The 72089-nt window shown below is 47.6% G+C and overlaps 1 long non-coding RNA gene across 1 annotated transcript; it reads right to left on the bottom strand.

The window, feature by feature from the left end:
* Positions 1-33585: 33585 nt before the first annotated feature.
* On the bottom strand, positions 33586-47874 carry LOC139057297 (uncharacterized). The gene is made up of 2 exons (XR_011512678.1): positions 47561-47874; positions 33586-33697 (listed from the first exon to the last, which is right to left on the bottom strand). It is a non-coding gene; the product is annotated as an uncharacterized lncRNA (long non-coding RNA).
* Positions 47875-72089: the final 24215 nt, after the last annotated feature.

The raw sequence follows: 72089 nt of genomic DNA, 5'->3' as shown, positions 1-72089 counted from the left end.
TTTGCTGCGCTCAAATTTCGCATTACGAAGTAACGTAATCGTCGGTAATTTTTTTTCTTTACAAGGACAACAGGGGATGCCCACGGCCTTTTCGACGGCTGGATGATGTCGTTGAGCAGCATTTCGTCGACTTGTTCTCTTATAGCTGCACATTCTCGCGGCGAAACTCGGTAAGGGCTCTGGCGGAGTGGTCGAGCGCACTCCTCGGTGATTATGCGATGCTTGGCGACTAGTGTTTGTCGAATCCTCGATGACGTCGAAAAGCAGCCTTTGTATTGTCGGAGCAGACTTCTGAGCTGCTGTTGCTTAATCACGGGGAGACTTGCATTAATGGTTGGTTGGTTAGTTGGTAGTCTGGTTCGGGAACCATCGTCGTCGGGGTAGATGCGGCGGAATCCGAGAGGACAAACGCATTACTGGTTTCCAGAATTTCCTCGATGTACGCGATCGTCGTGCCCTTGTTTATGTGCATGAACTCTTGGCTGAAGTTTGTCAGCAACACTTCAGTTTTCCCTCCGATGCAGTCGAGCGATCCCTCTTCCGACGCAAATTTCACGGTCTAGCAGTAGACGTTGGTCGCCTTCGTTGACGCCTTCTACGTCAGCGGGTGTTTCGGTGCCGACCGAAATAACAATGCTCGAGCGAGGCGGGATGCTCACTTGATCTTCGAGAACACTCAAGGCGTGGTGACTACCAAAGCTTTCTGGCGGTATCGCTTGATCTTCCGACAGCGTTATCGATTTTGACTTCAGGTCTATGATTGCGCCGTGTTGGTTCAGGAAGTCCATGCCGAGAATGACGTCTCGTGAACACTGTTGGAGGCAAACGAAGGTGGCAGGGTAAGTCCGGTCATGAACGGTTATTCTTGCCGTGCAGATTCCAGTCGGCGTAATGAGGTGTCCTCCAGCGGTCAATTCAATTCAATTCAATTCAATTCACTTTATTTTCAACACCACAATGTTGAGGACCGCGAACAAAAAGCCTTTTATGGCTTGACAAGGTCCGCAGCCCCTTTTAACAAGCGGTTACAGCGCATAGGGTTAGGTATTACATATTAAGCTAGAACACGAGTGTCAGGAATAATGCATATGTATAATATATACATACATACAAGTGTAACAATGAATTAAGTGAAACAGAATGTATATGCAGTACATATAGCACTCACGTACAAAAACCGAAAGAAATAATGTTAATTATTAATGCACATTATACATACAGGAAATCAACAAATGTGTCACACAAAACATACTGCAATGCACACTTCGGCAAATACACTGTTACAAAAACAATTTCTTCCATTTTTTGCGGAAACAAAGGAAAGACAAGAAAAAAGAAAGCACAATAATGAACCTTATACAGTGTTGATTTTATTGAGACAAGATTGTAATGTAAAGCGCAACATTTGGTATGCGTAATTAGTCCTTGCCCGTGGCACCTCCCAGAGTTCGCAACTGCGCGTATTTAGCTTCCCATCTCTACGTTTTAAGTTCGATATAGTATTTAGCGTGTTATTATTTCTTTTAACACCTGTCTTATATCGGTGAATTAGTGTTTGCTCATAAATATCAGGCATAGGAAGTAAATTCAGTTTTTTGAAAAGTGGACGCGTATGTGTGTCGTGGGGAACGTCCAGAATACTACGGACGGCCTTTTTTGTATTCTATGTAATGTGGTGATATTAGAAAGTGTCATAGTACCCCAAACAAGATGGCAATAATGAATTTGGCTGAGAAGCAAGGATTTGCAAATCATATTGACCGCAAAAAGACGGGGACATAGGAAGAAAACACGTAAACAGCACAGGCGGTAACTCGGTCAACTGATGGGAGGCACGTCTAGCGGCGTTCAAATCCTTTTCCGCATGCCATCCTGTAGCTTTAGTAAAGCATATGATGCGAAGCCAGTCGTTGAGCAGTCTAACTTGCCGCCACAACTCAGCACAGGCGGTAACTCGGTCAACTGATGGGAGGCACGTCTAGCGGCGTTCAAATCCTTTTCCGCATGCCATCCTGTAGCTTTAGTAAAGCATATGATGCGAAGCCAGTCGTTGAGCAGTCTAACTTGCCGCCACAACTCAGGCGTCTTTTTGCGGTCAATATGATTTGCAGTAAATACCAACTAGGCCAAACTGAAGTTCTTCTGAAGCAAGGATTTGTATAGGAGAAGCTTGATGTTCGAATTTGGGGGCCCTCCCATGCAGTGTTAACCTTCTAAAACTGGGCGGCGATGTGTCCACTCATTACGGAGTAATCGGCCCCTGTGTCGACTAAGGCAGTGACTGCGTGGCCGTCGAGAAGTACGTCGAGGTCGGTGGTTCTTTGTCTGGCGTTGCAGTTGTGTCTTGGCGTCGGATCACGGCTGCGTCGCGTTGAACTGAAGCTGGAACGTCGCGTCGTCAAGCCGTCTTTCGTCGGTGTAGTCTTCGCTTCCTGACTTCGTCGGGATGGCGGCGTGTCGTCATTAGGTCGTCTAGATGGTTTCTTCGTCGTCTTCGTCGGTGGCGGAGGATCTTCGTCAGTTCGACCAACAGCAACCGCACCTCCATCGGTTGCTGCTTTTAACGCGACAGCGTTAAGGAGCTCGTGTCGCGGAAAAGCCGGTGTCGTCGGCGTCGGCGGCGGTGGCCGTGAGCGATAAATCCCAGCAGGCACTTCATGAATAAAAAACAACTTGCAAGATGGGCTGGGTGGGAATCGAACCAGGGTCTCCGGAGTGTGAGACGGAGACGCTGCCACTCAGCCACGAGTTCGATGCTTCAAAGTGGTACAAAAGCGCCTCTAGTAAATGCGGTGTTGCCTTAGAAACGAGCTGTTTCTAAGGCTCAGGCGTGCGTCGCTTGCTCAGGCGCACATTTCGTTGCCGCGCCGAACGCGGCGTTGCTCGACGCTCCCCGCGTCCGATGCAGGGCGCGTAGTCGCTGCACCGTAGCCCATTGTCTTACACCCCTTGGCGGCTCGCGTTCCACTCTTGAAGGCGAAGCTTAAGCGTCCCCCAATTTTTAGTTTTCCGGATATGGGCTCGCTGACCGGCCCCGGGCTGGGCCAGTGTATGGTCGGCGCTCTGGCGAGACGTAGCAGCCTGGTGATGGCGAACGCGACGGTCGTCGAGGGCTCCACTGAGTAGCGGCGAGGTAGTCGGCGATGTCACATGGGCGCTCTCCAAGCTGTGGACGCGGCGCGTTGACGGCGAATCCTCTCAGTGCCAAGTCGCGGTATGGGCATCGGCGATACACATGGCCGGCTTCGCAGGGATAGCAGAGCGGGCGGTGGTCGGGGGCTCGCCAAATGTCCGTCTTCCTCGCGTAGGTGCGCTGGGCGACGGGTGGGCGTGCTGGCGGCGGCGTCGGCGGACGACGGAATTGCGGCGTTACAGGGCCCTGGCGTGGTCGCGGAGGAGGACCTTGACGGCGTGATCGCTTCTGGCTGGGATTGCGGTAATTGAGGTTGCATCTCCGGAACTCCAAGCGACCACTGAACCTCATCTTTGACGATGTCAGCGATCGAGGCCACTTGAGGCTGCGACGCCGGGAAGATCTTCTGAAGCTCCTCTCGTACGACTGCCCTGATAGCCTCGCGCAGGTCGTCGGAGGCCAGCGATTGAACTCCGGCATAGTTTTGAGAGTTGGTGCGGCGGTCGAATTGCCGGTTTCGCATCTCGAGTGTCTTCTCGATGCTAGTGGCCTCGCGAAGAAACTCTTCGACAGTCTTCGGTGGGCTTCGCAACATACCGGCGAAAAGTTCCCCCTTTACACCACGCATCAGTAGCCGGAATTTCTTTTCCTCGGACATTTCCGGGTCGGCGTGGTGGAATAGGCGGCTCATTTCTTCTGTTAAAATCGCGGTGGTCTCATTAGGCAGCTGCACTCGGCTTTCTAGTAGTGCTTGGGCTCGTTCTCGGCGTACGACGCTTGTGATTGCCTGCAGGAGGCCGCTTCAGAAAAGGTCCCAGGTCGTTAAGGTGGCTTCACTGTTCTCGAACCACGTCTTGACAGCGTCTTCCAATGCGAAGAAGACATGTCGCAGTTTGTCGTCGCTGATCTAGCTGTTAAATGCAGCGACCCTCTCATACGTCTCGAGCCAGGTTTCCGGGTCCTCGAATGTTGAACCGCGGAACGTCGGGGGCTCCCTGGGCTGCTGCAGCACGACGGGGGACGCTGGGGCTGCCATTGGGGTGGACTTGGTGGCAATCTTCCTGCTCGTCTCAGGTAGAAGTCTGTGCTCTGGGGGCAGTCCTTGCAGTCGGCGGCTAGCACGCTGGTCTTGGGCGATGTTGGTTTTGTCCTCGGGCTTCGGGCTTGGATCGCGGCTTTGCGGGGGCGTTCGGTACATGAACGCACAAGCACCTCCACCAGATGTCACGTGGTAGTGACGGTGAAGAAAGCAGCAATACGGTGGAATACAAAACTACCTTTTATTGGGCGAACCTGTGCCCACAAAAACAGGCTACACTTATAGCACAACGACGGCGGCGAACACGGTGGGCGATCGTCGGAAATCTCATCAGCGGGTCAAGCGCGTCGGCTTTTATAGATCAGCCGTCGAATGTTCCAGATTAACCGATGGGACCCGCGTGTCTTCCACAAAGTTCTACACTATTCGCGTCGCGCATACATGCAATCAGATTACACAGGTTACGGTGAAAGACAGTGGACGGAACCATCGATAATATTCCACAAACTTCTTTTACATGCAAGCGCGTCCTGCGCTGCTCGATAACATTTGTTAGGCGGCCAAACGTGGTCGCCCGATAAAGATAAGTACACGTGTCAATATCCTCAGAGCAATCGCGGACGACGCGTTTACTCTGCTCGTCTGCAAGAACTCTTCGACAGCGCAGGACATCATTGCTGAATGCCGCCTTTTCGAAGAAGCCAAAAGCCGTCGCATTGCACACCACTTTTCTCGCCTTCCTAACACGGCTGCAACACCTACCTGTCAGGACCTCTGTCTCCCATCCGTGCTGGCTGCATCTGACAGTATTGTGCGCATCATCCGCCGGGAGACTGAGCCTGCCTTACTCCCCAGGTTGTAGCCGCAGATGGTTCCTGCGCAACATTATCCCTAATCCAGACCGTTGTACGGCAAGAATTGACCAACGTCGGACTCCAGTCACTTTGCCCCGTCATTAGACCAGACTACCGGTCACCCGGCGAGCCCGATCTACCTAAGACGAAGTTCTTACACTCGTCTTCGTTACCGAAACCCAGAAGAATGGCGTACAGGACTATCTTCTTCTGCTGCGGACGCGTTGGACATATTTTCCGCCATTGTCGCAGTTCTTGGAACCCGCAGCCTTGACCGAGCTTTTGAAATACCAGGCGCCCGCCTTGTAGTCGCCGCCCGCCGACACACATCGAATAAGACAGTTCCAACATATCTGTCCGCACGACCAAACCATTCCTCTTCGCCACGCCCGCGTCCTTCCCTCTCGCCCCTGCGTCGTATTCTCCTTACTCCTGCCGCTCCTCAGAAAATTAACGGGCGCAGCTCCGATAGGTGAACCTGTTATGGGGACCCGACCCGAAATTCCTCGGCTTACACCGGCTGGCCACCACAACCACATCAATGTGGACTATATATATATATATATATATATATATATATATATATATATATATATATATATATATATATATATATATATATATATATATATATATATATATATATATATATATAAATATATATATATATATATATATATATATATATATATATAAATATATATATATATATATATATATATATATATATTTACATATATCCATGTATACCTGTAGTCGCGCTGATTGACAGAGGAACACACACATCGGTTACGAACTCGAACCTCCCTATGCGCCTAAGGAAATCATAACTCTGACCCCGCTCGCTGTCATCCGCGTCGTGGAACTGCAGCTGTCGCTGGGTTGTGTGCCGCCCGCGTCACTGTAGCCGGACACCATACCTCTATTTTGTTTTGTGTCCTGAAGCACTGCCCACACGAAATCACCTTAGGCCTTCATTGCCTGTCGGCCCATTCGGTCGTTATGGACTGCTCAACCGAGTGCTTTCCAACTCGCCCTACCGCATGCCATTGACCCTCCTGATCCTGCGCCGAGTCGACTATGTTCCACTGTATACGTTCGCCTACGTCGCCGAGCCGTGTTCTATATCGCCGTTTCACTTGTTTCAACGCCACCATCCTCTCGTCGCAGATCGTCGCATTTCCACGCACGGTCGTCTGTATAAAAGACAATGCCACCTGTCTTGCTGTGGTGAATTTCGGCCTCTGCCCTCAAGTGCTACCTCAGGGTATATCGCTTGCAACCTTGGCCTCGGCTTGCGACTAACATATTTCTGCCTTAACTGGTGATACTGCGTCGCCTACCTCCGTTTGTTCGGGCCCTACAAGCTGAATATTACAACCTTTCACGACAATCATCCCTCCTGACCTTCCGGCCCAGCATGCGGACGCACTTCGTTGCCTTCTGGCTTCGTAAGATGGAGAAAATGACAGTTGCATTGACTTTGCACTCTGTGGAGAGGTGAGTGTAGGCTGAAAGAGGCAGGAACGTGGAAAGGTTTATGTTCCCTGGCAGCCGTCTGCCAGACGCGCAGTGAAGCGGCAGCTAGTAGATCAATGCATGTAATAATACAATGAATGGTTTTGTACAAAATGTTGGTACGGCTACGTCTGGCGCTTAGTGACGGAAATGTAGGATTTGTTATTCAGATTTGAAAAGCTGCTATGTGAATTGCTTGTACCGTTCCACACTATGGAGGCGTATTCAAGTAATGAGAAACATATGAATGTGAACAATTTCAGAAAAAAGAAAATTGGGTACGGACTAGTAAGTCCGCGGACGGAACCGAGCGCGCGCAGGCTTCGCGATGCTGCGCGCTTAGCGAGGGCGGAGAAGAGCTCAGCGTGTACGATCGAAAAGCACAGCGAGCGCGCCTACTTCAACAACCCCAGTCGACAGTGTACGATCAGTGTACCAATGACAAATTCTTGATTTCACATAAATTTAAAGCGCGCCCGTTTAATTGGCAATTCGGGGAATGAGGATAGGTTCGACTGCAGAGCGCGGCAGTTCTCAATACTGTGTGTCTCCTTAAACATTTTGATGTCGTCAGCGCACAGAAGCAATGAAGCCTTCTGGTTTGCTGAGGAATCCCCATTGGCAAATTAGGAAGAGAAGCCGACCCAACACGGAACCTTGCGGCACACCATTGGATACCACATAGGCGAAAGAAGATTGATCATTGACGCTCACGAAGCAGAACCTATGGAGAAGATAGCTGCGTAGTGTGCTACAATAGCAGCTTCACACCGTAGCACCGTAGTGAGGAAGCTTCTCGAGCAGCAGAGGATGAGTGGCTACGTCAAAGGGTTTGCTGTGGTCGCATTACGCAACATCAAATTGCCCCCCTTCCGTAACCGGTGGGGAAGCCGGCATCGTAAAGCTGACAAGGTTGGAGATCGTTGAGCGGCCTGAAAGAAATCAACGACGATTTGGAGCGAGAACATTGTTACACTGAACAACAATATACTGCGAATAGCTAACTTAAATAACTTGGAAATGGAAGCGAGAAGAGAAACGGGCCGATGGTATGCGACTTCTGTTTACGCACCGGATGTACAGAGAGGAAATGCACGAGTTGTTGTCCAAGCACATGGAAAAGTGAAATTATTCATACAGTTCATAAGCATAGATGTCAGCACATGTAGGCACAAATATACTGCCGCAAGCATTGACAATGGCAGCCTGGAAGCCATCCGCGCCGCAGGACAAAGATGGCCTCAGGCGCCTGACGCTGATGAGATTCTCGTCAAGAACTGTACCAGCTTCGAGCAGAAGAACGGAGCTGGTGGGCCGTTCTCTCAAAACGGTTGATATACTGATGAGAAATTAAGCGAGAGAAGAGCAACGACTGCTTGTACTTCTCCAGCAAATGAGTCGAGCAAACGGATACGACCTACACGTTTGCTAGAGCGCATACGAAAGGGTCTCAAAAAGTCTGCCAGCGAGTTAGAGGCGCTGTTCTCCAATCACTCAGTGTGAGACTTGTGATCCCGCTTAAGCAGGTGTTTTAACAAAACTAATTGTAATAAATAGTCACATATTCAGGAAACCTAGAATGGAGTTAGATAAAAACAGTAAATGACGTGGACATATAACTCACTAGAACATACACAGATAAAACGCGAGGAGAAATTGCACTACACAGAGTATAGCGATCCCCAACATATATATTGTGACCCCGATAGATACACGAGGCTGCGATGCGGTGCGAGACAAACAGGCACTCAGATGAAGAAAAAAGTACAAACACTGTACTTGTAATTTTAGTGCATTTATTGCAAGTTAAGCCCCTGTAGACTGTGAGGTTCGTGCAGAATAATCACCGTAAAGCTTGGTTTGGCTTGTACAGCCTTAGTATTGTCTAAGTTGCGATTGGCCTGTGTAAACACCTTTGGCTTAGATCCGCGAAATCACCGCGTATTTCCTCTCTCTCTCTCTCTCTCTCTCTCTCTCATATTTCTATTCCCTTCTTCCTGTCCCTCAGCGTAGGGCATGCAGTCAACCAACGCATTCCTAACAGCCCCACATTATCCCGTTCTATCTTTGTTGCTCTACCTCAAATGTCTATGAGACTATCTTTTCAAAGGATAGATGAAAGAAAAGGAAATAATTAACGGGGAGGAGTAAAGATTTCAGTGCTTGTGAGAACGCGCCGCTGTGCTTTTAGCGCGTCTTCTCACCGGCCTCGCCCAGGAACCTGGCGGCGAACGCGCCTTGCATGCAGGCATTGCAGCGCAATTGAGAGGTTACGTTTGGATGAATTCTGAATTCTGGTGCTCTACTTGCCAAACCACGATTAGATTATGAGGAACGCCGCAGTGGGGGACTCCAGATTACACTAGATCGGCGGGGGATCGTGTCCCCAGCGCACGGGCCGCGGGCGTTCTTGCATTTCGCCCTCTTCGCAATGCGGCCGCCGCGGCGGCGGGGACTTGGTCCTCGTGCGTAGCAGCGCAACACCGCTACTCCTCCGCGGCGGGTCGGAAATACGCTGTGCACCGCAAGGAGAGTGGACACGAAATTCAGTTGATGAAAACATAATTACAAATGACTCTTATTAACCATTACAGCTTTCCTCGTTCGACGTGCAAAGAAGGCCGTTGCTTCACACCTTGCAGATGGAATCTGTTCCACACGCCAACTTTTTTCGAGTCATACGCATTGACTCGCTTTCCTGTCACATCACCTGAATTACTTGAAGTGGCCACATTATATCTGAACAAAAAATTGCAGCCAGGGAGAAAAAAATTATCTAATTAACTGTTATAATCATTCGGTTTAGGATCCATGCCTCACGATTGAAGCCGAGTAGTAATTAAACGACGTCCATTTAGCGGAGATCTTGCAATCAGCACGCCTTTCGAAACGCATGTCCTCCAAATCTTACAATTTACGTAAATTTTCCAGCTAACACCTATGAGCAATGCACAGCTTCACAGTGCTCACATAGTATTCAACTATGAAAATAAAGACGGCATGATGCGGTGGTGTTCTAATATGATTCTGTCAAGAGCTGTTTTAACGCACGCAGGGAACGGTGAATGCGTGCCGCACATCGGCGAGGACGTGACTGCCTCGAGACACTCGAGTCTTCTTCGCCGAAGCCGAGAGCCACGCGCAAGCGGCTTCCTTTCTGTCATTCAAGTAGCATGGGAGGTGCTTAGACATTTCGTAAACAGCGATGCAGCGAGCCTTATAAATGAACTTCGAGGCACGATTTCAGGAAAGGGTGGTTTTGGACAGCAAACGAATCGAAGCATCTCGCGCGACAGTTTCCGAACGCGGAGGTCTAGACACGCCATAGAGGCCAGCAGGAGAACACGTTCAAGTCTCCCAATTAAACTCGCGGCCGTCCGAAGTGAGCTGGAAATAGGCTCGGGCGTACTCTCGCGATACTGATCGGTGCTCCTTGCATGCCGATGATCGCATCCCGGCATGAGCAACGTGCCCAACGCTTGGTCGCTCCACACGTTGCGAAGCAGCCAATGGTATCCCCTGCTGGGTCCTCTTCTCTATCGATCCTCTGGCTTGGCTCGAAAGACTTCTTGAAATTCGGCACGCTTGAGTTGCACAGCGACCGAACGCGGTGCACGCCACTGTCGTGGGAACGACATAGAAAAAAGTTTTAGGGAGAACACGTAGTCGCGCTTGCACTTCCTGCGTGCTATTTGTGGGCATATTTGTGGGACTATTTGGGGGTGCGGTGTTCAAAATGTCGCGTGAAAGCAAAGCCAATGCAGTGAAATACGTTTACCCCTCAAATACTAAAATAATGATTTCGCGCCTACCGCGGCTTTGTTCGTGCTCAAGTCTCGCGGCAAGATAACATTTTATCGCTCAATAGGACACTTGGAAATGTTAGTTGCCTGGTTTGTCAACAGAAAGAAACGTACATTTGACTGCGCTGTCTTGTCCAAATCGTACAACCTTGCACTGATCTCGAAGGCAAAGCTTTTTCGTATAGTGCAAACACTGGATGGCATCAGGCAACATATTAGGCGATATCTTTAAACGTTCCTCTCTGCGAGAGGCGCAGACGAAGGTAAATTCGCATATCTTTTTGTTCTCAAACCAGGCAAGTAACAGAACCAAGTGTTCAATCGAACAATGCGGGCCATAAAACGCCATCTTGCTGCGAAATTTTGGCAAGTGCAAAGCGACGGCATCCGCGCCCCTGCGGTTTGTATATGGCAAAGCGCTGCCGAGCTCGAGGTCGTGGGTTCGCTTCCGCAGGCTGCATTCCGATGGGCGCAGAATGCAAGAACGCTCGTGTACCATGCGTTGGGTTCACATTAAAGAATCTCGCACGACCCGCCGTGGTTGCTCAGTGGCTGTGCTGTTGGGCTGCTGAGCTTGAGGTCGTGGGGGATCGAATCCCGGCCACGGCGGCCGCACTTCGATGGGGGCGAAAACGCCCGTCTACTTAGATTAACGTTAACTTAGATGCCCGTTAACGAACCCCAGGTAGTCCAAATTTCCCATGTCCGCCACTACGGCGTGCCCGATTATCAGATTGTGGTTTTGGCCCGTAAAACCCCATAATTTAATTAATTAGCTCCGTTATGCGAAAAAAATAAAAAAATAAAGTTTTAGGGAGAAGCAAAGGTCACAATATGTCAGCTAAGAGGCTGGAAGGCTGTAGCCTGGAAATGGGTTAACTGTGGGAAATTGATTACGCAAAAGTAGGAGCTACCAGACAACTTCGAAGTAGTTGGTGATATAGGTTGTGTGAACATTGTAAAAATTTGCAAACCGTATAATTTAAGAAATTCGACCTCTATTAATTAAACTTAATTTCAGTGCCTCACTCGTAATAGCATTTAGTTTGGTATGGGAAGCATATATCAGGTTTAATATTCTCGGCACTTGGTTCTGCAATCGCCTTGAAATCATCACCATCATCATCATCATAATCTTTTATGTCCACTGCAACACGAACACCTGTCCCTGCGATCTTCAATTATACCTGTCCTACGCCAACCGATTCGAACTAGCGCCCGCGAATTTCCTAATTTCCTCCCTCCACCTAGTCTTCTGCCATCCTCGATGGCGTTCCCCTTTTCTTGGTACCCATTCTGTAACCCTAATGGTCCAAGGGTTACCTAACCGACGCATTACGTGACCTGCCTAATTCAATTTTTTTCTCTTAATGTCAATTAGAATATCGGCTATACACGTTTGCTCTCTGATCCAAACCGCTCTCTTTCTGTCTCTTAACGTTGTGCCTAGCCATTCTTTGTCCCGTAATTACTTCTTACGAAAGGCAAGAGCCAATGCCTCCATTTCCTGAATTCACATAACGCTTCCTTTGATTAGACTATGTTGCACAAATTTATGAAAGACTTGTTGTTACACCGAAGATGTTTTTAGTTTTTAAGACTAGCTTATAATCATTAAAATATGCAATAGGAAGCACTATAAGAGCGCGAAATATCTAGAGTGTATGTGCATCAAACAGTGCGTTAAAATATATCGGAAAGTTTTCTTTTGTAATGTTTTTAGGCTTCGAATGTTTGCTGGCGATGTCGTACCCCACACTAGATTACAATAGCTAAGACGTGAAAAGAAGAGACTGTTACATAACATCAGTTTTACCTCAGAGGCCAGCATGTGTCGAAATCGACAGATTATTCCACATGGATGGATGGAAACAACTTTATTCTGAATCCGGCAAATTTGACGACCCGGGCTCAGGTCTCCCATGAGGGGACTTCGAGGCCTTGCCTCGTCGCCGCCTCTCGGGCTTGCTGGACAGCCCACTCTTGTGTCTTGAGGTTGGAGCTGCGCAGAGCGGCGGCCCACTTCGACGCAAGAGCCTCCGGAGCTACTGCCATTGTAGCTGATGTAACCCGACACTCCCACAACATGTGTGACAGCGTCGCTCTAGTTGCCTGACATAATTTGCAAAGAGCAGTCGGGTATTGCGCGGGGAAAATGTGCTGCAATCGCACCGGATTGGGGAAGGTTTGTGTTTGCAATTGTCGCCAGATGACTGCCTGGCGACGTTTCAGCATGGGGTGAGGTGGGGGCAGCAACCGCCTGCCTAGCTGGTAGTGCTTGGTGATGTCATTGTACCTGACCAGGCGTTCTCGCGTGTTTTGAGCCAGCAGTTCTGAACTCGAAGAGGCGGTCTCCGATTCTGTACGGCGGGTCAGTTCTCGCGCAGAGCGGTGTGCTACCTCGTTCAAGTTAATGAGGCCCTCATCGGTGGGGGTGGCGACGTGCGCTGGAAACCATATGATGGCGGTGTTATCGAAGTGCTGTCGACCAGCTTTCCTCAGAATCTGGAGAGCTTCGGAGGAAATGCGCCCCCGCGCGTAGTTGCGAACTGCGGATTGTGAGTCGCTAAAAATTACCTCGCAGAGGGGGTCGGTAAGCGCAAGCGCAATTGCTACCTCTTCTGCTGTTTCGGGGTATTCTGTTGCGACACTACGCGCGTGCGTAAGCCGGGAGCTAACGTCTACGACTACCGCCGTGAACCGGTGTTCTCGTGTGTATTCTGCGGCGTCTACAAAGCGCGTAGTCCTCTTTCCACCCAAGGAGCGCAGCAGTGCCTTGGCATCGGCCTGGCGTTGGCCCCGATTAAATTCGGGGTTCATGTTTCGAGGTATAGGGGCGACAATCAGCGTGTCGCTGAGGTCAGGTCTCACCAAAGAGGGCATAATACGCTCAACGTGCGCATCACAACATAAATGTTTGTTTTAAATTACTCCTAACGTTTTTACATTATCAACTAATTCTATCCTTTCTGTTCCAAAATAAAGAGCAGTATTGCACTTTACCTATTTTGGTGCTGGCGTGAACAACACAGCCTTAGTTTTTTCGCATCAATTGCTAATGAGTTTAGATTACTCCACTTTTGTAACAGGTTTAAAGTCTTGTTTGCCATATTTGTAAGATACGCAATGTCAAGTGATCTGAAAAAGAAGGCTCGTATCATTCGTAGAGACTATGAACTGTGCATCTTCACCAATATCGGTTACGTCAATAATATAAATATTAAATAAAGTAAGCTCAAGTACACTTCCTTGTGGAACGCCTTGCGTTCATTCCCTTGCCAATGCAAGTTTCGATCCAATAGCGACACACTGTTTTCTGTACTCCAGGTATGATTTCAAAAGTCTAAGGGGAACCCCGCGAAAACCATAATGGTTTAATTTTGCAAATAGGGTTGTATAGTTAATCGAATCCAAAGACTTGTAGAAGTCATTGAATACACCTAGATTTGTCGTTTTGTTCTCAAAATTATATAAAATTAATTCTTTTCGCGTTAGCAGGACAAGCTCTGTAGACATTACATACCGGGAACTAAACTGCACATCTGATAGGATGCTATGTTTATCACAAAATGGCGTAATTCTCTTGCTAATGATATTTTTGAGACCCTTCGAAACTACAGGAAGTATAGATATTGGCCTATAATTTGTTAATTCTTGTTTCCGGACTTAAATATAACAATCACTTTCGCATGCTGCGTTTTCTCAGGCAAGACGCCGTTTAATAAGCAAATGTTAAAAATGTGAGTAATCACATGTAACAAAAGATCAAGCACAAATTTAATGGGCTTAATATAAAATCCATTTATATCGCGCGATGCGCTGTTTCTTTAAGGACATAAAGGTCGAGTATACTTCTCGTGTTGCAGGTTCAAAAAGGCTGCGTAATTATTGGGATTTCCGAGGAAGGAAGTTCCATTTATATCATGCGTGCTTAAGATTAGAGAAGTTAAGTGTTAGATTTATCAGCTAATTCTTCAGCAGTAATTGCTTTATTCTCAATTGTAAGCTCTAAGTCCTGCTTATTAGGAGATTCCGGCACTGGAAACTTATTTAATTCACGATGAACGACATCGTTACTTGTTCCTGCTCTATTAAAAACGTTTTCGAAATGTGTCCTTTTGGCATTTCTCAGGAATTTGTTTAAACAGTATCTGTGTATATTAAACTAATGGGGAAAGTGCTCATCGATGGAAACCATTTCTATGTATGAATTTCGCCCTTGCATACGCTTTGTTCACAAATGAAGTACAGGTTCCACAGGGATGTTCGCGCTTCAGAGCCAATGACATCATTTTGTCATGAAAGCCTAGGATTCGTTTCACTGCATAAGGAGATGTCAGCGGCATGACGAAACTACGAGAATAGCGCATATGCTCCACGTTGATAGCGCACGTTTCTACGTGACGCTCGCGTTATTCAGGTGAATATTTCACGAGGCTTGCGTTCGGTCATCATGGTACTAAGATGATTAAATAATGAAGCTGCACAAGCCGGACACACAGCAGTCCTGTCATGTTGGGTACATGAGAGTTGGATACACGCAAGTACACGCGTACGCACTTCGAGCAGCGCAAACGCATCCGAGTTGTTGAATCGGCAGCTACATAGTGTTGCACACACGCAAGCACATCGGCGTTGGCGTGTACCGGCGAAACCTTCATTGTAGCCCTTTCTCGCCGGGCAAGTGTCTTTAGAAAGCCAAATAAAGAATCTGATCAATGCAATCGAAATAACTCGCGAAGGGGGTTGATCTGTGCAAGGCGGGATAGTGTTTTTGCCTACGAGTACAACGCATGGCCGTGGACGGCATAACGCTCAAAACAAAGCTGCGCCATGTATATACACATCGCGTACATTACGTATACATTATTCGCGAAACAAAGAATTCAGATTTTTGGAATAGTACTCGACACTAAAAAGAATTTGTGTACCAAACTAGCCTCCATAGCTTTCTTCTAACTGGAAGCAGGCAGCGAACCCGAAGCCACAAAACAAGTGCGCAGTTACGGGTTGGAAAAGCACACACACACACACTAAACAAAAAGAAAAAAAGAAAAAAAACATATTCTTCTGCCACTTTCGTAGCGCTCGTTCCATCAACGCGCCTAGCGCAGCAACAAAATAACCAAACCTTAAATACGATAAAAATTTATGCGGAAACACCCAACAGCAATATTTAATGTCTCACCTCGTGTAACTCCAAGGGCGGCTTCCGAGCGAACTACCAAACCTCGAGGACGAGCTACGACAGAAAGAGCGAGCTGCGAAAGGCCATGAGAAGGAGAGGCCGGGTAAGGAGGAATGTCGTTACCATTTCGTTTTATTCAGGGACCTTACCGCTCCTACCATAGAGAAAGGATTTCAACAAGAGGGGAGACTCGACGAAAACTTGCAACAGGAAATACGTAACGCTAATACTAGTGTCGACCCTTTGCTGCCGCGATCATCGAAAAAAGAAGAATGTAACATGAAGTAACAAACACAGTTTTACTTTTTTTTATTGTTTCCCAGCAAAACTAAAACTATCCGTGTATAAATTAAGGTATACTTTGCGGCTTGCTTGCGTTACCTAGCGACAGGCCAATGACGCGCCAGATGCATGCGTCATTCGTCAGACACGCCGCCGTAGCGAATGGGACCGGCCGCACCTCTGAGCGCTGCCTGTTCAGCGACCCGTCTGCCTGTTTTCCTGTTTTGGGATTTAGCCTGGTTTGTTGGACTCCTGACGAATTCTAGCATTCCTTCTGCGCTTCGACATGGCACCACTGCACTATTGGACTACGGCAAGGTGAGAAATTCGTTTGACAGTCTACGACGCATTTGAAGCAATTAGGCTTACGGCACTGAACCAAGGTTTGTGATGCGGTGAGCGAAAAACAGCTCGGCCGTCCTGGCGTATGTAATTTGAGTTAATGACCCACACTGGGAGATGTTTGTAACGCATTCTATGAACCCCAACATTATTTTAACTTATATGGGCAGTTTTTGGGCACGCTGGGCCCACAGGGCGCTGTGGCGCAGTTTCGCGTGTACTGAATCTTACTGGGACAAGTTCTGGCGCTTCCTCTGAACCGCAAAGTTATTGTAACTAATTTCGTTAGTTTCTGGAATACTTTTTAAGCGCAGTGGTCGCGCCTGGCATTGTGAAGAGGCTAGCGAACAGCAGCTCGGCCATGGTGCGCAGTTAAGTTTCGCACTTTAATGCATTTTGCAAGACAAGTTTGTGGCGCGTTTTCTGACGCCCGAGATCGTTGAAGATAATTTCGGTATTTTTTGGTACTGTTGAGGCACGCTCGCTGCGCCTGGCGTTGTGGCACAGTTAGCGAAAAAATAGTTCGGCTTTGGGGCGCAGTTTTTTCGCGTGTGCTGAATATTACTAGGACAAGTCCATAACGCCTTTTCTGACCCCAACAGTATTGTAATTAATTTCGTTACACCTTGTTGAGGCACGCACGCCACGCTTGTCGTGACGCAGCGAAAAGCAGCTCGGCCGTGATGGACAGTTAGCTAGGCATGCACTGAATCAAGTTTGTTACGAATTTTGTGGCCCCGCAACCAACACATACCTTCTTTCGGTACTCACGCTTGTCAAAAATGCGACGAGCGATTGGCAAGAGTGATAAAACGGGAGTGTGTTGCTTGCACCGGCAGAATGCGCAAAAGATAACGTCAAGGAGCTCAAACACCAAGAGCTTGTAACTCGAAAATTATTTCTGAACCACTGAAAACAAGGATTTGCACCCAAGCAATCGTCTTGAGTGCGAGTAGAAAGAATTCTGCTAGCGTCCAACATGGTCTGTTGTGGCTCCCTGTGTGTTTACGTGGGCTGATTAACGAACTAGGAGCAAAAATGAAGGAATCTCTGTTGAAAGCAGCAGAAAAATGGCGAATACCAGACAGTTGGCGACAAGGTACAACGAATTTTTTTGCAAAGGTAAGTGGGAGAAGGACAGAATTCTCTCATGTAGACCGTTGCTCATTACATCTGGAATATAAAGGTTAACACTGCAGGTGATTCAATTAAAACTGCGAGCGTGGACACTCTGAGAATTGATGGCATATTGGGAGAACTTCAGGATTGATTCAGAATAGGTAGGCGCCTGGATGATAAATTATTTGTTCTTTCTCAGTGTATTGAAATATCCAGAGTAGAAAGGAGACCGTTATATGTGGCTGATTTATACATTATAGGAACGTATGTCAACGTAGACCGCAACATTTTGGGGGATCTTCTGGAAGGGGAAGGCTTAGACGACGATTCTACAAAACGTTTGAGAGAATTTACGTAGCAAACGCCATCCATTTGCTTTGAAAGGGAAGGAATGAGGAGCAAGTAGAAAGTTGATATCAACAGGGAACTGAGGCAGCGGTGCCATTTATCGCCTCTGCTGCTTATGGTGTACATGGCGAGGATAGAGAGGGCGCTGGAGGTAAGCAATATCCGGTTTTATCCCTCATGCAAAGAGGCGGGCACCATAGTGGAGCAGTAAATTCCAGGTTTGTTTTATGCACACGACAATGTGTTGCTATCACAAACAAAGTGATATGCAACGGCCGGCTGACATCTGTGGACAAGGGGAGAATTTAGGATTACATTTTAGCGTTAGGAAATCAGGTTTATGGTATTCAAAGAAAACAGCGAAAATACAGTGTTAATACAAGTACACGAAATACCTCGGGTGTGGATAAACGATGACGATATATATCTGGAGACACAGGAAAAAAAAATTCAGGTCAAACCATTCATATGGGGCCAGATTAGCCAGCGAAGCTGTTGATCGCAGACCGAGCAACTATGGCGCAGCGACCTACCTTGACGCGTACGAGCAGCCGCCATTGCGCGATCTTCGTCGGTAACTTTCGCTCGACGTAGGCGATTACGCTCCCGCATCTGCTGTCGCTGACGTTCCTCGGAGGCACAGTAACTGGTCGCATGCTTCGCTTTCCCTCGGGCACGTTCTCGTTGGTTATAGTCGCGTCTCTGCTGTGGACGCCTCTCCTCGTACTCGGCTTGTTCATCGGCCCTGCTCACAGTGCGTGGTCTTTCCACTTCCCCAATTTTAAAGCGAAAGGTTTACTGGCCGCGAACTTGCGATTTCGCTACGGCGGTGCTCCGAGGAAGCATATGACGTCACAACGCGCACCTGGCCGCGGATATTTCTCTCTCGCGCTCCCTAGTCACTACTGCGCATGCGCCACTAGTAGCGCCGAGACACAGGAGCGCCGCCGCTGCGTAGCGCCGCGCCTTTCCTCCGCCGCCGTTTGGTATGACGTCACAACGCGTTCCTCGTCGTTGCGCTCGCCTCCGCTCGCTTCGCCAGCTATGTCGCATGTCTGATAACATGTCGGAGAATTGAAAAGGAGAGCCCGCGTGCGCCGGAACCACAGTTGAGGCTGCAGTATGAACGGCGACAATTCTGATAAGCAGGAGGAGGCCTGGAACCGACATCGGAACGAGATGAAGAGGAAACGAATCGCCCAGAAAACAGACGAACAGCGCGCCGAACGACTGTCTAAACGCAGCAACATAGCTAGACAACCAGACCAACCTAGCTGGACATGCAATCAAGAGTAATCAAGGCTAACCATGCTATGCTTTAGCTTTCGCTAAGTATGTCCTGGCATAGCCGAGCTAAGCCACTGCCAGTTTTTTGTTGGAGTCGCAACTGTTGCAGTGTTCTACTTCTGCAATGCACAATCCGGTTCTTGCACACCGCGGTGCACATACCCGTGTTTTCCCGCCACAACTTCCGCGCCATTGTATTGAGGGCAGACGACAGGAGACGGTCGGCAGCAACGGTGACCAGCGCGTGTGCACTGCCCCAACTGCGCAGGTGCGGCGCGCTGGGAAATCACATGTTCGTTTCCTCCGCTCCGCCGTATTATCGTTCGTTTTCGTTTATTTTTGTTCACTGTACGAACGAATTAGCTAGACCTGATACCTCTCCCTCGCCCCTTACGAGACCACGCATACGGCGCATTCATACAGGTCCGTCAGGTAAACAGCTTCGCTGTAATAATAGCGAAAGCGAAGAGAAATGTGGCCATAATGAAACACAGAGAGCTATGGGGATACAATAGGTACGGGGTGTTCCAGCGTATGTGGAAAGGTGTCGTGATTCCAGTACTTACATTTGGAAATGCGCTTGTTTGCTTGAAGTCAGCGGTACAATGGGGGCACGATGGCAATCAAAGGTCAGTGGGACGCCTCGCATTGGCCGCACACGCGAATGCTACAAATGAAGCTGGGCAGGATGATATGGTCTGGACAAGTTTTAAAGTGAGCGAAGGCCAGGTTAAATTGATTTTGAACAAGGACTTAGGAATATGGAAGATATTAAGTAGGTTGCTATAGTGTCCATATATTTGTGCAGGAAAAACGTTGATTCAGAGCGGAGGAAAAGGACTAGGATGCTTACTAGCTAATATGCAACCGGTACAGGAGGTAACATGGCAACAAAGAACGTCAAATGCAAAGTCAGCGAGGCTGAGACAATCTCGTGGATGGTGGCAATTGAAAAGAAACCTGCTTTGAGTAACAACCTAGGAGGAAAAAATGAAATCGGGGAAACAACAATATGGTAACTCAAACGGAAACTCATTACTTTCCAAAGCGAGATCAGGATGCCTTAGAACGCGTACTCATAAAGCAAGGTACAGCAAGGAAGAAGATCCATGCGCATGCTGTGGTAAAGTTACAGAAACGCTGGAACATGTTTTACTAGAATGTGAAAATATCTACCCAGCGCTCGGTTTAGGCTCCTCTTGTCTCCTTGAAGCCCTTGGGTTCAGCGAAGCCCTTGGGTTCAGCATGGGAAAAGTAAACATGTCCACTATAGGGATTAGTAATATGCGATTGAAAGATTGGTGGAAGAAAGGAGATCACAAGCAATGGACCCCGCAGGGGCGTCTGCGTCAGCAGGCGTTTGGTTTGTTGCGACACCATGTACCCGAGCACACGAGGGTTCGACCATCTCGCGTGTAGCCGTGTGCGTCTTAGCCGTGTCTGGGGAAAGGGGGATCCTGGGGCTTGAGCCGATGCCGGCTGTTTGTACCTTTAAGGCCCCACAGCGGAGGCAACACAACCCTTTGGCCTCTGCGTCCCATAGACGGCAGCTCCAGAATGACGCACCTGGGGGAAATCGGCAGTCGCCTTTTCCTGTCTCTCTCTCCTCAAATCTTCGTTTTTCTCTCTCATTTTTTGACCTTTCCTGTCTTCTTCGCTCCTCCATTTACTTCCTTTCTCCATGGCGGCAAGGGTTAACCTTGTGTGGCTATCCTACCTTGAGTACACCATATTTGATTATAGTGATGGCGTACGGCTGGCGTCGTGCAGGCTTGTACACAAGCTATGCCGCGTCCCCTGGTTGAAATCTGTGGTTAGCGGTTGGCGCTGCTGCCGAAGATACACATTTTTTATGGCAGTGCAAATCTCTGTCGTCTATGATTGGCTTCTGAAAAGATGCCGCACCGAAGCACCATACCAATTCTCCTTTCGGAGCAACGCTCCATCTTTCCCCAAGTGCTATGTAATCCACAGCGAAAGGAACATGCCAGTAAGAAAGCCCTCTCCATTCCTTGTAGCCAAGTGCCTGAATGAAAAAATCGGACAGACATACAAAGCCTCCAATATGTCTATCGGGGACCTCCTCCTAGAACTAAATGATAAAGATTAGGCAGATAAGCTCTCTGACCTTACCAGTATTGGTGACGCGACAGTGACAATTTCAGTCCACAGAACACTTACTACAAGCAGGGGAATACAAGCATCTAAAGAATACTTTATTGGCTTGAGCGATGAGGAACTACTGGAAGGTTTCCAGGAACAAAATGTTACTAAAGCACAGAGAATAGTCATCCGTAGAAACGACCAAGAAATCCCGATCAAACATCTAATACTCACCTTTGGAACAAGCGTAATGCCTACCACGTTGGATGCAAGTTATGTAAAAGTAAATGTCAGACCATATATCGCGAACCCCAGACGATCTTTCAAATGCCAGAGGTTTGGACATGCTTCACATGCATGCCGAGGACAAACAACTTGTGCTAAATGCAGCTCTAACAATCACCAAACTGAGAATTGCACCTCTTCCCCGCATTATGTTAACTGCAAAGGAGATCATCCCGCTTACTCGCGGTCTTGCCCTTGCTGGAAAAAAGAAAAAATAAGTATAATGGCACAGACCATGAAAGAAAAAATCTCGTTCTTTGAAGCCAGAAGGCGACTGTTATACCTTTCGCGACGTAGTTATGCCGATGTGACGAAGGTGGGTGCATCGTCACAGAGGCCTCAGGAGTCCTGCGAGCCCACGCACAGTGGTCCCGTAGTGACGCCTCCCGCCCCCGTGGTGGAAGCAGCTAGCGCTGCTCCATCTTCGAAGACCCTGCAGACACCAGTCCCGCAGGGCGCTAAGATCAAGCGAACCGCAAGGCCCGAGACACGTGTTTCGGCGCCCAACTTTCGGTCCTCCAGCGCTTCAGAGAGAGCGATGGAGGTCGACCCAAGAGCCCTGGTGTCATCGACGCCGAAGGACAAGCGCTCTCTCGAGCGCGGAAAGAGGGACGAACTCCCAGTAACAACCTTAAATAAGAAAGCGATAACCTAAAGGTTATCGCTCATTTGTATCAGCCTTCTTTAGATGTATGTCACCTAACACTTTTCTTATCTGGCGTTTGCATCTGGCGTTCCCCAGGGCTCGGTCTTGGGGCCCTTACTATTTTTAATTTACATCAATGATATGGTCAATAAGATAGCATGCAGCATAAAGCTTTTTGCAGATGATTGCATTATATTCAAAGAAATAAGAAGTTATGAAGATCAACTTACTTTGAACAGATGCCTTAACGAGATAAATGCCTGGTGTGAACAATGGTAAATGTCTATTAACATCAAGAAATCAGTGACAATGGTAGTAACAACAAAGAATATTAGGTCAGGATTCACCTACCTTCTCAATGGTACAACCCTAACTAAAGTTCAGCAACACATGTATCTAAGACTGACTCTAGCATCTGACTTGAAGTGCAACAAGCACATTGCGAACATCACTTCAGCTGCCACCCGTAAGCTTTTCTTCCTTAAAAGGTCCCTGAAATCTGCTCCCAGTCATATCAAACTGCTGTGCTATAAAACGTTTGTGCGGCCAGTACTAGAATACGCCAACACGCTTTGGTTTCCTCACGCAAAGACAAACATAGCCGAAGTGGAAAAAGTTCAAAGGAAAGCAATACGGTTTATTCACAACAAATACAAAACCACTGACTCGCCCACAGAACTCCTGGTTCCATCCGGAATGGACACACTGGTAAACAGAGCAAAGCAAGCTTGGCTAAAATTCGTGCACAACCTGTTGCACAACTGCTTTAACATAAATTCTTCAAAATACATTACTTTCTCTACGTCCCGTATTTCACGCCATAAGCATAATAAAATGTTAGTTGAATACCCTTGTAAAACGGACACATTTAGATACTCTTTTTTTCCCTACTGCTGTTAGGGAGTTGAACCACCTCGACTCAGCATAGCTGATATAGACTCGCCTTCAATTTTTAGTAACATGATAGAAAAAAAGTAAGGAGTAAATGCTAGAAATATTTTAGTCGTATGTAAATTTGTTTTTTACATTGTTTAGATCTATCTCTTATGTTATGTTATGTTAGATTGTATTAAGTTATACATTGTTAGGTTGTAAATGGTTGTGTTGCATGTATATTTCGCGAGATTGTACTGAATGATAATTTATTGTATTTGTAACATCAATTTTATCGTTATAGTTGACTTCACTAATTATATGCATGAAACGATGTCTTTGGTTTTTTTTGCATTTTGTATTTTTCCAGACTGCACTGTGTAGCTACATGTAGCGTATCTTGTTTATTCTATTTTGTACACACATGTTCTATGAAAAATGTATCAACGCTTACACTGTAACAATATGCCCACCTGCTATGGTCTCGATAAAGAGACTGGCAGTATTGAACAATAAATAAATCTGCTAATGACTCGTTAATGGCATTTTTTACCTTTCAGTTTCATAATGGCTTTTATTATCCAGTGGAATTGTAAAGGTTTCTTACACAACTTGGGTGACATCAAAGACATGGTAATGAACTTCTCTCCTGTGGCCTTGTGCTTACAGGAAACAAACCTAGGTGAAAAACACAAATATGTTAAAAGGTTTCACTGTTATTCGGCGCGACCGTACTAAGGCGAACCGGCTGTCAGGTGCTGCAGCCATTGTTCTGCAAGGTGGTATTGCAGCTCGAGATGTTCCCATTAACACTCACATAAAAGCCGTTGCTGTCACCATTTTAGCTCACAAAACCATCACCATTTGTTCAAGATACATTCCGCTGCATTCACATTTTACTGTAAGAGATCTAGAATTAATTTTAAACCAGCTACCTGAACCTTTTTTTAAAGGGGGTGATTTTAACGCACATAACACGTTATGGGGCAGTAAAACAACTGACAACAGGGGTCAAACACTTGAAGATTTTATCCTAAGAAACGACATATGCATTTTAAACACCGGTGCTGCAACTTACTGCTCCCCAAGCACAGGAGCTATGAGTTGCCTCGATCTGGCAATGTGTTCTCCCTCTCTCTTTGGTGATTTTCAATGGAGTATTATTGACAACCCCTATGGTAGTGACCATATGCCTGCTGTCATTAAAGAAATAGCGTCTCCGTTTCCTACCATACTATTAAGACCACCCCGTTGGAAACTCCATCTAGCAGTCTGGCATCTCTTTAGTGAAAATGCCACTCTGGACAACATATCGGATGATTTAACCATAGATGAAATGTCTGATAAGATTACCGCCTGCATACTTGCTGCAGCAGAACAGACAATCCCACAATCCTCTGGCTTCCTAAGAAAAAACCTGAAACCCTGGTGGACGAAGGAGTGTACACAAACAAACAAAAAATCTACAATACAAAGCGTGGGGTATCTTTCGGCGGTACCTAACACAAGAAAATCTACTCTTTCAAGAAGTAAAAGCGAAAGCCAGGTACACACGCAGACAAGTCGAAAGACAGTCCTGGAAAAATTGTCTCGTCCATAAATAGCTCATAACATCCAAACGAATGTGCGATCAACTTCGTAAGTTCAGAAGCGGCTACGGTTCTTACACTATCCTATACTCTCACCCCCAGGTACACAAACAAATCTAGAAAAACATGCAAACATATAAGGGTAACATTTCCATGATATATCAAGCTCAGAAAACTATTCTGCTACATTTCTAAAACATAAGTAATCAGCAGAAGAACTGAAGCTTCCGACCACAGGAAGTTCAGAGAGACCGTATCATGCCGCTTTAACACTTCCAGAAATCAAGAGTACTCACTACAGGCAAAAAAAAAAAAAAACAGCACCCGGTCTGGACAGGGTACATTACGCAATTATAGCTCGCCTATCCCCTAAAGCAGCTGAGACTTTGCTTCATTTCTTCAACACAATCCGGGAACCGGGAAAAGTGCCCAAAGAGTGGAAGAAACCCATCATAATCCCTTTCTTGAAAGCTGGAAAACCTCCCACAACAGCAACCAGCTATACACCTATAGCACTCACAAGTTGTCTTGCAAAATCCTATGAAGTCATCATAAACATAAGATTGACATGCGTCCTTGAAACCGGGAACCTGCTAAATAACCATAAGTGTGGGTACAAGAAAGGTTGCTCTACAACGGATCACCTAGTCCGGCTAGAACACGATACGTGCGGCCTTCTGCAAAATAAATACTGTCTCACTGTTTTCTTTGACCTAGAAAAAGCGCATGACGCAACATGGAGGTTTGGTATTCTAAGGGGCTGAGTGGATTTAGAGATCGGCGGTAGAAGGCTCAAATGTCTTGCTGATTTCATGTCCGACGGAATATTTCAAGTTCGCTTAGCAACGTGCCGTCACGCTTATTCATCCAGGAAAATGGCGTGTCACAGGGATGTGTACTAAGCACAACACTATTTGTGGTGAAAATGAACTCAGTCAGTAATGTAATTCCATCCTCTGTAATGAACTCATTATATGTTGATGATCTACAAATCGCGTGTCCTGCATCGAACTTGGCAACCTGCGAACGGCAACTTCAAATTACGCTAAAAAAACTCACGCAGTGGGAATCTGAAACAACTGAAACAAACTATTAGTGTTGTCTTTTCACAAAAAAGAGGCCCACAACCAGATCCCATTCTTAAGCTACAGGAAGCCACACTACTGGTAAAACAAGAACACACGTTTCTGGGTGCTCTATATGGTAAAAAGTTGAACTTTCTGGCACATATAAATAGCGTTAAAATCAAAGCGAACAATGCACTTAACATCCTCAAAGGCCTGTCTCGGAGGCGCGGGGGCTCTGACCGTAAATGCCTGCTACGCATCTATCGCACTTTGGTTCGGAGCATATTAGACAACGGTATCATCATATGTGGTTCAGCCAGACAATCTTACGTCCGACGACTTTATTCAGCCTAGGACTACGACTGGCACGCGGTGCTTACAGAACATCATCTATCCAGACCTTACACGTTGAATGTAATGAGCCTCCTTTACAGCATACATCGCAGAGTGCTACTAACTTTTTCCTACATACTCAGAATTCAGTCCTCACCACAACATATAAGCTACAACATCGTCACACAATGCAACTCACGATTACACTACACAAATAAAGCGAACATGATTAGACCTCTTCTTCTACGATATGAGGAATAATGTCGTGATTACGACATTCCTGATCAGCTCCTTGAGGTTGCTAAACAGCAACGACGACTACCTCCGTGGGGCGAATTCATACAGTTATGTGATTGGGCATTGGTACCTCTAAAGAAAAATGACACCTCGCACGAACACATCATACAATAATTTCGTGCTCTCCAAGACAAATATAAAAATTACATGGAATATTACACTGATGGCTCTAAAACAAAAAGAATACATGCGCGTGGGGGGCGTGCCAAATACTGAGAAAGAAGTATTCGTCTACCACAGCACGCCTATGTCTACACAGCTGAAGTCTTTGCAATATGGACTGTGGTTAAAAAGATAATCGCTGAAAAACACGAAAACGCAATAATATACACTGATTCATAAAGCACGCTGAAGGCACGTTGAATCCGAATGTGAACCCCTGATAGGGGATATTTTAAACATGGTAACATTAAAGAAATACGGCAGGTCAATAAGGTTTCGTTGGCTACCCAGCCATGTTGGTATACCGGTTAATTAGGCAGCGGATAGGTGTGTATTGATGGCAGCCCACAAATACATAACAAACACAATGCTTCCATATAAGGATAGTATCACTGCGATTAGGAAAGCCTTGATGTCAAAATGACAACAAGAATGGGACCATTGTATAAGCAACAAGCTATATCTTACTAAACCCGTAATAGGTGAGCGGAAGTCGTGCACTCATCAGCAACGGTTCTATGAGGTGATCCTGTGTCGACTTCGGGTTGGACAGACACATCTAACAAACAATTTTCTCCTCCGAAAAGAAAACTAGCCGACTCGTGAAAAATGCAATGAACCCCTTACAGTAATACATGTCCTTATAACATGTCCACACCTTGAAACACAGGGACGGAAGCTTTCACACAACCTGTTTAACTTACATTTACCTTTACACCCTGCCCTATTACTGGCAGATGATCCGCTTGTGCCACTTACTAACCTGTTCCACTTTTTAGAGACAACTGGTTATCTACACGAACTATAATGCAATGCAGCTTTACTGCTCTAACGTTGTGTTTCCTTTTGTCTTGTGACTGGCGCAGCATGACCTTAGTTGCCTGTGTGCCATTATACCTAAATTAACTAACTAACAAGCAACGGAGGCGTACAAAAACCGTTTACAATACTGGTTAAGAAACTTTGATGCGGAGAATTCAGATTTTTTTAGGCTTTCTTTCTTGAATATAGGTAGCACATTAGGCACAATAGTAAGAGCCTGGGCGCGCAACCCAGCGCCCCATTTTCAAGGGGATCCATCCATCTATATCAGCCGGCGCCACGCGGCAGCATTTCGCAGGTTGTGCGTATGGCACGTGCTTTGCTTGCTTTTCAATGCGACAAAAATGCAGATGCTGGGTGGTGAAGGTCGCTTGCTGGGCTGTGATAGTGTATGCATAACAATTGTCCATAGCCTGAAGAGAGCGCGTGGAGCTGGCGTTTCAACAGCGTGCTGGCCACGTATGCACAAGCAGCACGTGAACACGCGCCATAAAAATGACTCCAAAGCGTGCACTCAGCGTCGAGGACACCCAGGCCCGTAAGAAGCGTCGCGCGTAACAGGAGCGTTGGCGCTACGCAGCGAATCGTGCTCCAGACCGCTGCTGTCACGATGCGATGTGTCATGTGAGGCAATGGTAATGATCAATCCTCTCAGAGTTCTGTGGACTACGCAAACAAACAGCAAGTGGTGCACGCAAGGTAACGTTTAACATCAACTCGCCTATCTCTTACTGTACTAAATGCTGAAGAAATTGCACATTCGCCGCCAACATCGCCAGTAATTACCGTCAGTTAAAGGGAACAGCATACAAAGCTTCGCTTACATCAATTCCCCACATTGCGTTTTCTTCTAGAACAGACGCGAAATGTGGAAGGAAGAAAAGGAACCGGTTCACTGTATAAACCGTAACTCGTAAAGTAATATGTATGCACTGGTATAGCGGTTTCATGTTTTCAGGGGTAGGTGAACGAGTCTTTGAAACTAGAAGCGGTTGTGGACAAAGGAGTGCTTGTTTCTGCAGTTGACGAGGCCGGCGTCACCTAAAAAGGCGGAAGCCATGAGTAAGCGACGCGAACGCTCCGAGAAGACAACGCTATAAGAGACAGCGATGGAGCAGGGAAGTGTAAGAAACCGGTTGAAATAATAATGGTTCAAGGATAAGCTAAGATAAATTGTTCGGGTGGAAGAAAAAGGAAAAGAAACAGTTTTTCTATGGCGAGAGCATGACGGCGTTTCTCTCACCAGCGTTGCAGGCACATTTCAGGCGGTGTCGTGAATTTCCGTTCTACACTAACGTGTATTCTGCATCGCTTACCACTCCGTTCGCGCAGCGCGCTGCTTTTAAGAAAAGGAGGACCAAATGTGTGGGTGCTTTCCGTGAGCTCAGTAATGCCAAGATATCATGGCAGTTGGTGATGCTAAAAATAACCCTGCAAGGAACGTTGTCAGAACAATACAAATAAGATTTCTTCCACTTTTCCGAGTGTGCTTTTGCCAACATAAGGGTGTCGAAAGCTGTCTCCGTGCACGCGTTTTATGGTGCTTTGTTACCCCGGACAAGTCACTGAAGCGAGCTGCTTTGAGTTCATGTTTTTCGGGAAACTGTATCTCTTCCCTTTTCCTTGTCGATGCTTCTGTGTCGTCTGACAATGTACTGTATTTAGACCCCATTTGTTCACCCAGACTTCGAACTCTTCACTCTGTCCTTCTTTTATTCATTTTTTCGTTATTGTGCGAGAGGCTCACGGTATTACCGTATTTGCACGATTATAATGCGCACTTCTTTTAAGATACGTTCAAATTTGCATGGGCGTTACAAACGCGACTAATTCTACTCAAGATCAAAAATTAAATAAATATAAAAAAATAAGCTCAATGCAAGGTAGCTCGCCACACTGCCATAGAACGGGCCGTCTGAAGGAAGCGACGCAAGCTTGGAGACATCGGAAGGTGGGTGCATGGAGCATGAAATGCCTTCCCGCACACGATGGTTGCACGAGCTTACAGAAGCGCGGCATTTGTAATGCATTGAATGGTACTGAAAATGAACTTCTGTGGTCAGTAGACAGCGAAAAGGAAGTGTCGTCGGAATCCGATAGCCACTAGCCGCTAATATTCATCTGTTTGCGTATCTGTGTGCCTTCGTATCTTCCACAATGCCGTTTCAACACGGTACGCGCGTCAGCTGAGCTTTCGTTACTTGATGTGCACGGTAAAATCGGCAAGAAGTTATTATTTTTGGATATTTGGGCGATAATATAACTGCGCGTTACAATTGGTGGCACGGTAGAATCTTGCAAATGTGGTAGGGGCTTTGGCAATCGTCGCGCAAGACCAGTGAATGATGCTCGCTCCTAGTACTACTGCGGGCTTTGATGTAGGCCTATTCAATTTGAGGGAGCGCATTTTCGGCGGAAGAAAGTACCCTTGAATGAACTTATTTCGCGTCCTCTTATGCATCTTGACTTTTGTGCGGTTAAGTGACTGGACTTCCTGTTGCTGTGTTCTTATGCCTTTTTTTCTAGTTCATGTGATGTTACTTCACACAGTGGTTGTCTCATTTATTTGACTTTAAGCTTGAGTGCGATTTTATTTGTTTTTTATGTCAGTGGTCTACATTATTTGCATTTCTATGTGAAAGGGACTAGCCGGCGCCTATCAAAGGTGCCAACATTTCCAATCGTGTATCTAAAAAAAAGTTGATGGGAACGAACGCTTTCATGCTACTGAATGCAAGGTGTTTTATACGATGAGATAAATGCGGAAAAAGAAGACAAAGGCATCGGTCATAGTGGCACAGCAGCGAGCCCTCCGTAACAAGGAACGGCAGCGGACGAGCGCTGTCCTTGTGGTTCCCATAGGTAGTCCTGTTTAATCTTTCTCTGATGCTTCCGTCGTTTGCGCAGCTGTGTGAATATTCACAACTATACAGGCCGCTTTTCCAGCTTTCTTGTCCACTGAAGCTCGAAGGCTTTTTTGCTGTCTACATTTTTCACTGCATGACTAAGCTAACCCCATTTCGATAGCCCTGGCTGAAGGGTTCTGTCGAATTCCATGGCGATGGTCAGAGCAGGCGCGGGCATGACAGGTCATTTTCGTATGACGCCCACATTGAACCTACAGGAAATCGGTGTACCAATCAACTGCAACGTACGAACATTTTTATTACGCGTATGCGGCAATGTCCAGCCGTAAATGTTCAGGAATTTCAACGAAGGTCGTAGAAAATACACATGCAACATATACGGAAAAGAAGTCGCATCTACTTTTGTTCGTAGTATGGAAACACATCACCCCAAATTTCTAGGTTATGAGCTTGGCAGCGAAATAAAGCCGTCAAAGGTGACACATATATATTCACACAAACTGAAAGGTGGAATTGACCCTGTAGAACAATGAACCGAGCTAGATGATGAGGTGTCGTACACGTAATCAATTTTTTTTTCTGGCCCACGTTCTCTATTGCTACGAAGAGTTGTGACGATATGGTTTTATTCATGGGAGATGAACGATTGTGGTAGCCCACTGCAACCTCCAAAGCTTTCGTTCTCTTCGTCCACTCTTGTCTCTTGCCTTTCGTATTTCCGTTACATTTCCGCGCAAGCAGATGAAACCTGTAGGGTGAGTCAGAATGGACAAGCAAGGTAGAAACGTTTCAGGCGAGCAATACGAGTCAGTTGCGTTCTGCTTGATCGCCGACCATTGCACAAGAGGTGAGCTGAGTGAACACGTGTGTTCAATCAGGTGGTCTACTGCTGCAAATGGGCCTGAATATTGTGACAAGAGTTTTTGCCACAATCCACGCTTGCGCTTGGGGTTCAAAGAAAAACCAAGTGACCTTTATCGAATAATACCTGTTCCTGACGGTCGTCGTATCGCTCTTTCGAACGACTTTGCGAGGCCAGAATACAAAGACAAACTATTCGACGGGCTTCTTCAGCGAGCCACAAGGTCTTCGATAGAGAACCGTTATTGGGCAGAATAAAGCGTAAAAAAAGTGTCCAGAGGGCTTCGCGGTAACCTTGCATACAAAAGATAGAACGGGCTTGGTTCGGGGTTTGGTGTTCCGCCGTGTTTTATGCGTAAGTGATGAAGGGGAGCACGTCGTCCCAGCTGTGATTGAAGGAGGCGTACAATGTAAGCATGTTGGTCAGCGTCCTCTCTGTTCTTTCAACGAGGCCATAAGCCTGTTGACATGGCATGGAATGACGGAACTGTGAAGTGCACAAACGATGTGACTCTCCAACAGCATCAGCAGCCAACTGGCGACTACGGCCGATGATGATAATGCTTGGTGGGCCATGAAGAAGGACCACGGAGCGCAGCAGGAAGACTGCCACGCAAGCAGCGGTGGAGCAGGGTACGGCCGCAGTTTCTGCATACCATGTAAGATGGTCCATGCAGAGGGTTATACAACGGTTCCTATTGTTAGATAACGGGAACGGACCCAATGCCTACTTGATCGAAAGAGGTACCGGGTGGTGTCAATCGCCGAAGGGAACCTGGGGCAGTGGTGGTCGGTCGCTTGGCACATTGCCACGTTTCTTAACTAACGACTTAACGCTTACTGTTTCGTACATCTTAGGTCAGTAACGTACGAACGCTACATGGCACGCAGGACTAGCACAAACTAGCAGAAAACGCACTCCATGCCTAGAGTAATTATTTCTGTAGAGCAACTCATCACGAACAGTAAAGCGACCGCTGCCTTGAGAAGTACGGGTGGCGACAAAAAGCGGATCGAGGGTAAGACCATTGCTTTGTTCTCGATGAAAGTCCGCCGCGTCAGGGAACGTACAAGTTCCAGCAGGGAGACAGTCATCAAAAGTCTGCGCATCGCAGTGGGTAGTCGCAAGAGGAACCAGAGAGACGCAGTCTGCGTCAAGGTGATGACGACCACTCTTCTACATGACCACAGTCTTATTCCTGAAAGCGCAGCACCCAACTGGCGAAGCGACGAGCGGGATCACGGATACCAACCAGCCAGCATAAAGAATGATTGGTCGGTGATAATCTTGAATGGTCTACCGTAAAGATAACGGGAACTTCTGTACATCGGAAACAGCTGCCAGGCATTTCTGTTCTGCAAGCGTATAGTTGAGCTCAGATTTGCTCAAACAACGGCTGGCGTATGCGACATGTTCTGCGCCACTGTGACATTGTAGAAGCACCGCTGCTATCCCGACACCACTAGTATCAGTGTGAACTTTAGTCGTGCAAGATGGATCAACATGACGCTAGAGCGGCGCTGATCTTAGCATAAACGTCAATTGAGAGAATGATGCGTCACACTCTGGCGTCCAATCGAAGGCCGCATTTTGTGGCAGAATACTTGTCAATGGGTAAACGATGTCGGCAAGCCGTGGAACAAAACAGCGAAAATATTAACATAGGCCAATGAATGAGCGAAATTCTCGTGCTGACTGTGGTGGCTTGGAGCTGATCGCTTAAATTTTGGGAGGATCGGGTCTGGCGCGTTCCCTCACACGGTAAAAGCCTTCAATACTTTAATAATACTGGTCAGCTGCCATTATGGTCTTCCCTGTCTTCGTTATTCTCTTGTGATCCATCTTTGTCTTCTTTGTTATCGGTTCATTCCGGATCACTTTTACATGTGAGAACGTTCTTTTCTAAGCAGCTAGTTTTATGCGAAGCATATTACTAGAGCTCAACCCAGCTCCTCAAGCGCGGCGGTGTCGCCTTCAATACCACGTGACACCGTGACGTCACGACAGAGGAGAAACGGGGCTCCAACTCGCGCCGTCGCTCGCGGCGTCGCCTTCAAGGCTGACCACGTGACACCGTGACGTCACGACAGAGGAGAAACGGGGCTCCAACTCGCGCCGTCGCTCGCGGCGTCGCGGCGGTATATAAGCAGCTGCGCTTGCCTCTGCTAGACACTCACGAGGTGAGATGCCTCCTGGAGACAGAGCTGCTCGTTGGAATGAGAAGCGAAGGTTGCGGCGTGCTACAGAGACTGTTTCTAGGTGGCTTTGCTACGGCGCAGCGACTATACGCGCCCCGCATCGGACGCGGTGAGGGTCGAGCAACGCAGCGTTCGGCGCGACAACGAAATGTGCGCCTGAGCAAGCGCCGCACGCCTGAGTCGACGCCGACGACACCGGCTTTTCTGCGACACGAGCTCCTTAACGCTCTCGCGTTAAAATAAAGGCTAGTATGCTTCGCATCCTGGGCTTAACCTTAGCTAAGCCACAGCCATTTTTTACATTAAATCTGTATATGGCTAGCAGATTCGTGCATCCGTCCGTCCGTCCGTCTGTCGCCTGTACGCCGAGAACTCCTCCGGCGCAACCTCATGCGCATGCGCGAAAGAAAAAGAGATAGAGAGGCGCGCGATTGGCTGCGCCAGTAGTGACATCGTTGCTCTCCGTCGCAGCCGATGGCACGCGCAGCAGTTTCACTTTATTTTATCACTTTATCACCTTATTACCTTAAAGGCCCCACTGTGGGGGTATTACATAAGGGGGTGGGTGTACAAAAAGGAAAGCGTGTTGACCATTCAGGATAAGAAGTGAGCTCTTACAGCGTCAATGAATTCGTGTGGGTTGGTGATGGCCACGATGACGGCGGGAAGGCCCTTCCAATCTACAGTGGTGCGTGGAAAAAAAGAGGGCAAAAGGGTTAGAGTATCGGTTCGGGGGCGAGCAATACTTAGAGAATGTCCTGTACAAAGTGATATGAGAGCTGATGGTAAGATGTAAGGTATATAATTGCGAGAGCTATGATATATTTTGTGAATTAGGGATCTCCTGCTCCGAAATGGGTACGTACTCCTGCTCCGAAATACGTACTCCTCAGGAGCAGGCAGCTTTCGATCACAACGCTACGAGCAGAACCGGGAACGAGCTCATCTAGGCTGTGCCGATGCTGCAGCCCGGGCACAAGAACAGGCTCGTGCAGCCGAGCGCTAGCAGCAACTGCTAGCGCTCGGCTTTCGTAGGACCCGGCAGCCTACGTTTAATGAACCGTCGGGATTAACCCTGTGATAAACACCGGGGCCGCAGGTTTCAGCTTCGCTGGTTAACCATCTGTAAGGAGAGCTTGGGCGGAGATATTTGAAATGTACTGAGTGGTTAGGTTGTTTAACCATTTAGTGCATCTTACACGAATGCACTTGTTAGATTTTAGAATCAATGCTAATATTCTTTCAATATACTTCCACGCGACAGAAGTCGTCCTGAAGCTGCGTGGAACACGTTTGATCTGACACTTTAGCACACACAACAGTCATTAGCAAGCATTCTGATGTGGCACTTATTAAATCACCAGTATAATATTTAAAGGCAAGAAAGAATAGCAGCCCCAATACCACAACCTAGGGCACCACAGAAAAAAACACAAACTAAAGAGGAACAGGATTAATTTAGCAAGACCTTCTGTTCTCTAGATGGCAAAATGTTTCTAGTCTATTTGCAAACCGCTTCGTGGATGTTGAAAAATTTCAACTTCCAAATAAATTGGGATGTGTCATTGTGCCTAACGCTTTTTTGAAATCTGGGAAAAGTAGCCAATTCGCACCGTGTTATCTAAACCGAACGTTAAGTCGTCGTAAGAGAAGAACTTATGTGCATAGTGCATAAAAATCCTCGTCGAAATCCGCGTTGTTTAGCGGTAAAAAAACCCAACTGAACTAAGGTGATGTATTAAGGCAGAGTACATAACGCGTTCAAATAATAATAATAATAATAATAATAATAATAATAATAATAATAATAATAATAATAATAATAATAATAATAATAATAATAATAATAATAAATTTTTTATTGCACATAACGTATACAGGGCAATGAAACGGGCCTGTCAAAGCCTCTAGTGGCTTGAGGGACTTGGCCCGGCAAAGTCGGCAGACGGACGTGCAGTAAAACATAAAATAAGAACATAATATAAACACAATATATCCGCACAATACTAACATGAAATCAATAGTGACCAAGGTGCAAAAAGTTAGGAAAAGTAACATCAACAAGAAATGAAAAATAAAGAGCAAGGAACAGTATTTTAACAATTCGTGCCTGATCATGAACATTTTTCAGGCATATAGGAACCGTGTTACAATGAGTGAACCATGATTTTTAGCATTTTTTTTGATGTTGCGGAAAACATTTCCTCTGGTAAGTCATTAAAAATTTGGGGAACATAAACACAGCGCCTGGCTTCCCCATGCCTTGTTGAAGAGTGCGGCACCTTAAAACGAATGGAACTACGCAGGTTTCGGGAGGCTGTATGACGTGTTTTGAAATTGCTGTCCCAGAAATGTTGCACCACTACAGTCTGTAGAAAGAGTGCTCGAAAGCATGGAAGACCAAGAGCTGTGAAAATATTATCAGACACAGAAAAGGGGGCGTTATATGCTATGTTTCTTAGTATGTTTCTTAATAAAGTGTCAACTCTGTTTTGCCATCTGGCTGAGCAAAAAGCAAAAACAGTAATCCCATATCTGAGAATACTGCACACCAGAGCATGCGCAATATTCTTCTTTATGTGAAAAGGAACAATGGATTTTATATGGAAAAACAACCAGGCCGCGCTCCGAAGCTTACCACAAACATGTGATAACTGGCTGTGCCAAGACATATCACTGTCGAAGAAGACACCCAAGTATTTTACCGAATTCACATAGGTGACAGGCACGCACCGACAGGGATAACAGCCGTGAACATGTAGAAAAAGGGGCGCATCTATAGTTGTTAGTTTTAGTGGGGATCTGAAGCAAACAAGTTTCGTTTTAATTGGGCTAACCTCCAAGCAGTTATTAGTGAACCAAGTCATTGTCTTGTGTATATTATTCTGGAGATTAGTAATGGCCATGTTGTAAGAAAAGTGCTTGGAAAGCAAAACAGTGTCACCAGCATATTGAAATAATACACCTTTGGGAATAACGTGAGATAAGTCATTAACGAACAAATTGAACAGAAGAGGTGATAATATGGAGCCCTGTGGAACTCCGGCCTTCATTGGAAGTTGACTACTTACATTTGTCATCCCGTCTAAAACAACCACTTGTGAACGACCGGAAAGGTAATTCTTGAGCACATCATAAAACGGACCTCTGAAGCCTATGGAGTATAGTTTTTCTAATAAAATACCATGATGAACTGTTTCAAAAGCTTTAGAAATGTCTAAAAATAAAGCAACACTAAACATATTTTGATCGAGAGATGAAAAAAGTTCATCGGAGAACTCTTCCAGAAGAGCTACAGTACCACGACCAGGAACGAAACCAAACTGGCGCGTTGACAGTTATAATAATAATAATAATAATAATAATAATAATAATAATAATAATAATAATAATAATAATAATAATAATAATAATAATAATAATAATAATAATAATAATAATATTTAATGCCAACTGCAGGACGAGGGCCTCTCCCTGCGATCTCCAATTACTTGTCCTGCGCCAACCGATTCCAACTAGCATCCGCAAATTTCCTAATTTCGTCGCGCCACCTAATCATCTGCCGCCCTCTACTGCACCTCCCTTCTCTTGGTACCCATTCTCTCACCCTAAAGGTCCAACGGTTATCTAATCTGCGTATTACATGACCTGCCCGGCACAATTTTTTTTCTCTTGATGTCTATTAGAATATCGTCTAGACCCGTTTGCTCTCTCATCCAAACCGTTCTCTTTCTTTCTCTTAAAGTTATGCCTAGCATTCCTCGTTCTATCGCTCTTCTCGTGGTCCTTAACTTGTTCTCAAGCTTCTTTGTCAATCTCCAAGTCCCTGCCACATGTGTCAGCACCGGTAAAATGCATTGATTGTATACCTTCCTTTTCAATGATAACGGTAAGCTTCCAGTCAGCAGCTCGTGATGTCTGCCGTATGCGATCCTACCCATTTTTATTCTTCTGTGAATTTCCTTCTCATGGTCAGGGTTCCCTGTGATTAGTTAACCTAGGTAAACTTACTCCTTCACAGACTCTAGAACTCTTGTTTCCTTGCCGGGTTATTCATCATTATCTTTGTCTTCTGCATATTAATCTTCAACCCCACTGTTACACTCACCCTGTTAAGGTGCTCTATCACTTGTAACTCGTCTGCAGTGTTGCTGAATATAATATCGGCAAACCTAAGGTTGCTGAGGTATTCACCGTCGATGTTTACTCCTAAGCCTTCCCAGTTTAATAGCTTGAATAATTGTTAGCTGAATAATAGCTGAATAATAGCTGCATACTATGTTCAAATAATTTGCAAGGAACTGGTGTCAATGAAATACGCGGTTAATTAGACACGTTATACCTTGAGCCACTCTTACAGACTGTTACTACGTTAGCCCCTTTCCATTCTTCAGGAAGAGCACTCTCATGCAGTGAAGTTTTGCATAATACGTGAGCGAGATAAATGAGAAGCGAATACCAGGGAGGCTCCTCTGCAGAAACAAAAAATACGCGCACATAGAGACTAAATGCACACACGCACGCACGCACATGCACGCACACGAAGGAGCGCAGGAGTGTCATAGTCGTTCAAATAGGTCGCTTGATCAGAGGAATCTCAGGAGTGCCTTCATCGCCTTCTGTGAAGGCCGCATCAGTTGGCGCTACAAGATCGTCTGCTCAGAAGGAGGTCGGTCGTCGAGGCGTGCCAACGCCGTCACGACCGACTGTCTCTGGTAGCTGTAGCGAGGTCAATAACAGAATGTATGTTTGACTGTTTCCTCACTGCCGCAACTATCGCAGGTAGCACTGTCAGCCACTCCGATGCGGCAAGAAAATATATTTCTAAAATATACTTCAAGCCAGAGTCGGAAGAAAACAGTTGTCTTGATTTGGGATAGTCCGGATGGAATGCGAGTCGGAGAGATGGGTCCAAGCGGTGCAGTCGAGTAGGCCGTATACCTGGCTACTTAGCAGTAGGGCATCACGCGCGAGTATGCGAAGTTTTATCGCTGTCTCTTCACTAAGGGATGGTTTCCTGCACGCCATCTTCCTGAGCACTCCTATCAGCTTTACCGGCATATTCTTTCGACCACGATGCCGCAGTGGCTATGAAACCACTGAAGAGTGACATCGTGTCATTTCTGTGTTAGTGATATAGCTGCCTTATTTCGAGCACAGTTGGTCTTGCTGCCCACGACGTAGAGCGGATAACAGACATTGCAGGGATGCCTTAGAATTGGTAAATACGCTCCATTTCGCGGTTGATCTTCATGAATCATGCCAAGTGCTCCGCAGCAGTCGACGTTGTCCGATGAGAGGTTTTAAACTGGATGGTCATGGGTTTTGCTGGAACGATCACAGCTCCTGCAGATCCGTCCGCATTTGTCGAGTCATCTGTAAATCTGAAGATGGTCCTTGTATGTATTGCGCAGCATGAATCCTATTTCCTTTAGAGTTCCTGGTACCGAGAGTCGAAATTGTGGGCCAGCCAAGCACCAAGGAGGGACCAGGAGCATCGCGTCAGTCGCAGTAGGTCGATATCTCCAGGGAAAAGGGAGCACTGCGCTGGACTTTTGGCAGCGCGGTGAGGCGGTGAGGTGGTGGTGGTGAGCAATGTGCCCGGTGCGTGCTCTGAGCACTTCCAATGTCGTATGAGTTGTGACTGGGTGGTCTTGAGCGATCGCAATTGTTGCCGCCGTTGATGTGCAGCGCGGCAATCCAAGAAAAACCCTACCGGAGCACTCTCGATTGTGCGGATGTTACTTTTGCAGGTACTGCTCACTGCAGGCAAGCTTTAGCTAAGATACCCGAGAAACGGCGTCTTGTGGAGTTGTAACATAGCGTGTAATGACGTACCCCACGTTTTCCCTCCAGGAAATTTGAAGAAGGTGTCAAATGACCATTAGATGTTTCTTCACGTAGACCACATGGGGACTCCAGCTGAGGTCTCGATCAATGATCACCCCCAAGAATCTGTGCATCCTGGTGCAACAGTAGCTTTGTCCATTTAGAGATATGGCGCTAGGACGTCACTGGCTTGCACGTGAACATGACCAGCGCACATTTCTGAAGTGAAATATAGAGACCTTGGTACCTAAGAGACGCCGAAATTGAAGTTGCGGCTTTTTGAGGCGTCACGCGCACGTGTTACACCTGACGTTCAGACACAGATGCCACCGGCGCGCACTGATATCTGAATAGCACTTGGTATGCTCTCCACGAGACCGACAAGCACATTGCTGAATAGTGTGGGGGCTGAAGACACCACCTTGGGCAACACCACGGTGTGTGTAGTGTTGAGAGGTCGGATCATCGTCTGTCTGCGCGAAAAAAAAGTATCTCATGAATCTGCAACATCCGCAGTGAAAGCTTCCTACTTCCCAACAGAGGCACCCCGCAAGGGTCGGTCATTTCGCCGATACTGTTTAACGTAGCTATGATCAAGCTACCCACACTCCTAAAGACCATAGCAGATCTGCGTGACTCAATGTATGCTGATGACATCACGCTCTCGACCAGAGCTACGAACACTGGAACGCAAGAAAGTAGCTTACAAGAAGCCGCAGATACCATCGAAAGCTATCTCCGAAACAGCGGCCTCCGCTGCGCCCCCGAGAAGTCTGAGCACCTCGTCCTGAAAGCAAGAACGAGAGACCGGCCACCCACCTACGAAGAGCCGACCCCAGCGTCACCCTCAACGGGACAACAATCCCGAAAGTCGACACTATACGAATACATGGACTCCATATCCACAAGGACGGATCATGAGCTGCCAGCCTACAAAGACTACCACGCAGCCTTTCGCAACTCACACACCTCGTCAACAGGATCTCAACTCAAAGAAGTGGGCTCAAGGAGCAAGACACGCTAAGAATAATACAAACACTGCTCACCAGCCGCATCACATTCGGCATGCCGTACCTATCTTTGAAGAACGCTGAAATAGAAAAGCTCAACATCATTATAAGAAAGGCAATCAAAGTCACCCTAGGACTCCCCGCCATGGCCTCGAATTCACGTCTCCTTAATTCACGTCCACAACGCGTGGCAAGAGCTCGTCGAAGCGCACAAGAACAGCCAACTGGAACGACTCAAGCTCACGCCCACAGGGAGATCAGTACTCCGAGACCTGAACTACAGCGAGACGTACGTCGGAGGCACGGACAAGCGCGAACGCCACAGCACGTTCAAGAGTGCATTTGCATCGTATGTGTCCCGCGTAACATGCCTCCGATATACCACAAGAGTGGAAGACAGGCTAGAGACAACGCCATCAAACGAAGTTTCAAGCAAGACCCGAATCGCGCTACACCGACGCGGCCAAGTATCCGCATCGAAACGCGTGCGCTCTCAGCGTCGTAGACTCCCGAGGCTGCGAGTTAGCATCGGCAACCGTCAAAGCACGCAACCCGGAAACGGCTGAAGAAGCGGCAGTCGATCTCGCCACCACCACGTTCACAGACGCAGCGGTTACATTCACCGACTCTCAGGCCGCCTGTAGAAACTTCTCGAGGGGCCGCGTCTCGGCCGATGCACTCAAGATACTAAAGACGAAGCACTCCGCTCCCGTGCACCTGCGTAACGTGGGTACCCAGACACAAGGGACTATAGTCGGATACAACTTTAGAAAAAAGGGGGCGTTTACTCCTCCGAGGCGGGTGCACCAATGGGCGCGCATTCTGGACCGACGTCATGCGCCGGACGGCCAGTGACTTCGCCGCTTCGGTCATCTGGGCGGGGCCTCCCCTTTTTTCTAAAGTTGTATCCGACTATAGAGGGGAACGAAGCGACCCACGCCTCTGCCCGCGAGCACGTCAGCCGGCTCCCCTCTGCCCATGCGCTCTCCGACCCGCGACAGAGGAGGCGGAGGCAATACCCACTGAGGAAAGGTTTATTGGCGGCGCCTAATGCGAAGGCACAGCGACCGGGAACGGCGAGGCAGCCCGAAGCACTGTCCAAAGGGACGCCAGCCATCAACAGCGCGAGCCGAGACGAGCCGCGCGTTGGCGATGCGGCTGTGCCATGAGGCGCGTCTACTTCTTCACAATCTCCCCCCTGACAAAAAGAGCAAAAGAGACGCGAGACGCGGACAATGTCACGTCCACGCCGGCGCAAGTCGTCAGGTGGTGACAGGGGCTCAATGAGAAAATTCACCGGGGATGTTTGCTCCAAGACTCGGTAAGGCCCTTCGAATTTTGGGACGAGTTTCGAGGAAAGCCCCGGCGTTTGGAAAGGGACCGACAACCACACAAGAACGCCTGGAGCGTAGGTGGTGTTTGGAAGCGTGTCGATGCGGTTTTCTTTCTGGCGCTGCTGTTGCTCTGCCGTAAAGGAGCGCGCTAGCTGGCGGCATTCTGCGGCTTGTCGGGCGACGTCGGACACAGGTAGACACTCGGAGGTGTCAGGACGGTATGGAAGGAGCGTGTCAATGGTATGCGTAGGCTCGCGGCCATACAGGAGGAAGATAGGGGAAAATCCCGTAGTGGCCTGGATCGCGGTGTTGTACGCGAACGTGATGAATGGAAGGATGCGGTCCCAGTTACCACGATCAGATGCCACGTACATAAGAGCATATCACCAAGTGTACGGTTAAATTGTCCTGTGAGCCCGTTAGTCTGTGGATGGTATGCCGTGCTTGTCCGATTGTTGTGGCATTCCGAAAGCAAACTTTCGACGACTTCGGAGAGGAAGGCGCGAGCTCGATCGCTGAGGAGTTCTCGAGGTGCGCCGTGTCGAAGCACGAAGCGATGTAGGACGAAAGAAGCTACATCCCGCGCTGTAACACTTGGTAAAGCAGCAGTTTCGGCGTAGTGTGTCAAATGGTCAACAGCAACTACGAACCACCGATTGCCGTTGGGCGTCATAGGAAGCGGGCCGTATAGGTCGATGCCGACGCGATCGAAGGGTGTGGCAGGGCACGGGAGCGGCTGCAAGGCACCAGATGGGCATAAAGGCGGCGATTTGCGGCGTTGACAGTCAAGACAGCACCAAACAAACTTGTTTACAAAATTGTACATGCCGCGCCAGTAGTAGCGGTGGCGAATTCATTCGTACGTCTTGAAGACTCCGGCGTGGCCACACTGCGGATCGTTGTGGAAAGCGGCACATATTTGAGACCTTAAGCTGCGGGCAACCACCAGAAGCCACCGACGACCTTCAGAGGAGTAATTGCGTCGGTGCAGCAGCTGGTTACGAATGGCAAAATGAACTGCTTGGCGTCGTAGGGTTCGGGATACAGGGACGGTCGATGATGCAGAAAGATAGTCGAAAAGAGAAGCGATCCACGGGTCACGACGTTGTGCGGTGGCAAAGGAGTCCATGTCGAGAGATGACGCGGAATGTGCGGAAGTTGTTCCGCAGGTCGAGTTTGGAGGTGAAGGTGAACGAGACAAGGCGTCTGCGCCGGAGTGTGTGCGTCCGCTGCGGTATACGACGCGATTATCGTACTCCTGGATGCGTAGTGCCCAACGGGCGAGGCGGCCAGTGGGATCTTTCAAGTTGGCGAGCCAACAAAGGGCATGGTGAGCTGTGGCCAAGTCGAATGGGCGCCCGTACAGATATGGTCGGAACTTGCCAAGTGCCCATACTAAACTCTTTCTCGGTCACGCTGTAATTGGCCTCAGGCTTCGTCAGCGTGCGACTCGCATAGGCGACTACGTATTCGGGGTAGCCCGGCATTCGTTGGGCAAGGACGGCGCCGAGACCAACCCCGCTGGCATCTGCATGTACTTCAGTTGCAGCTGACGGGTCGAAATGGCGAAGAATAGGTGGGGAGATGAGAAGACGACGCAGCGTAGCAAAGGCGGAGTCACATGCAGGGGACCAGCAGGAGAGGGTGGCGTCACCGCGTAGAAGCTGATTCAATAGCGCCATGATCGATGCGAAATTTCGAACAAAGCGCCGGAAATTTGAGCATAGGCCCACGAAGCTTCGAAGTTCTTTGATGGTCTGAGGCTTCGGAAACTCAGCGACGACTCGAAGTTTTGCAGGATCGGGTAGAACGCCATGCTTGGACACAACATGGCCTAAAATGGGAAGCTCGCGCGCGGCGAAGCGGCACTTCTTGAGGTTGAGTTGAAGGCCAGCGTTCGTTAGACAGGTCAAAACTTGTCTGAGGCGGAGCAGGTGAGTAGGAAAATCAGTCGAGAAAACCACGACATCATCGAGGTAACACAGACATATAGACCACTTGAGGCCACGCAGCGTGTTGTCCATGAGTCGTTCAAAGGTGGCAGGGGCGTTACAAAGCCCGAAAGGCATCACCTTAAATTCATATAAGCCATCAGGTGTAATGAATGCGGTTTTCTGTCGATCGGCAGCAGCCATCGGGACCTGCCAGTACCCTGAACGCAAGTCAAGGGACGAGAAGAATTCTGCTCCCTGAAGACTGTCGAGGGCGTCGTCGATGCACGGCAAAGGATAAACGTCTTTGCGCGTTACCTTATTTAACCGACGGTACTCGACGCAAAAGCGAATAGACCCGTCCTTCTTGCGAACGAGAACGACAGGAGACGCCCAGGGACTGTGCGAAGGCTGAATAACATCACGGCGCAGCATATCTTCGACTTGGGTGGTAATGACACGACGCTCTTCGGCAGAAACGCGGTACGGACGTTGACGTAACGGCTGATGTGAACCGGTGTCAATGTAGTGCTGCACTTCCGACGTGCGGCCCAGGCGAGGTTGTGAAACGTCGAATGAACTTCTAAATTTGTGCAGGAGATCAAGAAGATCGGCGCGTTCGGCAGGTGTGAGGGTATCGGCGATGGCATTCGAGAACGCATCCCTGGACGTTTCCTCAAGCGCGGACATCGAAGACAGTTGGCCGGAGTCGACGTCAAAAGAGTCTCGGGGGACGTCAACCAAAGACGAAGAGTCGAGGAGTTCCACGAAGCCAAGGCATTCGCCAACGAGCAACGTAATAGGCGCAGGGGATTGCAAAAATATATTGCTGCAGCCGCCAGCCATGTCAAGCGTCGCGAAGGGTAGTGGGAGAGATTTACGGCTCATGAAGACGTCGGACGGTGGGAAGAGGACCGTTGCATCAGCGATGGCATCGCAAGAGACAGGTACGAGGGCGAAGGAGCTAGGTGGAATATCTGTGTCTTCGCGCACGGTAAGTTTACAAGGGCGGTCGCAATCTTCGTCCACAGGTGCGTCACAAGGGGAAAATTCAACTTCGGCGCGTGCGCAGTCGATCACGGCTTTATGACTGGATAAGAAGTCCCATCCGAGGATGATGTCATGTGAGCAGGTGGGAAGAAAAATACACTCGACGATGTAAACAATGCCGTGAATAAGCACGCGTACAGTACAGGCGGCGTGCGGAGTGACGTGCTGCGCGCTTGCCGTACGAAGCGACAGTCCAGAAAGCGGCGTGGTCACCTTGCGCAGCGAGCGGCACAGTTTGGTGGCTATCACAGAAACGGCTGCGCCGGTATCCAGAAGAGCGAATGCAGGAACACCTTCTACACGAATTTCGACCACGTTAGCAGGAGAGGCGCGAGGACTTAGACAGTTCGAATGGGGCGCAGTTCTTGCCTCTTGAACTGCGACGTTCAGTTTTCCTGGTCAGGTGGTGCGGGTCGCCGACGCATTGGGGAGAGCGAGCCTCGGCGAGGGGATGGCGAGCGACGCGAAGGAAATTCTGGGATGTCAGCACGCGCGTACGGTTGGGGGGAAGGAGCGGCGTATTGGCGAAATGGCTGGCTGCCGTACTGGAAGGGCCGCGAGGCGTCGCCGAACGCTTGAGGGCGACGGCGGAAATATCGGGCGACGTGTCCGGGAGTGGAGCAAGAATAACAGATAGGTCGATTGTCAGGTGTCCTCCAAGGATTAGCTCGCGGTGCGGTCCAAGATGCAGCATGGGCTTCCGGTGGCAGCGGTTGGGACTGGGTTGCGAAAGACGCCTGTGGAGGCCTGCGTACTGCCTGCGCGTACGTGAGAGGCGCGGCCACAGGCAGGACTAGCTGCGCATAGGTGAGAGGCCGGGGCGACAGGCTGCACTGCCAGCGCAGAGTTGAGATTCGCGGCTGCAGGCGGCTGATGGTGTGCGGAAGGGACAACTTGGGCGACCTCTTCGGAAATTAGGGTGCGGAGCGTGTTTGGAATACGGGAGGTGGGCTCCTGAGTGAAGGGGACGAAAGAAAGTTGGCGCCCAACTTCCTCACGCACGAAGTCCTTGACCCGCTGAAAGAACGAGGATGGGTCGTACATGCTGCCAAAGCTTGCCACCAAGTCGTCGCTTCCCCAAGCACGCCGAGTCGAAGCGCGTTGCTTCCTTAACTCATCATAACTTTGGCATAGGCTGACGACTTCGGACACAGTGCGCGGATTCCTGGCTAGGAGCATCTGGAATGCGCCGTCATCGATACCCTTCAGTATATGGTGAATTCGCTCAGCTTCGGGCGCTGCGGCGTTGACTCGTTTACACAGGTCCACGACGTCTTCAATGTAGCTCGTGAACGTTTCTGCCGTCTGCTCTGCTCGGGCGCGCAAGCGTTGTTCGGCGCGCAGCTTGCGAACAGCGGGTCGGCCAAACACTTCCGTAAAGGTTGTCTTGAAGATTGACCATGTAGGTAGGTCACTTTCGTGGTTGTGAAACCAGAGTTGGGCAACACTAGCCAGATAAAAGATGACGTGGGTTAACTTCGCTGGATATTCCCGCTTGTTGTGCGCGCTCACCCGTTCATATGACGCCAACCAGTCTTCTACGTCTTCGTCGTCTGCACCGCTGAGGATCTTGGGGTCCCGTTGTCGTGGAACGCCGGTGCAGGTGACGGACTGTGGCGTCGGCGCCGTTTGGGATGAGCTGTTGGTCATGGCGGGCGGTAGCGTTCTTGATCGCAGCTCCAGAGTTTCAAGCGACGGGGTTTGAGTCCCAGCACTTCCACCAATCGAGAAAAGGTTTATTGGCGGCTCCTAATGCAAAAGCACAGCGACCGGGAACGGCGAGACAGCCCGAAGCACTGTCCAAGAAGACGACAGCAATAAACAGCGCAAGCGGAGCCGAGCCGCGCGTTGGCGATGCGGCTGTGCCGCGAGGCGCGTCTTCTTCTTCACAGGCATATTAAAATCACCAAACAAAAGTGATGGGGAGTTTGGGTAACGGGTCGAAACTATGTTAACAACATCGTGCAATTCATTTACGAAGCTCTGTGTGTAGATAGGGGGCCGATAACAGACCCCAATAACAATTTCCTTATGATTTAGGGTGACGCATGCCCAGGCAGTTTCTAAAGGGGTGTTAACGTGCATGCACTGTGAAGCGAAATTTTTCGTGATAGCGAGCAGTAAGCCACCTTCTTGTCGCACAATGTGATCGCAGCGATAGATAGAGAAATTATTTGCGATAAGAAAAAGTTCGTGGTCTCGAATTTCAGGACGCAACCAGGTTTCAGTTAGTACTATGATATCAGCGCTGCAGGTGTCGATGGCGGAGTTAAGACAGTCACGTTTGCTGACGATACTACGGATGTTAGTAAAAAGAATGGATATCTGCGAAAAAGAGCATCCACATCCCCTAGCACGTCCCTACGGACTGCCGTGAGCCGAACTGATGGGATTATCAGCTAAGGGCGGTTTCTGCACGTGCTGTTTAACAGAGCTAGTAGGATGATTATCACCTGACGGCTGTTGCTTCGTATGCTCGTTAACGCAGTTAGATTCGGGATCATACATGTAGTATTTCTTATCCATTAGCAATTTGTTATATCGGAACTGATACGGACCTCCGTCGGATTCCTTTTTGGCAAACTCGGTTAATTTCTTACGAGCGTGACGTGTGGCAGGTGAGTTATCTTCGTTAACTCTGACGTTTTTGTCCTTTAGCTTTTTTTCGGGCAGAGAGGATTATCTCTTTTATCTTAAGTTTAGTAAAATTTAAATATGATCGGACGTTGTTTTCCTGGCGAATAGTGACCTAGGCGATGAGCACGTTCATTGGCTGAATCCGGAAGAGTGTCAAGTGCGTCAACAAAAACTACTTTTATTTTTTCTTCCGACTCAGCCCATCATTCCCGGTGGTCATCTCATCCATAAAAAATGAGGTTGCAGTGTCTTGATCGATCTTCAAATTCGGTCCGCCGTGATTGCAAAGAAGCGGAATTGATTGACAGCGACCGTACTGAGGTCTGGATGGTGGCCATTTCGTGATACATTTGGTCAAGTGAGTTCGCTTTATCTTCTAGGTCATCTGGTCTTTTTTCGATAGCGCCAATTTTGATTTCAATATTTTTTTTACTGGCTTTGATGACTTTAATGTCAGTGACCATATCGGACTGGCTTTTTGCTGCTTGCACGGGTCAAGCCTGAAGATCTTTTAGAATTTGAAATATGACCTTCATCTACTCGCTTGGCTCATAAGACAAGGACTGTAGTTCAGCCAAGGAGTGAGAACGAGTCGGGGGTTCTGAGTTCGATTCAATATCTCCAGAGCATAGTAGTAAAAAACCCACTGAAAAACAATCAACAGCAATATCACGGAGCACTCGTGGGCGCGGTAACAATAATAGGAAACGGTCGTCGCTCCTTCTGGCATACATGGAAAAAGCGTTACACACCTGTAATGCGCAAAAGCGCGGAGTGTGAGACATGTTGACAGTGATGGTCCCGCGCCCACTGAAGAAACTGTCGCGCTGGCGGCTTCTTATATCGACTGTGGTTGGTGACGTCATCGTGGACTTGGATAATGCACAGAAGACGGAGATGACGAGCGAAGCCGTATGGTAGGCGTGGTGCGGTTGATAGCAGTGCGGCGTCAACGGCATCGGGCTGGACTGGCATTCGGGTTCAACAGGAGGCAAGGATGTGGTTGACAGCAGGGAAAGCGGCAGGAGCACCTGTAATGCGCAATAGCGCAGAGCGAGAGACATGTTGACAGTGATGGTCCCGCGCCCACTTAACGACGCCTAGCACGCCATTTGAGTGGTGGGAGGTACAGCTGACCGGCGATACCCTGGCGGTACAAGAAGCTCTCGTCCAGCAAGTACGTCGAGCAGCCATAGACAGTGGAATCCTGGAATGAGGACGCCCCTGACTCGACCTCAAGAGCAACGACCTTGATGGTCCAAATAAATGTTCTCTCTCGTTCTCTCTCTCTCTCTCTCTCTTAAACCGGCGGAAGTACGAACACAGGCCAAAGAAACTACGGAGGTCTTTCGCTGTCTTTGATTGGCTAAAATCGCGCACTGTAGCAATTTTTTCAGGGTCAGGTCGGATACCATCTTTGTCGACGAGAAAACCGAGCACGAGAGTCTGGTGCCCACCGAAGTGACACTGTAAGTTTTGAAACCAGTCCAGCGTTTTGCATACGGTCCAGTACGATGCCAATGTCACTGATTGTGCTCAAGTGTTTCGCCAAAAATGATTACATCATCGAGGTAGCACATGAAGATCTCCCATTTCAATCCGCGCAGCACTGTGTCCATAAACCTTTCAAAAGTTGCTGCCGCTTTGCATAAAGCGAAAGGCATTACATTAAACTCGAAGAGACCGTCTGGCATCACAAAGGTAGTTTTCTCACCTGTCGGGTGCATCGGTACTTGCCAGTAACCCGATCATAAGTCAATGGAGAAGTAGAAGGCTGCACGAAGGCAATCGATAGCATCGTTGATGCGTGGCAGAGGGTGTACGTCCTTTTTTGTGGCTGCGTTAACTCTTCGATAATAAACACAGAATCTCCAAGAATTGTCATTTTTCTAAACTAGTATCACTGCAGCTGCCAGAGACTGCAAGACTCCTGGAAAACGCATTTCCAGGGCATTTCTTGAACTTGCTCAGCGATTACTTTTCATTCTGTGGGAGACACGCGGTACGGCTACAGGCGAAGAGGCATCGCTTGGCCCGTGTTTATGTGGTGTTGCGTTCGCGAGTCAGGAAGTGAAATAGGACGCTCATCTTCCGCGAAATCTAACACTGGCGCATAGCGGACGAGCACCTTTTGCAATTCTTTCCGTTCTGAAGAGGATAGCGACTTGTTCGTCACGTGGTAGAATTCCTTAGAGTAGTCACAATTTGCTGCGCTCGCGTCGGTGAAAGCGTTAACGGTGTCAATACTGACGGTCGCTTCTGAGTCAAAGGTGGCCATCTTAAGTCCTGTCAGCAGTAAAACTTGCTCCAAAGACGCATTTACCGTCCGCACGTGAGCACGACCATCTCCACATTCTATAATGGATCGTGGAACCAGTGCATTTTTCTTCAACATAGTATGGGAGTACGGCTCAATTAAACCAGGACAGTGATGCGGAGGGCAATGCATGGAAGTCACCGGAAAAAATGCCACAGTCTGAGCCGGTAAAAGGCCATCGTGAGACACAGAAAATACTCTGCTTGTCCACGCCATATACTGTTGGTATGGGTGTTATCATGTAACTTCGAAGAGAAATTCCACCAGCCTCAGAATCTAACATTGCATCACATTCACCAAGAAAGTGAATCCCAAGGATGATGTGAGTGGTGTGCTCCAAAACAACAAATTTAGTTGTAAAATCTTGTCCACCCACTCTCACTATAGCAGAGCAAACTCCAACGGGCCGCAGCGGTCCGCCCTCACCACCATGAAAAGTAGACTTTTGGTCCCACGCGAACATCACTTTGTGTCCCGGATGATTCTTAAACAAAACACTCATTACAGAAACTGTAGCACCGGTATCGACTAAGGCATCAGTATTTACACCATCGACACAGACACACACTTTGTTTTTGCGCATGGCGACAGGCGGAGGACTACTTGACCGTCCCGCGACCTCGCCTCCATCGGTCGCACCAGCTGGTTTCCAAGCCGGGATGGTGGTAAAATTGAGCGACGGCGAGGTGATGGCGAGCGACGATAGCCGGTCGGAGGAGGAGCAAGATTGCGGTCGGAAGCTGGAGACTCACGCCACTATGCACGTTCACGCGGTTGTCGTCGAAGAGGCGAAGCAGTCTGCCACGGCGCGCTGTCTTGGCCTCCAGATTGATAATCGGGTATGCCCGAAACTTGCTGCTGCCGTCGGCGACAATACCTGGCGATATGTCCACGGATACAGCAGATAAAGAAAATAGATGGCTCGCGGTACACAGCGTAGTCATAAAATGGGGCCTAGGGATGGCTGTACAGGGGAGCAAGGCGTTGGCATGGTGTGGTCTGACGAAGTTAGAAGGTACGCGAAGCATGCCGGAACTCCACCGTGTCGACGCGGACACGTTCATCACGCAAAGGCCGAGTTTCGCTGTTAGTTTGCAGTTAGCAGGTCTGTTGAGGACAGCGTACGTCAAGCGTGCATTGAGCGCACTCTCGCCCTGCGTCTCTTCCTTAATCTTGCGCTTGAGAGTGCGCCAATTCTTTAACGAGTTGACGTACTAACAAGGCGGTGTCGTGAGAGGAGGAGGTCCGCACTTGCGACCATGGCCACATTGTCAAGTCTACCAAACTTTGGCAATACACGACGCGTCTTTAGTGCTTCAAAAGCATGGCAGTGACGTCATGGATCAGACGGAGTCCGCAGGTCTTTCTTTGATATAAGGAAATTGTAGACATCTTCAGCGATGCCCGTAAGATGTCCAACCTTATTTTCATCCGACATGCCCTTGCTCACAATTCTGCGCAGTTTCAATACTTCTTCAATGTAAGTTGCGCATGTTTCTCCAAGCAACTGTGCTCTATGCGAAAGCGTATGATCAGCCGTCTTTCTTTTTGAAAGTGAGTCTCCGAAGCAGCTCTTTATTTCCTCAACGAACCTTTCCCACGTTGTCATCGTGTTTTCGTTATTATCGAACCAGAGAAGTGCGGTTCTGGTGAGAAAGCAAAACGACGTTAGCAAGTAGTGCCTTTGCGTTCCACCCATTGTGACCGCTTACCTTTTGATAATATTTCACGCAATCATCAACATCCACATCAGCTTTGCCGGAAAAGGTGCGCGGTTCTTTCTGAGGGGTCCAGCAGATGACTTGCCTTGGGCGCTCACTGTCACCTTGCATGCTTGTGTCATGCCTGCCGCCACTGCTTGTGGTTCGATCATGTCCGTGTCTCCAGGCGGTAGTCCGAGCAAACGCCGGCTTCGTAGGAGGGTGCGTAGAAGGCTGCCCAGAGCGATTACGCCGCAGCGCCCACCAAAGTTGTTACGGATGACGTGGATTTGTTTAGACAGTGATCGAGGGGGCGTAAAGACGAGATCACAGGCAGTCGGACATTTTCTACACCGCTCGCAGTTCTTTTATCTCCTCTTCTTCGGCTCCGCCGCGCAGCGTAACAATATCTTTTGGAAGCCCGTGCCTTTGTCGTCTGCTCCTTTTCTGTGTCTGGCTTTTGCGCTGTTTGCTGAAGTATGTGTTCGTACGAACAAGCCCAGCTAGCCACCATGTTAAAAAACTTTTCTTTATGAAGCACTTATTGAATTTGTTTTATCGTCCTAAAATGAAGTGTACGACTGGCGGCACTAAAGGAGTCGCACACGTAACACGCACCACTTTTTGGAGAATATCAGGCTAATTTTTGGAGAATATCAGGATAGTTTGTGCACGAATCACCGAAGGTGAAGTCTTCAACGAAAATGAATATTTGCATCGCACCGCAATGTGGCATAATGCTATAAAGGGGACCACATATGTTGCAGGAAAAGAGAATTCGACAATAGACAGCTATCTGTGCACGCAAGCCGAAGCAGGGACCAGCGAGATTCTTTGCCGAAGAACCGACTTATTATATGCCACCTCAGTGCAGGCAAAGATTCGTTTTATCGCTCCATAACATGTCCACACACATACATAGAGTGCACCCTCTTTCATTCTTTGTGTCTGACGATGCCACAACAGGGAAGGCTTGAGCTGAGAGAAAGAGACTGCAGGATTACCTACAGATGTGGAGTTACACGTTAAGGTAGTACCAGTCACAAAAATGTACCTACCACGGGAACCGTGAAGTGCGCCAAATTTCCATTCGATTGCGGTGGGAAGGACGAACCGCGGCATTTCATTTCATGTCATGCGCTGGAAAATAAGCTAGGGTACAATACAAAAATCTTTTTCTTCTTAAGTAGTACACGTCATTCACCAGCGACATTGGATAGTGAGATGAGATGAGGATATGAGATGTCCAACACCTCAACTGAGTGACGTAGGCTCTTACAAGCATTTCATGTGTAGGGACGTTCTATAAAAATAGGTCCAGTTTCTTCGCGGCATCATGACAAGGATGCGGAACCAAAGAGAAATGAAGAAAGACGGAGAAAGGCAACACAGCTGCTCAGCGAAGAGACAGTTTCGTTGCTATATCCACCGTTGGAATGTTACTTACCATTCAGCGCCGTAGAAACGATTTTCGCTTAGCTGTGATTAATGACCTATTCTTTTCCCTAATTAGCACAGCCGACAATTTGCGTTTCGATCGCGAACATTCTCGGTTCGAAAATGTGCCCGGCGGTAAAGACGAAATAAAGGAGCGAGCAAAGCAGACGAAAACCGAATGGCACAACCGGCTTATTCTGCTGCAAAAATTAATTGAGCGAGAAAAAAAAGGAAAAGAAGATGCCGGCGAAACTGCTTTCCACGATTGCGCCCGGTTCGACCGTCTACTGTAGCAGACGTTTGGGCACCCTCGATTTCCTCGCTTCATGATAATGAAGCAACCAGTTCTTGCCATCGACTACGACATCGTTCAGTATATTGTCACGTTGTTTAGTTAAAGTGAGGAATGAAACACTGCCAAAAGTGTGAATTAGGGGCGCTGGTACTTAAATCTATGCCAATGTTTTTGTGTTGTATTTCTGCCGTTAGCCTATCACGATTGGTAAAAAATTTCTGGCCAAATCCACTTCCCCTGTTTATTTTATTTTATTTATTTATTTACAGAATACCTGCGTCGCCTCGAAGGAATTATCGCAGGGGGGGGGGGGGGGTCGGTTAGAGATAGATGTATTAAGTCGTTCACGGAAATAAGTAAAGAATATATCAATTCAGGCAACATCAAGGTGGTCATAACCGTGGTCAAAAGCACTGTTGGTCAAAAACAGTGAGTTCACGTCATATATATTCACAAATTCGGCCGAACTATGATAAAGCGGAACAATATAAAATCACTTATTTCTGATTTTATGCCTTTTTCGCCATTTGCCCTCCGCTATTAGTCCAACTTGTTCGAGCACGCGACGTCACAACACCGCGAAATCCAATTACGTCAAAGTGACGTGCACACACTAAACACGAATTAATATGCCGAGCCAAACTGAAGTTTCCTCGGAATATCAACAGCCTTCCCGCTACGAAGGGAATAAAAGATGACACACACACACACACACACACACACACACACACACACACACACACACACACACACACACACACACACACACACACACACACACACACACACACACACACACACACACACACACACACACACACACACACACACACACACACACACACACACACACACACACACACACACACACACACACACACACACACACACACACACACACACACACACACACACACACACACACACACACACACACACACACACACACACACACACACACACACACACACACACACACACACACACACACACACACACACACACACACACACACACACACACACACACACACACACACACACACACACACACACACACACACACACACACACACACACACACACACACACACACACACACACACACACACACACACACACACACACACACACACACACACACACACACACACACACACACACACACACACACACACACACACACACACACACACACACACACACACACACACACACACACACACACACACACACACACACACACACACACACACACACACACACACACACACACACACACACACACACACACACACACACACACACACACACACACACACACACACACACACACACACACACACACACACACACACACACACACACACACACACACACACACACACACACACACACACAGTCTAGATAGATAACTTCAAGTTCCGTGCAGCGTGCTACGAAGCTACGAGCGGCGCACCCGTGTGAAAAAAGAAGCGCGGAACATTTACAATGGTTAACCCCGGCTATTCGGAGAAAGCCGAGGCGATGACGGCGGCGACAACAATTCGATTAGTTCCAAGAGTCCTGCCGCTCGTTGAATAGCTTCGGGGCTAAACAAGTCCCGGCATGCTCGGCCATGCTGTTGCATGCTTCCGAACGCACGTTTTTTGTGGACGTGACCAGTGCACGTAGCCTCAACACTTGTGCTGTGCTCGCGGTTGTGTGTACCGCGAGTCTTCATTGCCCCGGAATATGGAGTGCCTTGCCAAGATATGCCTAATAAGTGCTGCGTGCCCAATTGCCGGAGCAATTACATGTACAAATCGGGGCAGAAAAATGATGTCTTCAAGTTTCCGCAAGATGAAGCCCAGAGTGCCTGGATTAGGGCGCTACCACGTGCAGACTTCATTGTATTGCCGCAATCCAGGGTAAGATGTTCCGAACTTCTTTAAAAAGTTACTTTTGAAAAATACGGAAAGGTTAATTGCTCAATTGCAGAAAGTGCCTTTACACAAAGTGATGATTCCTCAGTGTTCGATGCCTGCGAGGATGGACACAAATGTGAACTTGTGTCAAGGCACCTTTGTAGTGTAACACGAATATTTTATTGAACAACTACTGTGTCAAGATGAATGGCAAGATATTGGATGCCAATGCTATGCCAAGGAAGAGAAAAGCTGAAACTCTGCGCAATAAGGCAGCTGTTTTCCTTGTAAGTAGCTGCACGAATGTTTTATATCCCATTTCTAAACTTATTTGAGTTGTTGTAAGTTAGTGGACAGTGGTAATTAGTGCGTCGAAAGCAAGATTATTCGTTTAGGCATAATCTAGATTGGAATAAGTACATGTTTCCCCAATAAAATTGTTCGTCCGCAATTGTGAAGCTAATCGAGTGTGTTACATTCATCATTGTCGTGCTATAAAAAGCATAAGTACAAAAATACAGAAGGAAAAGTTTTTATGGATTCAATTTATTTGAAGTAATAGGTATAAGGTATGGGTAAAATAATAATCTCTCACAAAGAACGTACATTAGAAAGACGACAAAGCGCGATGCTATAAGAAGCTGCTGGCATCAATACCTGCACAAGCTTTACAAATCGGTTTTGTATCTGGGCCTCTAAATAAATGCTCTGTAAGGGTTCTGCTGCTCATTCTGCAGTTTCGACTGAAGAAAGAGTGTGGAGTAGTCAATGGAAGCATACTGCTGCTAGGTGGACCAAGCCGCGATCTCTTCAACCCGTATCCACAAGCGCGCCGCTGGCCTCTTCTCCGTGACGTCACTCGTCGAGCACTCCGGCCTTCTTGTCTAGGAGGTGTTGGCTCGGCCCCATGGAAACCCTTCCCCGCTTCTCGCCTTTCGTCACCAAAAGAAAAAAAAAAACTCATAGCACGCATTGCTATTCGCTTTGAAAGTATCAAGAGGGATCTCGTGTAAACGGGGAGAGCGTTTACTTGGGTTATTAAAGAACGCGGAAGTCACCGCCCAATGCTTATGTCGGCGGTCACGCAAATTTAACGTCAGTAGATCGGGACAAAATCCGAATGAAAAAGTTGCATGTTATGCGGCCCTAGGAATCTAACTCGTTATTCGGCGAACTTGTGCCCCGCGAGACAAGAAACGCTAAAATAGCGAGCGGTAGCGTCGAGTATAAGCTCATGGGTCAAGTTCGTCGAATATTTATGAGTGTTCACCGTAACATTTAAGAGTAATCATTGAAGATCCCGGACCCTCGGGAACTTGCAACACTATTCGCTGAGCGCGCTATCTGGTTGGATAACCTCATTCGCCATATAATTAGCGACAACATCCAAGAAACTTCGTATATATTTGGTACGACGTGCGAGAGTGTACTAGGCCACGGTCGAGTTGGCCGAACGGCACTCTCCCGCTGAAGCGCCACGTGTGGAAAAATTGTGCGAGGGCAGGGCGAGCAAACTGGACGGAGACGCGGCACGTTGAACGCAATCTCACTGCGGGCGCTGTGACCGATTGCGCGTGTACGCTCTGATAACGACGCTTTATTTTAACTCCTCATTTATATGGAAACCGTTTTTCTACGTATACATTTCTGAGGTATGGGTTATACAACATAACATCCTCAATTTTGCTGTCATTGTCGAGTGCGTCGTCTGCTAGCGAGTGGGAAGACGCTGGCGGATGCCCACTTTTCTCGCAGAAAGTCTGTGCAGTAAAGCTTCGTTTCACTTTGTTTGGTGCACCCTCAACTCTTGTCGGCCGAAACCAATTGTAGTTTAGCCAGGTGAACTGCTATATTTAACATTGTTTTCTAAAAGTAACGTGTAATTTTTGCCACAGAAGCCGCCTGTCTGCAGCATGAAGCTACGCAAGAAACTTTTATTGACATCATGTCATTTTAAGCGTGCTTCTTGTTGGGGGAATATGTATTGGAAACAATGATAGAAGAAAACTATATTATAGCTAAATAAACCAGGTTTATCGACTGCGTGGTGCGAAGAGATGCAGATGACCAATGCACTTCTAGGTAAATCTAATGTACATTGGCATATATCCACGACATATATGTAACAGAAAAATTAACAAATATTTTAATTGGACTGATTGAAAACGTCAAGACTGCCGACTGGAATAAGTCTGTTTCTCTTCAAAGCTGCGCCAGCCCCAGCTGAACCAATCGCTTTTCCGAGAAAAGGAATCAAGACAGTTATTGGACGTCAATATGAACAACTGTGTTGGGACAAGATACTACCTATGTACTCAGACTGAACCGGGGAGACATAGCTGGAAGTTTTTGCCAATGTAATCTCCGTGGCTTGTCTGGCGATCTCGTTTAACGTGCCAGCAGGCGAAATGAAGTGGAAACACACAGCCCAGTGGAACGGCATTTTCTATTAAGATTGCATTAGACTTCAGAATTCACTATTACACACTGACGTTTCCCTTCGTATATAACGCATAACTGCACTTTTGAAGTCTCGAAGGTGAAGGGCCAACGCAAGTGAGGATTCTTAGTCCGAAAGACTGTGCTGCTGGAGAGTCGTGGCTGTTGAGCAGAGGCAAGAATTTACGCAAGGGTGACAATCGGTTCTGCTGAACAAGCTCGCAGCTGTCATTCAACATCAACACCCCGTTTGGGACAGCCTTTAAATCTGCTAACTTGACTCTGGCAAGAAAATAATTTTTTTTTTCACAGTCTCCCCATGTCTGCAACCTATTAAACTGGGTGCCCAATGTAGCACCACACTTGTTTAACAAACGCAGCACATTTACAAATATCTCTACGTGTATGTGAGGCATGCCATTCCTTTAAATGCTTCGTTATTTTCCTTATGATAGTGCACCGGATAACTCAAATCAGCCGTTTACAATACAGAAGCTGCTTAGTTGAGCGGACGTACAGACGGGAACGGCATTACATTTAGGTAATGGTAATATTAAAAGGTAACATTAAAATATAAACATATAAAAATATTAAGATTTCATAAGGTAATATTAAGTATAACATAAACGTAACTTGTTTTTCTCAGAAATCAGACTCCAGAATAATTTCATACGCTTGCACCCCTAGAAAATAGCCGAAGCACGCAGCTACCTTATACTTTTTCTTTAATTAAACAATTTCTGGAGTTTTACGTTTGGCGATATGATTAAGAGGCACTCTATTCAGTCCTCGCCACCTGGAGTTTTTTAACGTGAGCAGAAGTACACGAGTGTTTTTCCATTTCGTTCCCATTGAATTCCGCGACCTGGTTTGAACCCGCGAGCTCGAGTCTAGAAGCGCAACGCCATATGCACTATGTAGCCACTAATGAGGCTCCCGCGCCGATTTTTTCTTTTTTTTGAAGCATCGATTGCACACACAATTTTGCACGGCTTACGGGCCAAATAACAGTGTGTGTAATGGCTACCTAAAACAGTTTTCAGCGCCCGAGGCCTGACCGCAAGAAAAGAACCCGTATCAATTACTCCGCATTCTGTTACGCGAGGAAAGCGAAAACATGCATGAAATTTTGCATAGCAGCTCTTTTTTATTTTTCTATAAGAATACTTTCAGTAAATCAGAGCCCAGGTAGCCGGATGGGGTAGATATGATTTATGTAAGAAACTTCCTGTGACCTCGAATAATCTTTCACTGAAGTGACCGCCTTATATGAGTATATACAAGACCTCATAGTAGGAGGCAGCTCAATTTCACAGCCTGAGTCCTCTCGCACCACCAAGAATCTGGCGTCTTTCGGTGGTGTAATCTTCCTTCGTGAAATTGTTATGGTTTGGCCTTGTTTCGGTTACTGGGCGAATTGAACAGAGTGTCCCAACTATCAAGCAGCAAGACTTAAAAAAAAAGCGCAATTGCGTTACTCAAAGAAAACCTTGTGCATATTGCTTCCAGTACAGTGGAGTAGCCACCAGTAATTGTTTCGTTACTGAGATTTAATTAGGCAATTAGAATTAGCAGTCCAACTAATTAACAAAGTATCCATGATACATTTGTACGCACCCCCAAATGACATGCAAGTGCGGTGTTTGCAGCGATCTACTAATTGCGTGCTATTTTTTCCGTCTGGTAAAGAAACCCCATGAAAAGTGAAAAATACCACTTGAGTGTGCTCCCTCCCGCGTCATAAAGCAGCGCCCTCAAATAAGCTGATTGAAAGCAACTGCTTTGCTGTAGCAAATCCGCATAGACAGCGCATCACATTGATAATGATACGGAAAGAGCACCAGCAACAGGCTTCGCGGCTTCGCAACTATTCTTTCCTCTCATTTCTACGTCACCCTTATTATCCGTCTCTCAAGGCCGACTGACCACATTGATGGCAAAAGCCCGTTGATAACGCGGCCGAAGCGCCGCTCTGACCATGCACGAAACGCGAAAAGCAATGGAATAGGCATAGAATGTTTCAAAATCCCGGCTCTGCTAGCACCGACAAGAAAGAGTGCGCGCGAAGCTATATTTCGCCCCAGAAGCTTGCTTCGTACCAAAGGCAAATTAAAGTGACGGTTTTATTTTTCATTACAGTGCATACGTGCCGCAAAAACTGGTTCGTGGCAGAAATAAAAGTGATATATATAGACCGGGAAGCGACTCACGTGTAGAGAAAAGGCAAAGCCGACGCATTCAAGAAAGTAAATTTACCGCTTCTAAATGAGCCGAAATGGCAATTGGAATGTCTGCAAAAAAACAAAAAAAAAATTCACAATCTTTTATAGGATTGACATGAGGGGTGCGTAAGCGTTTCGTAGTACTGCCGTGATGTTTCGTGGTAGTATGCTGGTACGTTTCGTACAATCGCGAGAACGACCGCAAAAGAACCGTGAAACGGAGAAGCGCGGCTGCGACACCGAACTGTGAAGGGAGACTTGCACGAGACAATGTAGAAGATGTGAGTGGTAGCAGTGTTCACTGGTGTTATAGATAGCCTGCAGCGGATGTGGACGTGGGATGAAGTCACCAAGGAGATGTAGCAAATGAAGGAAACATATTCAACATTTATTAGGTGCACTGAACCATTGTGAACCGTGATCGATCGTGCTCCGGCTACGCCCGGCGCGGCGGTGCGGCCCGCATCTTCAGAGCGGCTGGGCCGAGAGCTGCTCCGTGTTCGCGCCGCTTCGTTAGCATTGATGCAAGGGGCAGCACGCGGGTGAATTCGCTCGCTGGTGCGGGCGCTATGTTCAAAGCGATCGGTTTACGGGACGGACGGCGGGGCGGCTTTTCCGTTGCGTAAGGATAGAAATGCCTACGCATTTAGAACCATCAGATGTCAGTGTTCCTTTATTATCTATGAATTAGTAAGCGCCGTTAACAAGAGATGATGCATGCCTAGAGGACGTGTTCCAATAGGTCTCCTTCTGCTGCAACGCAGTACTGAGTCCGCTTTTCCACATCTTCTGTGGCTTTCTCGATGGCCGACGCTGGAATTATACGGCAGACATCCGTTATCCTTGCCTTGAGCTCGTCTAACGTCCTTCTCGATCATGTACACATGGCATTTCACATAACCCCAAAGAAAGAAATCTACTGGAGAGAGATCAGGTGACCTAGCCGGTCTATTTACAGGCCCCTGCCTTCCAATCCATTACTCATGAAAAGTCGCATCCAGCCAGTTTTGTGCTCGGCTTCTGCTGTGTGGTGGCCCACCTTACTAATGCCACAGAAGTGGAAGACCTGACAGTGGGACTTCGCTGAGAAACTCATTCACCGCTCCTTAAAGGATTTCGTCCGCGTAACTCTATCCAGTCAGTGTGTGATCGAAGAAGATGGAGCTGATTATAGCATCGGCGTAAATTTCGAACCACACATTGAAAGACCACTCGTACTGGTGCCGGATGAGCTTTAGCCAGTGCGGATTGGAGTCAATCCAACAGTGTGCATTATGCAAATTTACCCGGGCGTTTCTGTGAAAATTGGCTTCGTCCGTGCACACGATGTGTTGCTCAAAACCTCGGGTGACTCATCGACTGTTGTAAGGACCCGATTCGAGCAATCTAGGCGATTCTGCAGGTCCCTATTTTCCAAGCACTGGTGCAGGTTAAGTTGGTATGGGTGAAAGGCCGAGTCATTTAGAATCCTCCAAGCTGATGGCTTGGAAGTTGATACCTGTGCGGCCACGTCCCGCACGCTAGCATGATGGTTTGAGGCCAGAAATGCTAAAGCACCCGTGCGTAGGCTATGACTCAAAGACGAAGTCCTCGGCTGCTGTTTCTGGAAGCTGCCGATTTGTCTCAGGTTTGAATAATTTCGGATGATAGTCGATGCGTTTGGCCTACCGGCTCACTTTCATAACTGTTGTATTTGCGGCCTTTGTGTTGTTGCCATTTGAGGCTCCCAAGGCAAGGATCATGTTTTCTTTCTGTTCATTAGAGAAAGACATGCCGACTGGGACGAAACAAAACGCACCTTTAAACTTTCGCACCGACGTTGTCAATTCGCTTTTGTGGTGATAGGTTTTGTGGCAAAAAAAAAAAAATAGAAACCATTCGTGCACTTTATCTACGCTAAGACAACAGCAATTAAAGCTCATTTCTGACTAACACCGAATGCGACGTGTTGCTTCGGCCGGGGCGCGGCAGATGAGGCACTCGTTCAATAACGATGTTTGTTTCTTGATTTCGTTTATTTCGTTATGGCTAACTCAGCGGGAACTTGTTCGAGGGCGCTGTTTTATGATGCGGGTGGGAGCGCAGTCACATGGTATTTTTCTTATCTAGTGGGGTTACTTATCAGTCGGAAAAAATAGGCACGCAATTAGTTCGTTGCTGAAAATACCGCAGTTAGATGTCCCTTGGCTGTGCCTACGAATATCTCATTAACACTTTGATAATTAGGATAGTAGGTCTCGAGTTAGATAATTATTTGCAATTACCTAATTTAATCTCAGTAGCTAAAAATTCTCGCAGCTCCTCCACTGTACCGGAAACAATATGCATAGGTTTTCTTTGATTAATGCAATTGCTCTTTTTTTAAGACCTGGTTCCATGATAGTTAATTGGGACACCCTGTATATATTTGACCTCTGCTTGCCAGTGACGATGTTTCAATCCCTAATAAATGTATATTTCTTGAGTCGTACGTTAGTATTACTTACTGGAAATAGAAGCAATACTGACACACATATAATTCACGTGCCTTTTGCACGCCTTTAATAAAAGCTGCTCTGCCGAAGGGGTCACTGAAGTCCGCAGGTTTTTATTTCAGGGTCAGAAATGCACGCAAAGTAATTTGAAGCGCGATGAACATACAGCAACATATTATTACGATATCATCGAGCAATGCTCAAGGGACGAGCCACCGCGAGAACGACGACGAAGTGGGTCTGTGCCCAGGCGCGCGACATGTTTATAATGAGTGAATCGGTTCCCACTGAATGTGTGTCCGACCGGGTCGCGTAATCTCTACTTTCAAATTGCCGCTAAGCAGGAACAGCGTTGTTTACAAACACCAATAAAAGATCCCCACAGTGCTTTACATCTACAGATTACTTTTCTTTCAGCATTTATTAACTCTCTACTTTGGACTTACTCTTAAATTTCGATGTATACTTATCGTCTACGATTATATTTTTCGACCTCTATTATCTCTCCGTTAGCGCCGACCGGGAAATTTTTTTTTTAGCTTAACCACCAATAGCCTCCTCGGGCTTTTCAGTGGGGGAATGACAACGACAGCTTTAACAACGACAACCACTTTCTGAACACACCAGTTCTCTAGGCATAGGCTATCCATACGTTCAGAAATTTTAAATTGGCTGCCTCCTTCTATTAAAAAAAAAATGTATCCTGTGTGTACATTTACATATATTCTGTATGTGCATGATGCTCACAGTGGAAATATAAGACAATGTTTAAGTGAGAAAATACGGATGAGGCAGCCGCCGCTAGTTCTAATGCACTCTCCGTTTGCAGGAATATGACTTCACAATAACGTGCAAGTCTGGAAAAAGTCATCACGATGCAGACGCATTCTCTCGCTGCCCACTCTCACTCTCTCCCGGTAACGCGCCGTCGTCTTCCCCATCACATCGTTGCAACGCTACACCTGCCTCAACACCAGCTCTCGTTAAGGTCCCTGGGCCAAGCCACGCTTTCATCACGTTCTGATTTCGTCTTGCTTCAATGGGCCGACTCCTACTGCCGAACTGTCATGAATCGACTTAGGGGGGTCGAGCCACCCAACAGTCGCTTGTGGCGCCAGCTCCCACAATTCCGCCTTCAAGATGGCGTGCTTCACCGCTACGTTTACCACACGACAAGTAGCCGGTGGGTTCCAGTCCTACCTTGCTGCGTTCGCCTTCGAGCATTAGGAGCGTTTCACGACAACGTATCGGCTGGCCACATAGGCTTCCATAAGACCTACGACCGCATCAAGAGCTGCTGCTTCTGGCCTGGCCTATCTACAACGGTGTGCTAATACGTTGCCTAATGTGCGTCATGTTGACACCACAAACGCTCGACATCCCGTCCTACCGGTTTACTAAAACCTCTCCCTTGCCCTGATGCACCTTTTGAACTTGTTGGCATTGATTTATATGGTTCCTCGCATTTGGCAACCTCCGGTCACCGTTGTATTGCCGTTTCGGTCGACCATTTAACAAGACATGCCGAGACTACACCTCATCCATCCAGTGCCGCTTCTGAGGTCGCTGAGGTTTTCTTGCGCTCAATCGCCTTGCGGAACGGGGCTCCTCGCGTTCTTCTGAGTGACCCTGGCAAGGCGTTAATTTCCCAAATTCTCGGGGAAGTCCTTCAGGCCGCTCATATCGTGCGCAAGTCTTTTTCTACCTTTCATCCGCAAACCAAAAACCTTGCTGTGTGCTTCCATTGCACGCTGTCTGACCTGATTTCCATGCAAAGTACTCACGGAGAGAAACGCGTCAATTTAGGGCTAAGTAATGCGCATACTTTCGATTCCACCGGCTGTAGTTCGTGTCACGTCGATGTAATTCTGGCGCGTACACATACGTCGGAGTCCTCGTCACCTTTGGTGGCCAAATTCCTTGCGACATCTCATGGTGCCTCTCGCGTACTTTGCACATATGCAGGGTTCTGCTAAATGCTCCGTGTCGCGTTTCATTCCGTGAGCACTGTACATACGTCCTGAATAGACTTCCTGGGATAAAATTCTTCCTTTTGTGATATTCGTATGTAACAATGCTATTCAATGGACTACCGGCTACAGCCCCTTTTTGCTTGTATATGGACGATCTTCTTCATCCGACGGAGAATTCTTTTTGCAACTTCTTCGTCTAACGCGTCCCTTCCAGAAGGCTTTGCGGCCGGAGTTGCAAATGGCCGTTAAATCGCACGTCGAAGCACGGAAGCTGCCCAAGCTGGGTGGAAACGTCGCTGCTGCAACAAACGCCGTGGCGCCACTTTTCACGCTGGAGACCAAGTCCTGTCTTAGACTACATTCGTAACTGCAGGCTTCGGTGAGAAGTTTCCTCCACGTTACATTGGTCGGTAGACCATTGCGCAACAAGCTTCTCCAGTGAACTATCCGCCATCCCAGTACGCCCCGTCACTGATCGCCGTCGCCGCAATGCAGAAATTGTTCACGTCTCGAAGCCCTTCACTCCTCATTTTATATGTTCCCTAAACTGCGGCCAGGCTGGCCGCGTTCATGCCGGGGGGAGGTTAGTCTAAGCATTATTAATCCACTTCATCCTTTTCATGTGACTTAAGGCTTGCGGCTGTTTAGTTTCGTGCCTTACTTCACGTTGATGAAAAAATTCCCCACGCACATTTTATTTTACTTTTTGATCTTTAAGTTCTTGCGTTGATCTTTCTATAGCAAAGTCTAGAAAGGGTTTTGAACCTTTATTCGTGTTTTGGAGCGGTACTTAGTACATGTTCGCCTATAGAGCATACTGTCGAACATACTGTGTTCAAATATTTGCTCACATATACGCTGCTCTTCTGCAAAGTTTTCTGACGCCTAGCGCTATCGATTAGTAGCGATGCAATGGCGTTTCGACGTTTCGATTGTAGAAGGTCTGAAAGGGTGAGATGTTGCAAAAAAAAGCAAGAACACTTGCGAAAAAAATGAGCACCAGAAAGCGTTATTGCACATCGAAGTCACGAATGGGTCGACAACAGCTACAGCCGCTACGTGCTTTACGAGGCCAACAATAGCATTCAAGTGCCTGTGGCGCCACCAAGACCGTTGATACACTAAAAGCACAAAAAGAGTGTCGAGAGCGATGACAACTATCACAGATGTCGCCAATTGGTGCTCTACGGGAACGGCGCTTGAAATATCGTAAACGTGCGCTTTCCTTTTTTTCTTCTCTTTTTTTAGTGAAATTGAAGCGTTTATCTAGACGGCTGCTTGCCGTTCGGCAATGCTAGGCTTCCAAGACTCGTTTTCTACGCCCATTACCCAGATGGCGCACAGCAGCAGTGCGGCGAGCGAAGCGCGATCAAGGGTGCTCTCTCGCTTTATCCTGGCGCGAGAAGGAGAGCGCGCATCGGGGAGATGTGAACGAAGACGTTTCTTATTGAGCCGTCAGTGTTATACAGCACGCGGATACAGAGCAACGTGAGAAAAATAAGATACACGATGCCACTAGAGAGGAACGTGAGCCGAGGGGCTCGATTAAGTTAATTATGTCCGCATAAAGCCAACAGACAACAAAGCCAAGGAAAACATCGGGGAAATTAACTGTGATTAAAATTGGAATACAGAAAATATTGAAGAAAAAGGAACAGAAAATGGATGAAAATAAAGCTTGTCGCCGGTGGAAGCCGAACCCACAACCTCCAGATTACGCGTGCGTTGCACAACCAATTGTGCTACGGCGACGGCTGTCAGTTCAACTAACTTGGGTATTTATGTTTACTAGATCTAGCCCTAGGAGTGTTAGCCAGCACCACTCAGAACCATGGTGGGCTGGTATAGCACAACGTTTATTTTTTTGCCCGATGGCGTCGCGTAACACGTGATCTTGGGAGAGCAGGCAAGTGTCTTTCAGTTTCAAGCACAGTTATTTTTCCCGATGCTTTCATTATAGCTTCATTGTATGTTGGCTCTATGCGGTCATGATTAACAAAATCGAGCCCTTCGGTTCCCCTTCTCTCGTTTATTCGTTGCGAGGGTCTCGAATCTGGCAGCCTTGATGTCGTCAGGCAGCCCGCGAGGGTTTATTAGCCACATGCCTGCTCTCCTAAGATCGCGTGTTACGCGACGCCATCGGGCAAAAAAAAAAAGAAAGGAAACAGAACAAAATGATGTTTAACATCTACCCACCATGGCCTGAGTAGCACTGGCTAACGCTCCTAGGGCTAGATCTAGTAAACGGAAATACTCAATTTAGTAGACGACGGAATAGCCGTCGCCGTAGCACAATTGGTAGGTCAACGAACGCCTAATGCAGAGGTTATGTGTTCGGCGGCCACCGGCGACAATTATCTTTTCGCCCACTTTAATTTCCATTTTCTTTATTATTTTCTACATTGCAATTTCAACCACAGTTACTTTCCCCGATGCTTTCCCCGGCTTCATTGTCTGTTGGCTCTATATGTCACGATATCACTAGGTTATTTCTGTATTTCTTGGTAACACAATCAATCAATCAATCAATCAATCAATCAATCAATCAATCAATCAATCAATCAATCAATCAATCAATCAATCAATCAATCAATCAATCAATCAATCAATCAATCAATCAATCAATCAATCAATCAATCAAAAGTCGGTCGGTCAGTTTTATTAATATGCCCAGGAACAACCTGCTGTTCTTGATATTAGCGCACGTCCAAATGGGCATACGCACCCATCTCGCGGGTGCATGAAGTGTTGTTTCAGTGAAAGGAACTGTGCCTTTTCGCGTATGAATATGCAGGCACTAGAATTATGACACGAAGCAGCTTTCGGAATGACATCGAGACACTAAGCGTGGTACCAGTTGCAAGGAACTAGATGGATATATACGTATACATCAATATCAACAAGGATAAAAATACACATTTTATACAATAATGGTTTACATAATTCTACATAAAAATTTCTTGAATTATACACACCAAGCATGAGAATTGGTACATGGAACAAAACTGAAATGTATACATGAATAAGCAATAAGTAGACATTTTATACGATAACGGTTTAGGATGCAACATAATAAAAAAGATTGCTTGAAATTTCTGTATAGGTTACGAAATGGACTCGAATACTGCTTGGAAAGTGGGGAACCGTTTGTGGAATATATCAATTTCATGTGGGTGTTCATTGCAAGCTCGCTCAATTATTGAGACGTCAGAAGCCGGTGCATGAAAAGGTGAGGACACCCTAGTTATTTTTCGCGGAATTTGTAAACTCAGGCTACATATACATTTCGGTACTATCAGTAAGTCACACGCCTGCGTGGCACACACACCACAGTCACGGCGCAAGCTGGAGGAGCGCCTTCATCGCAGCTACATTTTCGGCAGCACGCACGAGAGGGTTCGTACCTTGCGAGGAGGCGCCACAGCATGTACCGAAGAGTGAACAAAGGTATCGAGACGACGCGACGGACATGTCAGATCCCTTGCCTCCTGGCAAGATACGAAGCTCTTGATGATGTGGAGGATGATGATCGTTTATTTGCATCCCCATTGAAACGAGGCGGTGATGAATAGCCACCTAGCCTGCTTGAGTTAACCAGGTCCAGCTACATGCAAGATGCAAATGCTACATGCAAGTGATAAATGTCGGGACACAAGGTGGAATACAACGCAACTGTAATGCAAAATTTGCACGTATCGACTATACGCGAGGCGCATACCAAGTTGTGACAAGTGTTGCGATAAGGTGCTATTGATGATGGTAATGCTGGTGATTTATTGGCATCCCCTTTGAAATGGGGTGGTAACAAACACTCACCTAGCCTGCTTGATTTATTCAAGTATATACATGCTTTTCATTCCAACATTTTTGGATACATCTCCTTAATCTTCTTTTTCTACCTCAAGCCTTCTGTATCTACCTTGTACTGCTTCCTATAAACAGCTACATGGTGTGTCACCTGATGTATTAATATGCAACTGCAATGCAAAGTGTGCACATATCGACGCTACGCGACGCGCATCTCACATCGCGTCACAAGTGGCCCAATACGATGTTAGTGATGATGATGATTTAGTGGCATCCCCTTTAACATGGGGCAGTCACAAACAGGCATCTGGCCTGCTCGATTTATTCAGGGGGCCATATGTTTTTCATTCTAGGATTTTTTATGTCTGCTTAATCTTCTTCCATTGCAAGAGCAATTATATGGGCACTCCAGGCGAATTTCTGCCGTCGTCGTCGCCGTGATGTTCCGTATGAGTGAAAGCGTGTGAGGGTGAGCCGGCGAACGCTGTTCAATGTCACGTGCGCGAGCGAGGAACTCGGCACGAATGCGTGCTCTCTCCTGTGGCGCGCGAGGCGGGGGGGTTGCAGGCGAGGGAGGAGGGACGTTCTTCTCCGGCGGCTGCTACGGGGCCTCGATGTCCTCCTCGCAAGGCGCTCCGTACAGAGAGGACACAAACACGGCGTCTACTACGGCTTTGGACACGCCAATCGCGGACGCCATAGTAGACGCGTTTGGCGGACACCATAGTAGACGCCTTTGGCCGACGCGGTAGCAGACGTCTTTGGTGGACGCCATAGGGACGCGTTGCGGGCGCTCATGTATGTTGAAAGAGGTGTGCGCCGTGGCTAAAGTGTGCGCCTGCGCGGACCTTGTGTTCAAAGCACTCTGCGATGTGTGCAGAGTGCTTGTAGTGCCGGTAGCTTCGAATGCGCTGTGCTTTCGATGTTTCGTACGCGTTGAAGCGAGAGATGCACGGAGGTCAATTGGCTTGCGGCTTCTTCTGCAATTCCTAACAGGCAGTTTGCACTGTCATCGAGTGATGTGTATTCATTTTTACCTGCGCATGCGTGACACCGTGTTGGTTAATTTAGGTAAACCTTGACCGGCCAGCTGGTTTGAATCCATGATAGAATGTGTAAGCACGACTGAACAAGGACCTAGAAAGAAGCAGACAAACAAAGCGCTGCTGCGTGTGCTTGTTTGTTTCTACGTCCTCGTTGAGTCACGCTTACGCATTCTGTCATTGCTCATTTAGACTACTCTCATTACTTCATGCAGCTATCTACTGATTTGATATTGCAATCGGTGCTTCGCCTTTCCCGGGGAACATTAATTTTTTCCCTCAAGACTTCTCTCTCTTGTACAGCTAGTTACCTATGCAACTGCTGCACGGCGTACCACCTGGTATAATATGCGACCGCAATGCAAAGTGCTTGTATATCGACGCTACGTTGCGCGCATCTCACATCGCGTGACGATGGCACGATATGATGGCAATGATGATGATTTATTGGCATCCCCTTTGAAACGGGGCGGTGACAAATGGTCAACTAGCCAGCTTGATTTAATAAAGTACTCTGTACATCTCGTCGCGCCTAGTTGAGTTAACCGGGTCCAACTGCATGCAGCATGCAACTGCTATATGCAACTGCTACATGCTGGGACACCTGGTAGAAGGTAATGCAACTGCAGTGCAAAGTTTGCACGTGTCGACGCTATGCAGCGTGCATCTCGCATCGCGTGACAAGTGACATGGTTCCATGCAAAGCATGATGATGATTATAACGGTAATGATGATTTACTGGTCTGCCCTTTGAAACGGAGCGATGACAAATAGTTACCTAGCCTGGTTCATGTAATTAGGTATACCACACGCTTCACATCTCCTTAATCTTTTCATTCCTGAAGTCTTCTCTGCATTGTACCACTACTTGTGCAACTGCTGCATGGCGTACCCCCTGGTGCAATATTATGCAAGTGCAATGCAAAGTGTGTGCATATCGACGCTACGCTGTGTGCATTTCTCATCGCGTGAAGAGTGGCACGATATGATCACAGAGAGAGAAATTCAACAAGAGGCGACACTCGGCGAAAACTAACAGGAAGCACGTCACGTCTAGTATTGATCCAATCCGTTAGTTGACGCGAGCATCGAAAAAAATTGAGAATGTGAAATGAACTTACAGACAACGTTTTACATTTTTTATTCTTTCCCGCTAAAACTAAGAAAGCGCTTCGTATAAATGAAATTCACAACCTATTTTTTTTTGCGTTACCTAGCAACAAGCTAGCGGTGCGCCAGAAGCGCCACATGATGCGTCATGCGCCAGACGTGCCACCGAAGCGACCGAGGCCGGCTGTGCATGTGAAGTTCGCCTGTTCGGCGACCCGTCTCTTTTGGATGTAGCCTCTTTATTGTGCTCCCAGCGTATTCTTGCGTTCGTCCTGCACATCGACACGGCACCACTGCACTATTGGACTACGGCAATGCGAGAAATATTGTTTGTCAGTCTTCGCATTTCAAGCAAATTTAGGCTTACTGCACAAAACCGAGACTAGTGACCCAGTTAGCGAAAAACAGCTCGACTGTTCTGGCACAGGTAAATTGAGTTAATGACTCGTACTGGGGCATGTTTGCGACGCTTTCTATGAGCCCCAACATTACTCTAACTTATTTCAGCAGTTTTTGGGCCCACTTGCAGGACCCGGTTAAGTGACGCAGTTAGCGAAAAGCAGCTCGACCGTGGTAACGGTGTCGCGTGTGCTGAATCTTACTGCGACAAGTTCGTGACGCTTTCCCTCACACCCAACATTATTGTATTTCGCTTCTTTTTGGAATACTTCAGAGGTACGCGCACCGCACCTGGCATTGTGCCGCAGTTAGCGAAAAGCAGCTCGGCTTTGTGCCACAGTTTCACGTGTGCTGAAACTTACTGGGACAAGTTCGTGACGCTTTCACTGACACCCAACATTATTGTATTTCGCTACTTTTTGGAATACTTCTGAGGTACGCGCACCACACCTGGCAATGTGCCGCAATTAGCGAAAAGCAGCTCGGCATTGTGCCACAGTTTCACGTGTGCTGAATCTTACTGGGACAAGTTCGTGACGCTTTCCCTTACACCCAACATTATTGTATTTTTCTACTTTTTGGAATGCTTCTGAGGTACGCGCACCACACCTGGCATTGTGCCGCAGTTAGCGAAAAGCAGCTCGGCATTGTGCCACAGTTTCACGTGTGCTGAAACTTACTGGGACAAGTTCGTGACGCTTTCACTGACACCCAACATTATTGTATTTCGCTACTTTTTGGAATACTTCTGAGGTACGCGCACCACACCTGGCAATGTGCCGCAATTAGCGAAAAGCAGCTCGGCATTGTGCCACAGTTTCACGTGTGCTGAATCTTACTGGGACAAGTTCGTGACGCTTTCCCTTACACCCAACATTATTGTATTTTTCTACTTTTTGGAATGCTTCTGAGGTACGCGCACCACACCTGGCATTGTGCCGCAGTTAGCGAAAAGCAGCTCGGCATTGTGCCACAGTTTCACGTGTGCTGAAACTTACTGGGACAAGTTCGTGACGCTTTCACTGACACCCAACATTATTGTATTTCGCTACTTTTTGGAATACTTCTGAGGTACGCGCACCACACCTGGCATTGTGCCGCAGTTAGTGAAAAGCAGCTCGGCATTGTGCCACAGTTTCACGTGTGCTGAATCTTACTGGGACAAGTTCGTGACGCTTTCCCTGACACCCAACATTATTGTATTTCTCTACTTTTTGGAATGCTTCTGAGCTACGCGCGCCGCACCTGGCATTGGGCCGCAATTTCACGTGTGCTGAATCTTACTAGGACAAGTTGGTGACGCATTCTCTGACCGACAAAACTATTGTAATGTAGTAACGTGTTAGGATACTTTTGAGGCATGCTCGCTGCACCTGTGGTTGTGAAGCAGCAAAACAGCAAGCGGGCCGTGGTGGCAGTTTGGCGTGAGCTGAATTTAAGTGATTGTGACGCTTTTTATGGCCCTGCAACAGCGTATACCTTCTTTCGGCATATACCTGCTTGTCGAAAACGCGACGAGTGATTGCCAAGAGTGATAACACGGGATTGTGTTGCTTGTGCCGGCAGGACGCGCAAAAGATAACGCCGAGGAGCTCAAAAACCAAGAACTTGAAAATTCCGTCTTCTGAGCGACTGAAAACAGGCTTTGCACCCACGAATTTGTCTTGAGTGCGACTAGAAGGCATTTTGCGAGCGTGTAACAGGTGTGGCTGAGAGCCTGTGTTGTGGCCACCTCTGTGTACTACTTGGCGTACCATCGCGCAGACTGAGGCCAAGTTGTTTTGGAAACGGGAAATCACCCGTGTATTTATTTGTGCTCTTAAAATGCAGGAAGTAATGCGCGGGAAGGGACGGATGCTTGAAAATCGGTTGCTTTCTTCATTATTTATGGCATTGTTTGGAAGGAGTCTATTCGCTGCGAAATGTATGTAAAAGTGAATTTATCTGTAATGCCGCCCATTCACCACTTATGCGCGTTTCGCCTCTACACGCAGTATTCCTGTTAGGTCAATATACCGAAATGATACATTCTTGTAATTTACATTTTTTCAGCTGATGGTGTCCGGTAGAGCTTCGTACGGCAACGACTGCTGCTTACCTGGTGCCACAACTTTAGATGAATACACAAAAAGCCCGCAACGAGCATTTATATAGAGCAA

The sequence above is a fragment of the Dermacentor albipictus genome, chromosome 1 (assembly GCF_038994185.2).
Source record: "Dermacentor albipictus isolate Rhodes 1998 colony chromosome 1, USDA_Dalb.pri_finalv2, whole genome shotgun sequence".
NCBI lineage: Eukaryota > Metazoa > Arthropoda > Arachnida > Ixodida > Ixodidae > Dermacentor > Dermacentor albipictus.
Note: the sequence above shows the minus strand (reverse complement) of the source record. Positions and strands in the feature narration are given on the sequence as shown.